At 36.4% G+C, this 64,807-nt stretch overlaps 5 protein-coding genes and 1 long non-coding RNA gene across 8 annotated transcripts; 3 read left to right on the forward strand and 3 right to left on the reverse strand.

Moving 5' to 3' along the window:
- Positions 1-4,571: 4,571 nt before the first annotated feature.
- LOC113107401 (olfactomedin-like protein 2A) lies at positions 4,572-21,020 on the reverse strand. 2 transcript variants are annotated; one of them, XM_026269892.1, is made up of 8 exons: positions 20,952-21,020; positions 11,656-11,919; positions 10,094-10,201; positions 9,823-10,002; positions 9,472-9,739; positions 7,555-7,800; positions 6,677-6,850; positions 4,572-6,252 (listed from the first exon to the last, which is right to left on the reverse strand). In XM_026269892.1, exons 1-8 carry the CDS (start codon positions 21,018-21,020, stop codon positions 5,648-5,650), a joined length of 1,914 nt encoding a protein of 637 aa, XP_026125677.1. In that variant the 3' UTR covers positions 4,572-5,647. The 2 variants fall into 2 exon arrangements, with proteins under 2 accessions (XP_026125677.1, XP_026125676.1); XM_026269891.1 differs by having other exon boundaries at positions 6,677-6,862.
- Positions 21,021-22,737: 1,717 nt separating this feature from the next.
- On the forward strand, positions 22,738-26,114 carry pop5 (POP5 homolog, ribonuclease P/MRP subunit). Its single transcript, XM_026269894.1, has 5 exons — positions 22,738-22,837; positions 22,919-23,061; positions 23,233-23,382; positions 23,471-23,554; positions 25,693-26,114. The coding sequence occupies exons 1-5, from the start codon at positions 22,818-22,820 to the stop codon at positions 25,800-25,802; spliced, it is 507 nt and encodes a 168-aa protein (XP_026125679.1). The 5' UTR covers positions 22,738-22,817; the 3' UTR covers positions 25,803-26,114.
- Positions 26,115-26,270: 156 nt separating this feature from the next.
- On the forward strand, positions 26,271-36,581 carry LOC113107402 (RING finger protein 10). The gene is made up of 17 exons (XM_026269893.1): positions 26,271-26,808; positions 28,971-29,161; positions 29,325-29,530; positions 29,667-29,757; positions 29,852-30,036; positions 30,230-30,366; positions 30,450-30,607; positions 31,424-31,558; positions 31,989-32,187; positions 32,316-32,449; positions 32,747-32,864; positions 33,973-34,074; positions 34,225-34,362; positions 34,435-34,526; positions 34,674-34,731; positions 34,825-34,992; positions 35,308-36,581. The coding sequence occupies exons 1-17, from the start codon at positions 26,664-26,666 to the stop codon at positions 35,379-35,381; spliced, it is 2,331 nt and encodes a 776-aa protein (XP_026125678.1). The 5' UTR covers positions 26,271-26,663; the 3' UTR covers positions 35,382-36,581.
- A 753-nt stretch (positions 36,582-37,334) lies between these two features.
- On the reverse strand, positions 37,335-44,600 carry LOC113107404 (putative aminopeptidase W07G4.4). Its single transcript, XM_026269895.1, has 16 exons — positions 44,488-44,600; positions 43,668-43,709; positions 43,051-43,141; positions 42,821-42,969; positions 42,528-42,636; positions 41,349-41,470; positions 41,131-41,230; positions 40,972-41,047; positions 40,767-40,852; positions 40,583-40,687; positions 40,419-40,494; positions 40,211-40,329; positions 39,165-39,248; positions 38,340-38,397; positions 38,081-38,262; positions 37,335-37,987 (listed from the first exon to the last, which is right to left on the reverse strand). Exons 1-16 carry the CDS (start codon positions 44,496-44,498, stop codon positions 37,859-37,861), a joined length of 1,539 nt encoding a protein of 512 aa, XP_026125680.1. The 5' UTR covers positions 44,499-44,600; the 3' UTR covers positions 37,335-37,858.
- Positions 44,601-45,282: 682 nt separating this feature from the next.
- On the forward strand, positions 45,283-50,554 carry LOC113107405 (fumarylacetoacetate hydrolase domain-containing protein 2-like). 2 transcript variants are annotated; one of them, XM_026269896.1, is made up of 8 exons: positions 45,283-45,475; positions 46,638-46,873; positions 47,055-47,271; positions 47,419-47,478; positions 47,991-48,153; positions 48,233-48,341; positions 49,188-49,275; positions 50,355-50,554. In XM_026269896.1, the coding sequence occupies exons 2-8, from the start codon at positions 46,638-46,640 to the stop codon at positions 50,415-50,417; spliced, it is 936 nt and encodes a 311-aa protein (XP_026125681.1). In that variant the 5' UTR covers positions 45,283-45,475; the 3' UTR covers positions 50,418-50,554. The 2 variants fall into 2 exon arrangements, with proteins under 2 accessions (XP_026125681.1, XP_026125682.1); XM_026269897.1 differs by having other exon boundaries at positions 46,684-46,873.
- A 3,507-nt stretch (positions 50,555-54,061) lies between these two features.
- LOC113106755 (uncharacterized) lies at positions 54,062-56,640 on the reverse strand. The gene is made up of 4 exons (XR_003292567.1): positions 56,326-56,640; positions 56,103-56,171; positions 54,816-54,872; positions 54,062-54,640 (listed from the first exon to the last, which is right to left on the reverse strand). It is a non-coding gene; the product is annotated as an uncharacterized LOC113106755 (long non-coding RNA).
- Between the last annotated feature and the right edge of the window lie 8,167 nt (positions 56,641-64,807).

A 64,807-nucleotide genomic window follows, 5' to 3' on the forward strand; every position in this document is an offset into this window, starting at 1 on the left:
CTTCTTGTCATTTCTGTTTCTTCTCAGTTTGAGACTGTGAACATATAGTTAGCCCTTGCGACTGTAGTTTACCTCACAGTCTGAAAATGTTGAGCTTTTTATGTCACAACACAAGTCATTATTCTCTCTCTAAACACTCTTCCCATGGATCACATGTACTCTAAATGAAGACAAACGACATTAATTCAGCTTCCCGTTGCAGCTGAAACTCAGCACTGTGGTCGATGAGTGTTATACCAAGGTCCACTAAAATACAGTGCACTTTATATCTGAACAACCAAGCTATGATTACCAGATATTTTCTGAAAAGTCATACTTTTTGTCAGGGTCAGAGTAAGGAACAGCTTCTTCATCAATATCTCTGCTTTTTGTTTCAGGCAGTGATGTATGAAAGTGAAGTATGACAGTATTCACAGATTTATCTGACATCATGAGTGGGACTTCTGAATTCCACTGACTCTTCACATTTGACTCCAGCCGTTCTAAAGACTGCATTGTGTTGTTTACAATGGCTTCCTACAGTGCCAGTTCAGTCTGTCTGTATGTGTGTGTGTGTGTGTGTGTGTGTGTAAGTCACGAGGGCTACTTCTCTGCTGATTAGACAGTACATACAGTACCCCTCACATCCTGTTAGCAAATGCACACACAACAGGACACACCAAATACTTGCCATCGATTACTGAAAGAGTCTCACTCACTCTTTTTTGATCATAGATTTTAATCAGTATTACAGAATCTATTTTGAAATGGTGTCTTGAGTTAGACTAGGTTTTTAAAGTTTTTATAGATTCATATATAAAACAGCACTAACAGCTACATAAATGGAGCCGTGTTTTTTTTTCAAGTTTGCAATGACAGAATTTATTATTTTATATGAACCTATTTCATTTGTTTCAATAATAACAATAATAGGAACATTTTAAAATAATAGATACATTTTCACTAAATTTAAACAAAAAAAATATCTAAACATTTTCCTAAGATGCCAGTGTTTCTTATATCTATGCAAATATTTGATTTAAAATTAAATGACCATCTTAATTTAAGCAATGAAGGGTTTGAAAGTCTGACTGTAATCAGTCTTGAACACTACCCTATGGATAACCCTGACTGCTTTAAATGCTTGAAAATTATTAACAGTTAAAATATTAGAAAAGTAATCAAATTTAATCAGTTACATTATACTTTAATAAATCAATTGAAATAGTTATGCTACTTATTACATTTAAAATTTGGTAACTTATTACATTTCCAAAGTAACCTTCCCAACACTGGTTACTTTTGAGAAAGGGAATCATTCAGTATGAGCCACTTCACTAGAAAGATTCAGATTATATATATATATATATATATATTTTTTTTTTTTTTCTCCAGTGCTCTGTGAGAGTTGTTTAGTACATGATTATTATGACTAATTAACTAACTCACACTTCTTCTTGTTTTGTTTTGATGGGTTTCCATAGAGTAATCAAGCCTTACAAGTTCTCAGTATTGTAATGCATAAAATATGATCCGAGTCGCTGCCAGACAATTGCAAATGCAATTGCCAAATCAGCGCTTATTTGCTGAGAATCTTGCGCAAGTGAAGGACTTCTGGGGGCTTCTTGCAGTGCTATTGTCATAATTAGTGTCAATCCGCTTGTGGTCAGGCTTCAGATGTTGTTTTGTAAGGCCGTAACCGCATTCAGAGAGCACTGAATTAAGGACTGCTGTGGAAAATAACATCATTAAGCTCCAATGAAATAAGCAAAATCCAGTTATGCCTGTAGGTCAGAGGCTCTGGTGGGCAGGAATGGAAATCCCCTTTTTGAGTGAACAGCCAGAAAAGTTGTCGATCATTTTGACATTTAGTTGTTGTACCTCTGGGACTAAGTGTTCGGTGGCTTCAGAATCTGTTTATCTAATGTTTTTGAAGGAATAGATGACTCTTAAGTCCCAGTGTGGTAGTTTGGATTAGGGTGTGTGTTGGAAAGGTTGAATAGACTCTCCTACACACAAAGGAAAGCCAAGAGGAACTTTAGGGGGTCTGGGACACTGGAGCTGCACAATACTAACCCGTCACGGCTCATTTGTCTTCTCAGTTTAATCATATTAATGACATCCTGCACCAAATATGACAACCTGCAGCTTTTATTAGGGTTACGAGTGAGGTCTTGATATCTTCATGCCCATATTAACAAAGAAGTGCAAATATCCTAGCGTGGCTTGCACAGAAAACAAATCCTTATCCCACGGTGCATTTGAGCAGATAGATGTGGTTTATTTGTGCATCATTGATGGAATACTGGTGTTGGCTTCAGAATCTGCTGTGCAAGACTTTGGCTCATGATGAAGTGTCTTGTGGGTTAATTCACATGCAAACCCTCCACGCATTAAAGCTGAACCTCCGCCCTGTTCCTCCAACAATATACCATACCTCTCCTGAGTGCATCCACACACCCTGTCGTGTCAGTCAATCATCACCACACCCAGACCTCCCAAATGCAATAATGACCTCATTAAAACATTTGATCTGGGTTTCCTCTTTCCTGCTTAGACAGAATGAATGGGACCTCAGATCTGGCAGAGCAGAAATCTGCATGCGATTTGCGCATAAACACCCACTGATTTGCTTACAGGAATAAGTGTTATAAATGGATTTAAACATTTGACTTTACAGTTACTAGGGGTTTCTAAATGCTTTGCACTTTTTCAGCTGTTTTTGTCCATATACTGAAAGTCAATGGGGTTCAAAACAAGACTGGAACCCATAGATCTTCATTGTAGATAAAAGACTTTACTCTAAACATTTTCTTTTGTGTTCCACAGAAGAAAGGAAGTCATATTGGACTGGAATTCGATGATGAGTAAATAAGGATAAAATTAGAACTATCAGTTTATTTCTTATTTTGATTAGTGTTTAAAAGAAGTGCACTTAAATGTGCACATGTAGTGTACTTCAGAAAAGTGTATTCGCAAAGAATGGTCACTTAAAGGGGGGGTGAAATGCTCGTTTTCACTCAATCTCCTGTTAATCTTGAGTACCTATAGAGTAGTACTGCATCCTTCATAACTCCAAAAAGTCTTTAGTTTTATTATATTCATAAGAGAAAGATAGTCTGTACCGATTTTTCCCGGAAAAACACGACCGGCTGAAAGGCGTGAAGTGTGGGCGGAGCTAAAGAATCACGAGTGCCAGTAAGCTTTTGCATTGAGAGCGTTTGGCAGCTGTGACATTACCATGAGGGAAAAAACATCCAAAACAAACCATGGCTAACAGTCAGGTTCAGCTTATATTTATGATCCAGAATCAGATCCAGAGGCTGAAATTTAACAAGAGCAGCAGCAGCAACGACGTCTCTATGTGGTATGTACTGAAACTGTATATATTTGCTTAGCGGTTTTGGAAAATGACTAAGTTCCACTTTGTCGTCTTTTTTTTATTTATTATTATTATTATTATTTTTTTTTTTTAAGCTGTACATGTGGAAAGTGCAGTTTGATGACAACATCGCATGCTGTTTACTTGATGTGCTTATGAGCCGATAGCGAAGTTAACAACACAGAGATATTTGAAGCAGTTTTACTCACCGCATGTGGTTCCAACACACGATCGTGACCCTTTTTCGTTGGGACTGCATTATCCTTAAGAAATAAATGATGTGCAAATCCGGCGTCAAACTGGGCCTTGTTTGTAAAACAAGCATCTTCGAAATGCAGGGAACAAACAAAAATACTTGCACAACTCCGTTGATGCTCTGTAAAAATAAACTCCATCCACTGGTCCCTTAATGCTGTTTTTTCTTTTTGGGGAATCTGTGCAGGGTTATCTTGCCCTGGCAACCAAAAACACACTTCTTTTGTGACAATTCGGTCTCTCGCTCTGATCAGTGAATGTCTCTGCTATCAGTGCTGTGCTATACGGGAGCGCGTGCTCTTCCGGCAGAAGTGCCCTTAGGACCCATATAAGGAAATTCCGCTCCATCTAACGTCACACAGAACCATACTCGAAAAAAACTTTCCGAAACTTGAGACAAACCGGAAGGAGTATTTTTGGAACAGAAATACTCCTTCAAACGTACAACTTAATTTTTGAAACTTTGTCCATGTTTAGCATGGGAATCCAGCTCTTTAACAGTGTAAAAAACTCAGTATGCATGAAATAGCATTTCACCCCCCCTTTAAGTGTACACTTTCACATGAATGTGTTTTACAGTTTTCTTCATGATTAAATAGTTTTGCTTTAAAGTACATGTAAAATCAAAAGGAAAAGAGAATAAGACAATATAAGTAATTATGGAGTTACATATAAAAAATTATTAAGTCCTACTTGAGTGGTCAAAAAAGCAGTAAAGCACATATAATATAATTTGAAACTATAATGTTTCAATGTTTTTTAATTTTTCTTATTGCAATTAACATGCTGTTATGTTCTGAAAATACTACATTTAGTTCACACCTAAGCATATTATTTTGAGTGTATACAAGGGTAAAAGTGCTAATAAAAACATTAAATATACTGTACACTCTGACCTAGTTTTTCCCCACTATGTAAAACGTGTCTTCAATCATATATTGCAACATAAAAAATGCCAGGGGAGTTGTGTCAGGTGACAATGATTTATTGTTGCTTAACCATTTATGGTTGCTTAATGTATTGTATTACACACAGTCAATTACAGAATGTAAAACACTGCATTTGGCATTAGCAAATCCATATACAGCAAATGGTTTAAGAGTAAGTTTATTGGAATTTTTTTTACACAAATGTTGAAATTTTACACATAAATGCAACATACAAAACATTGTAACTCATCCAGGAGTAATCCTAAGTAACCATGACTATAATATTAAATATCTGAGGATTTTTTACTATATTTTTAATAAGTTTTATAATAGGAATATTGTAACAACTTATTCTTGGAATTATTTACAGTGAGAATGAAATACTTTACAAAATGAATAGCTAAAATAATGAAATGTAGATAAAGAGAGAGCCTAATATTTAGCAGATTTTGTAAGAATAAACATTACTACATAACACTGTGCAAAATCATTCAGGATACAATTTATGTTTGTTCATGATCCTTAACTGTACCATTTTTTTTTTTACTGTGGTAAACATTGGGGCCTGATTATGAGCTACATAAAAATGAGACATGCATTGCCTTAAAGTCCTCAAACTGCTGAGGGTAAAAATATATTCTCAAATCATGTGGACTCGTTTTTAGGGAAGCGTATTTCTGTCATGCAATAAAAATATAAAAGATAAATGCGACCTTTCAAATCTTTTTTTTTTTTTTTTTTGCAGTACTGTCTTTCTTTACTCAGAATTTTGAGTTTACATCTTGTGCTTATGACTTCTTTCTTGGAATTCCATGTTTCTTTCTAGCAAACTTTGACTTTTACTTGGAATTCTGAGTTTATATCTTACAATTCTGTCTTTTTTCCATAGAATTCTAGACTTTTTTTTAAAAGATGCCTGACCACACGCACGTGCACAGTTTTGTGAGAAAATTAATTTGTGTGATGTAAACTCAAACTGAGTAATATTTATTTTCTGCTTCCATAGTTTAACACTTCATGCTAAATCACCATACCAATAAAGAAATCAATGTGCTCCCATAAATGGTGTATTTCTCTATGCAATCAGATTTTAGACAGAACTTCACTGGCCAACAAAGTGAATATTGTAGGTCATCTGATGGCCATTGTCCCAGGCATACAGCACCTTATCTTTGGGATTGTAGTCCACTTGGGTCGCAAAAGCATACTCGTTAGTGAACGGCAAACGTGGAGCGGCCTCTGTGTTCGTGTGCGTATCGTAGGCATACGAAATCTCACCCTCTTTCTGGTTGTAGACGTCAACGGCGTACAGCACTCCACACACGATGAAGCAGTTTCCGTACGAGTTGCGCTTCAGCCCAGTCCTCCATGTCGTCTCCTTCTTCATGGACAGGTCGCTTGGGTCCAGCTTGCTGATGACGATGACTTCGTGTTGCGAATAGTCGTAATCCAACGCTGGGTAGATCACCCAGAGACCGCTCTCGTCTACGGCAAAATCGATGTCTGAATGTCCTCGCCATTTCCAGGGTGTGTTGTCCTCATAGACAGCGTCGTGAAGCTGAGTCCAAGCTGCCACGAAGCGCATGCGCAAGTCATATTTGATGATGTTTTTGGTGAAGGCTCTGTTGTAATAGAAGGCACCATTGTAGACCACATGGCCGGTTCCTATCCAGTTGTAGGGAAGCTTGTAGAGGTTACTCCAGCGACCTTTCATTGAGGAAGATGTTCAAAAGATCTTGATTATGATTCAGTTTGTACTGATACATTGTGCATGTATAATTTATATTAGCTACAAAATCCATCCTGGCCATGCAGCGATATTCTAGACTCCATAGTGGGAGGAACTGACCAAAAATGAATTGAGTTCACTGATAGCATTTTTTGTTTGTGATCTGCAACACCTGTTTCACTAAATAAATTATGCAAATTATGAATAAAATATTCTCTGAATGCCAGTTTTGCAGTGCAATTCTCCATCTTGCAGGTTAATTTCGAATGCTGTGTTTGATTATAGCACTTTTAAATTAGCAGTATAGCATTAAAGTGGTTGGTGCATGGTTAGTAAACAAGAAAACAATAAAAGTGGCAGGAATCTTTAGTAAATTTGCCCCTCTTTGTTTTGCTCTTTTACCTTGTTTGAAATTCTCCAGGTTGCGGAACTCCACCAGGTTATTGCCGTAGTAATAGTTTGTAACGTAGATCTTGTTGTCTTTGGCCACTGGGTCCTTCATCCAGGCTCCTTCATTCCGTCCATAGCTGTGATGCTTCTCTGGCATCTCCACTGACGCCAATGTGCCCTCACAGTCTAAAGATTTACCTATTCAAAGAAATAAATATGGGCACACATATACCACAAAAAAAATATGCAAATAAAAAATAAACAGTTTGAATAGATAAATACATATATATAAAAATACCTTTTAAATGTTTGGGTCAGAAAGACTTTTTAATGTTTTTGAAAGAAGACTCTAATGTTCACCAAGGCTAAATTTATTTACCATAATCATAAATACAGCAAAACAGTAATACTCTGAAATCTTTATTACAATTTAAAAAAAACTGTCTTCTATTTTAATATATTGCAATTTATTTCTCTGATGCTAAGCTGATTTTTTTCCAGTAAAAGCCAGACAAAGCATCACAAAGGAGGAAACCCAGTCTCTAGTGAAGTCCATGAGTCCAGACTTAAGGCAGCCATTGCCTGCAAAGGATTCTCTTATATATATATATATTTTTTACCCAATATATATATATATATATATATATATATATATATATATATATATAAACTTTTTACTTATGATTATATTTATTTGTCCAAATACATTTGAGCCCCTTAAAATGGGGGGACTGTTTATAAAAATGTTTGTAATTCCTAAGCATTTGATATTTTTGTTCAACCCCTTGAATTAAAGCTTAAAGTCTGCACTTCAATTTAATTGATTGTTTTTTTTTTTTATTATTCTGTTCTGGTGGCATATATATATATAATAAATAAATAAATCATACCCGCTTTGTGCAAGTGTGTAATTCCTCCACTGCCTACTGGTTTCTCTGGTGCTGCTGTGGACAAGGTTGAATTCATGATGGGCATTTCACTGGTGGTTGCTAGTGTGGTGCTTGTTGTTGTCACAGAGGCAAGCGTAGTGGTTGTTATTGGCAGTATAGTTGATGTTATTTCAGACTCTTCCAAAACTAGCTCGGAGCCTCTTTTGTCCTCGGTTAGGTGGCCAGTGTGGGTTTTGGCAGAGTTTTCTGAAAAGAGCATAAGGAGAAAGCCGGGGAGGGTTTGAAAGGCAGATTACAATTCTTGGCCTGAAGTTTCACCCCGAGCATTTCAGATTCCTCACATCAAAAGAATTATTAATGAGATGTTGCACTCGAAGAAACTTCCTGCACTGTAACCCAGTCTCTGCCTGCAACGCTTGGATTCGACATTCCTACACTGAGCCCATTTCATCTCGTGCCATATACAACAGATCTCCGTAAAACAATGTCAGCGGAGAGACCCTAATCTGAGCCTTCTCTTCCTGCACTGTGGGAGCGTCTGGAACATTAAACCTGGACATGAGCACAGGACATAAGTATATCAGATATTCCTACAACACTCCATCACTGCTATCTGTCATTCAAGGACACGGGGCCAGTACTGTAATAGTTTTGGACACCTCAGCAAACTTATGATTATTTTCTCTTCCCCGCATGTCACTGTTTTATATTTGGTTCTGGAAAGCAATGGGAATGATTTCATCCCAGAGGAAAGCTCTTGCTGATACTGTTGATGAAATAAGAAATACAGAGCAGCATTTCGCTAAAACAACTCAAGTTATAGCCTCTCAGGAGATGCATTTATTACCCAAGAAGAACTTATGGGTCCACTATGCTGTAGATTTCAGGTCCAGATTCATGAGAAGGGAACCACCTTTTCCTAACCACGGGCTATTCTGGTGTTTACAATTAAGGATTTTATTGAGAAATAAAATGATTGCAGAAGAAATTTATTGAGGATATGGAGATCTAGTGGAGAGGCTCGTGAAATATAAACTATAAAACACTTCTCTTGACTTTCTGCTCTTGTACCTCCTGTACCTCATAAGGGGCACTGGAACATTTTAAAGCCTGAGCTCACAAAAAAACTACAGGTGCAAACAACCTGTCCTCAAAAACTTTATACATTTTTTTTTTTTTTTTTTTTTTTTTTTTTTACAAATTTGAAACTATTTTTTGGTGATGGTGATTTCCAAAAAATGCTGCCACAATAACGCATGTTGCTAAGTGCTGGAATACACTATACATGATGTTTGCCCAGATTTGGGCCCCTTTGCGGATTCCAGTCCCCTCTCTCCACCCAATGCTTTCCTGTCTGTGCTCTACTGTCCTGTCCATTAATGGCACAAAAAAGCATAAATTCAACTTTAAAGAAATCTGGTCAGATTTGAAAAATGTGTGTAGTGCATTCCAGCTTTAAGGTATTTTGCTAAAGTGTTCTTGGTGTTTGCTTGGGTATTCTTGGGCCAGTTGTGTAAACTTTGTGTAACCTAATTTACTATGTTAAGACAGTAAATGAAGTACGAGTCTAACCAACTAGCAGTTAGCCAAGGGCTAATCAGACTCATGCTTTAGATTCTACTTGGACTCATTATCATACCATCATACACTACGTGATTTGCTGTGTAATCTGTCAACTCAAGTCTATAGATTGGCTCTGACTTTCAGCAACTAGTGTCGACTTCTCCAGAACAAAAACTGGGCAAAAGTCATCTTAACGTGTTCTGAATAGTTGCCTCAAGTCTCTATGATGTTCAAGAATATAGAAGTGTTTCACCCATTTTATCACCCATAAATGCAATTGCTTTTGGCTCTACACGGAGGTGGTTTTCAGAAAGCATTAATTGAACACAGATGTGATGTGCACGGTCTCCATACCTCTCTCTCCTCTCCCTGCTGAATGTGACTCCGAGTCGTCTGTCTTGGATGCTTTGTAGTATGTGATCCCCCTGATGACTCCCGCCTGGTGCACTAAGGGCTTGGTTTTGCTGGTAGGGTCTGGCCTCGCAGGTTTTGATGCTTTGGCAGGAGCCTCTTTCTTGGGCTTGACGGGTTTCTCTTTTGGCTGTTTGGGTGGAGGTTTGACAGCTGCGGGTTTCTTGTTGGGTGGTTTTATGACCTCCTTGGACTTTTTACTCTCCGTGCCCTGGGATCATACAGTTTTAATTTACAAGGGCTGGTTTTGTACATTTGTGTGTGTGCCACTGTGGCGGAGAGAGTGTGTGTTACCTGTGCTTTACTGTCAGAGGCTGCATCTTTCTGCAGCAGCTGTAGTCCCAGGCTGGAGATCTCTTTCTTGATGCTCACCATGATGTCAGAGTAGTTCTCGTAGCGCTTCAACTGATTGGACAGATTTACTACGCTGTCCCTCACAAACTCATTCTCCCTGGTAAGGTTTGTCTTTATGGTCTATGAAGAGATCGTCAGAATAGTGTCATACTTCTGTCAGCTGAAGCTTAACTGATGTTTCACATTCAGATCTGATCAGTCAGATGGTTACCTCTTCTAGTGTGTTCATCTGAGTCACCACCTTGTTCATGTAGGCATGGACTTTCATCAGATCCATACTGTACAATGTTCCTTCCAGCAGATCTACCATGGAATGGAGCTGGACACAAACACAGGAAAATAAAGGATGATTCTTTGAGCCAGTGTGATATTTGATATGAAAACACACTGCATTTATGCTTAAAGGAATATTAATTGGGATTGCTTTTGGATATTGCACATGAATTTCACTTTGGATAAGAGGATTGGAGTGTTTTCTTGCCATCGGTGTGTATAGGATGAACACTAGATATTCTTTGATACTCTATCTTTAGCTGACGTGTGTATGTTTCGGGTCAGGCTCTGTGGACAGCATCTACTGCATGCAGCTGATTATAGAAACTAAGTTTGACCGTTTTGGGTTTGGAAAAATAAACAAAAAAATTGTGTCAGAGTTTTTTAGCTCTTGTTGGGCAAAATGATTTTCTGTTGTAATCGACCGCATCTGTGGCATGCTTTGCATTATGAGAAAATCATTTTTATTCTCAGTAGATTCTCAAGTTTGGCAACTTTTGATAAACACTGTAGAAATTCAGGCCTGAACATCCAAAAAAGTTCAAAGTACAGTCTAAACATCTTTAAAAATGCCAAATTAAGAAAAAAAACTTTTAATTCAACTCTGAGCATCTTAAAAGTGGTGAAATAAAACATTAACATCTTAAAAAAAAAAAACTAAAAACTAAGACCAGACCATATTAATACCTCAACATGTCAAAGTATGGCCTAAGCATCTCATAAAATGACAAATTAAATCCTTAAAGTATTAAAAAGTAAGTCATGGAAATCTGAGGAAATGTGAAAAGTCAGAATTAAGACCTAAAAGGGATAATTCACGCAAAAATGAAAACTAAACAATGATTTACTCACCTTCAAGCCAGGTGTATATGACTTTCAGATTAACACAGAGTTATATTTAAAAAAATGTCCTGGCTTTATAATGGCAGTGAATGGCTGTTGATATTCAGTAGTCCAAGAAAACTCCAATAAAGTGCATCCATCCATCATTAAAAAAGTGCTCCACAGGTAAACAAAACTTTGGCTCTAGTGAGACTGTCCTACGTCATCCGCTGGAACACCACTCTCTCGTGAACATGCATACGTCAGTCAGTGGAAGCTAGAGATTTAGTTTTATGAAGTTTTAAATATTTATATTTTTCTTACACAAATACATCAAGCCCTGTGGAGCACTTTATATGATGGATAGATACACTTTATTGGACTTCTATTGAATATAAACTGCCATTATAAAGCTTGGAGGAGCCACAACATTTTTTTAAATAGCTTAAATGAGATTGTATTCATCTGAAAGAAGAAAGTCATATAGACCTAAGATAGCTTGAAGGTGTGTAAATCATTTTGGGGGGAACTATCCTTTAAATATGCCAAATTCAGGCAGTATCCAAAATCCCTATTTTAGGGCTTTTATAAAAAATTTCAGGACCTCGATTTATATTCTATCTGTGTCACTAAAGCATAAAAAAAAAAATCTGATCGGAGAAAAATGTTGATTTTTACCTTAAGTAGTTCAGGAGCTTGTTTCCTGAGTTTTTCCGTTCTCCATTCATTCTCACATGGGTTGAGTGAGGAGGGAGGAGCCGTGCAGGAACATTTACAGTCGGAGCCTGAGCTGACCGTCTCCACCGTGTAAAAATCATCCACTCGCAAGCTTCCGTCACGGAGCCTGGAGCAAGCCTCAATGCTCAAGGGCCGCATCACACACTTACAACGGCAGTCTGAGCCCTCAGATATCATCCTGACCGGCTCCGGCTCACCGAAAATCTGACAGAGAATTATTGATATGAGATTCTTATGTTCACCAAAGTATTGATTTAATAAGAAACTAAAACAGTAAAAAACAGTAGTGTTGTAAAATATTATTACAATTTAAAATAACTGTTTTCCTATTGTTACACTTTAAAAAAAAAAAGCTATTTCTTCCTGTGATGACAAAATTGATCCCCCCACCCCCCAGAATTTTCACATTTAGGATTTAATGATGAATAAAAATATCAAAAGAACAACATTTATTTGATGTTTTGAAATCTTTTGTAACTATGTAAGAGACTTGTCACCTTTGATTAATATATATATATATATATATATATATATATATATATATATATATATATATATATATATATATATATATATATCATTTGTATTATATATAGAGTTATATGAAGTATAATATATTATATGGATTATTCTTATCATAACCAGCCTGTACATCAAGATCAAACTAAATCCTTCAAGTGCCAGTGGAATGACATGTGGTGCAATTGGGAACAAAACAAGAGTTTAATCCTTTCATGTCCCTCTTAAATCATCAGTTTAAAGCTTTTCTGCACTTTAGTATATGATCAAGCGAAAAGCTGCTAATTTACGTTGAAGAGCGTAACAGACTTTGCCTGTCGGCTTGAGCCCTGATGCTCTGGAAGTGATCAGCCGTTATACTATGGCCCATGAGGAACCCACTGCAGTGAAACTTTACCAGGTCCTGTAACATCTGTCCACAATTTGAACTCCCTACCTTTACACACATACTTTTTACTTGATGGATCTATGCCATTTTACATCCATTTCAAATCTTATCTCTAGTTCCAAGTTACACAAAACACATAACAATCTATCTAGTATCTGCATTTTATGAATCAAGACCACTACCTTTGGAGAAGACTCAGAAAAATACGTTTTTTGTTTTCTCTCTCTCTCTCACGCACGCATATGTTGTCAGTTAGCGCTAACTTTTACCATGGCACTGGCTTTGAAGACAGCCTGGGGCTTGAGATTCCCATAAATTCAGCCCAGTGATGGGACCTGAGTGGATTTGCGCCTTCTCTCATAAACAATTTGTGTTTAAACCACATCCTGCAGCACCTCGCAGTTTGACAGAACATCTCTCATTTCTCAATAAGAGCCTCACATGACATCAGTGGGTTACATGTGAATATCATTTATAGAACATGTACTTGCGCCATAAAGCAATAATTGGACAGATATGAGGCTTCATAAAAGCCAGGTGTTGTTGAATATGGAGGATGACCATATATGGTGCCGCGCTCTCCAACAAGTCAGCCACATGTACTTCAAAAAGCTGCTTTCGTAATACCTACCTGACACTGACTAATAAATCCAGCTTCATGAACAGTAGCAGTAAAAGCGAAAAGACTATGTGGAGCCACAGGAGCAGAACACACAGAACGGACGATACGCAATGACGTCATACGATTGAGAAAGTAGTAGTAAATGATGCACAGATGTGCTGTTTTTTTCTCGTACTGCCAAACCAATTTGCTGCTGTTGAGTATTTAGTGAAGACAGAAGCGTAGGAACAATCTGAAAAGTTACAAGACATTATTTGCTTGGCTCATGAATATGAATTAGATCTACCAATTGACAGAAGCTCTGTTTAGTTTTAAAGGAACAGTACACCCAAATATAAATAATGCTGTCATTATTTACTCACACTCATGTTGTTGTAAAACTTTATGACTTTCTTCAGTCTGTGGAACAAAATAAGATATTCTCAATGTTTCATCTGTTTTTGAAAGTCAATGGGGACCGAAATTGGTTTGGAATGACATGAGACAGAGTAAACCACTACAATCTCAAGGATGGCTTCAGAGTATTTACTTTCCTTTCTGGTAAGCATTAATACATAAAGACATTATGACCCTGCATAAAAGTTGAAACACTATGTCCTACTGTATTTGATTGACATGTGGCCCCGCCTCCATCTAACAGTGGCCCTTTTGCTCTCTGACTGTTTGCCCAAAGAGCTCAGGCCTGTCATCTGTCTGTACTGAGATTTAGAGGTCTCTATAAATGCCCAGCCACGGCACATGTGGAACTGTTTATAGGCAGCAAAATATTTCAGCATTTCTGAAATTCTTCATTATAAGATCCGCTCCGTCTTTAAGACATCCATTTGTCTGATCTCGCAACTGCCACATGGTCGGGTACAGTGAGGCTAAAGGCTCCGCAGGGTAAAGGGACCTTTTGGGTTTTTTCCACTCTCTAAACACTAAATAGCAAATAAAGACACCACAGTGCTTTCCTAAACATCTGTTTGTTGTTTTGTGCTGCAAGATTGTCCTGAACCATAAGGTCATCATGTGCAAAGGCTGCTAATGAGGTCATTTGATCTTTTATTTTTATTTTTATGTTGTCTCATAAGAATCCCTGGAAGAAATTTGAACATAGATTTCAAAAACTTGTACATTAAATATGTACTTTATTAGTAATTGTCAAATTAATGAAAACATATCTGGAGTAAAATGGTAAATTATGCAAGGGAACTCCCCCTGTGGCTAAAAATGGCATCAAGAAAAAAAAAAAAAAAAAGATTCAAAACACCACCGAAAACACTGCATGATGGAATAATACAGAATACCCACTAAAAGGTAAGTAAATTAAAATAAAAAAGGTGGTAAATCATATGCTGACATTGTTATTTTGTTCGTAATACAATAAAATAGAATTGTATTTCATTTTTACTTTATTTAAAACTGAATAAAATAATAAATGCTATATTAACAGCATAAGATGACAAATTTTCAATATTCACATGTAACCATGAGCTGCAATCACAAAAAACTTTAATGTTTTAAAGAAGTTGTTTGGATTGAAAATTTTAATAACATGGCTTAAAGTCCTAGTCCTTCTGAAGAATTGAATCATAGTTCCATGAAAACCACACAATAACACACACGGGGTGCCACACAAAACCTGAGTGACTGTCAGCTTGAAGTGGAAGGATTTAATAAAGCTCTGCTGTTCTTTTGTGTAAGCTCAGACTGATAGGGGACATTAAAAAGATTTAGTCTGACAGTAATTTGCCCAATTTCTCAAAAACACATTTCATCCTCTGTTGAAATTACCCCAGAATCGCTTCCATTGTTCAAGCAAGTTAATTTGTTGAAAAGTCCTGTAACACTTACTCAAACACACACTCAGCATCTAAAGCATAGTGGCTTTGACAATAAGGGCCCTTGTTAACCATAATGAAAGAATGCAAATGGACCACAAGATTAACTGGGCTGAATGAAGGATGTCATATAGATTTAGATATAACTCTATAAATGGCGTTCCAACAGTTGCAGGTCATGCAAACAAACATCTAAAGTTATCTAAACCTGCTACTTGAACATTTGGTCTGAATGTAGTGTACCTCCCAACTGACCAAACAGGGAATGGGCTGCTATATCCTGAGATAAGATAAGATGTTTTTCCAAAAATACTTGACAGGAACAGTTGTCAACATTGGCTGCTTTCCCGAAAAGCCTCCTAGCCCAATAACCTCATGCCTGCTGAAGCAGTTCAGGTTATGAGTCTGATCTCTCTTTCAGTGAGGTGTTGTCAATGGCTGGCTCATCCTCTTCCTTTAATCTAAGGCTTTGAAACAACACTAAAGCAAGTTTATGGCTAGTATTCAAGATGATCCCACACTAAAAGAAACATGTGAAACTGTCTAGAGCATTCTGAGATTACAAAGATGCATCTCTTTGATGTGCACCAGAGTCACGGTTCATATCAAGTGTGGCTTCATTATTCCGCTGAACATGAAAAAAATCCAGGGTCAGTTTGTGGTCCATAGGCTCCTCGAGGAGGTCTGTGGATTGGTGTATAAAATATCAATCTATGGATCAATTAATCAATCAGTAAAAACAGCGATATTATAAAATAATATTTAAAATAACTTCTTTCTGTTTGAATATATTTTAAAATGTAATTTAATCCTGTTTATTACTATTATTATTACTAGTATTATTACTCCAGACTTCATGTCACATGATCCTTCAGAAATCCTTCTTTATACTGATTTGTTGCTCAATAATTTTTATTATCAGTGTTCAAAACCATTTTCTCGGTTAAATTTTTTTTTTTTTTTTTTGGAAACTGTGATATGTTTTTTTTTTTGCATTATGACTTTACTACAATTGAATGCATCCTTTCTTTGATTTTTCATACACATTATATCTATATATTTGCACCATTCAGTGAGTGAGAGTCTTTAGTAAGGTTCAGTCTCAATGCAAAATGGACCACAAATATATAGAGTTGTTTGGGGTTATTCCCAGGGTCAGAAAAGACTGACTGAGACAAAATAAAAGATCTAGATCTGAAGACACATTTAGCCTCTCCAGCAGGACACACACAGACAGACACATGTCATTAGGACAGACGTGTCAATTAGGCCCAAACTAGCTTAGTGAGCACTTGTGGATTTTGAGGACACACAGCTACATTCCAGCTGAGCCTGTTTATGTGTCACAGCTCTCTCAACCCAGCTAAGAGATGTGAGACGTTCTGGCTGAGGAAGTCAAACAGATGGTTCACGTTCAACAGAATCAAACAAGCTTTATTTACATCACTCTGATAATAATGATAGAAGTCTTTAAGAAATGTTTAAAACTTTAGCATGTTTATATTCTCTTGTGAAAAGGAAGTACACTTTAAAGCATTCTTTTAAAGAGATGCGTAAAATGCAAATAATACTTCAAAGAATACGTGTATGCAATTTAAGACTTGCGTAAACTTGAGAGCTTTTTGATCAACTTAAGTAGGTACATTTAATATGCAATTTGTATAATTCTATTACCATTGAAATACAGTTAAAGTGTATAGTTGACTGAGCATTTACGGTAAACTAAAATATAATATATAACATAAAACATAATTTATAGGGAAAATTGTATGTCCTATATATTTGCAAATGCACAATTGTAAAGTTACAGTGTCGTACATTTAAAATATATTATCTTTAAATCTAATATCAAATAACTAGGGATGGGAACCGAAAGCCGTTTCTTATTCAGAACCGGTTTTGTTCTTTGAAAAGAACCGGACCCGTGAGCAATTTCTAAGTTTCGGTTCCGAAAACGGTTCTTGTGCAACACGGAACCGGAACGGAACCGGAACCGGAATCGGAAAATTTCTAACGATTCCCAAGCCTACAAATAACACACTACAGTTCAAATTATAATCAAGTATTTACATGTGTTTTTATCTTTTAGTCAATGCATCAAAATAAGTCTACTTCTTTACAACTCGAGAAAAGATTATTAAAACACATTATTACATTTTTAAAGCATACTTAAATGTGTTGAGAAACATGAGTGTAAACGTAAGTGCCCTTTTATTAATATTATGTTACTGCATTTATAATTTTAAATATACTTTTAAGATTTGAAGTACACTACAAGTGCACTTTCAGTAAAATTGAATTCAATTCATCATTCAATAAAAAGCGAACTGGGACAATTCTGAAAATGGTAGTGACCTAGAAATGTCTGACTCCCTGGACAGTGCACTGACTAACTAGAGAACGATTGAGACACACCCATAGTTCATAAATCTAACTGGATGCTATTTATAGTTGCCAGACAGTTTGTGACATTAATATAGATTGTATAATGGCTTTGGACATGGCTTTCTCAATCAGAATTTAGCATCAAAACTCATTTTATAGCTAAAAAGGAGTTAAAAATGTAAAGAGATTACACTAATTTGATGATTTAACATTATAATTTATTTGAAAATGAATGCCGAGAAGCCAAATGTTTTACGCAAAGCTGCTGTAAATAGTTCATGCTGGCAAATAAACATTAACCAAACATCATCTGTTGTGGCAGGCCACGAGTTATTATAGTGCTTGATGGACAGTAGCTGCCAAAAGAAGGGCCACTAAAAGTGATTTTGCTCACCACACACCCAGTGTATTTCCTGTTCATTCAAAGATCAGGTCTTATGTAAAGGTCTATATAAAAGAAGACTGGCATTGTTGCAGCATTCTGCGGTTCACTGTCTGGTCTGGATTAAAATATGACAGCCCTTCAGCAGTGATGGCCATCATTACCGTGATGGCTCGGTAAAAGATGTGACACATTAAATGGGACGCAGATGTTCCCGGTTACTCCTGGTTTAAATCTTGTGGTAGAAGTGTTACGACACTTTTATAAACGGGAACTGCCTCAGTCTTTGATTGGCATTGTGTGAGGTTATGTCCCATGAACTAAAACCAATAGCATTTGAAATTAACAAAACACAGCGACTGACTTTTCTATGCTACTATTCTCTTTAAGCATCAACCCTATCATTCCATCATATATATAATATCTTTAAATATCTATAATAATTAATATTTCATGATATTTGGTGAATATCATGAATGTGTTTTTATTTGTAAATATTTCTATCTATCTATCTATCTATCTATCTATAGGCATTTATTTATATATATTAATATATTTAAATATATCATTAAATTATTCAGTTATTATTATTTTTTATTAAAATAATGATTAAGATTTGTATACTCTGCTTTTTTAGAATATTTTAATATACAATTATAGTCTTTCTAAATATTATTTTATATTTCAGACAGTATTCATTTTAATTTTAGCAATTTCATTATCTGCTTTTGCCAATTTTATTGGATTTTTAACAAATATTTTGATTTAGCTTGAATTTCAGTTTTAGTAATTTTTTTGCACTTCTATTACAATTTTTTTTAGGTTTCGTCTTTTCATTAAATATATATATTAATTTTAATGTATATTATTATTATTATTATTATTATTATTATGTATTTCATAATTTATGTTTCATTTTATCTTTGAATTTTTTTTATAGTTTATTTTTTATTTATTCTAAGTTAACAATAACACTGTACACACATGTATTCAAGTTTTAAAAAAGATGTGTTTTACTTGATTTTTACACCCTGTCAGGTATTATATCAAAAACATTATAATAATAATAATAATAATAAAAACAACTCTACTAGATGGCAAATGAGTGCCCAAATAACAAATAAATTTGTAACATTGGTTTGTGATTTCTAGGTTTTACTCAGTTTTCAGTTAATTATCCCACATATTAGTAACAGGTGTCTGTGCTGTTTTAACCTCCTCATCTCTTCACACATATAACCAACAACAAAGACATAAAAAATATTCACAACATTATACAATTAGTTATAGGGTTACTGAGTAGGTGACTATCATTTACAGAGTCAAGACCTCTCTCTCTCTCTCTCTCTCTCTCTCTCTCTCTCACACACACACACCCAGCCATAAGAGGGTAGGGCATGTTTCTGTGGGACTGACAGGGCTGCTCTTAAGTGCTACAGCTGTGTAAGCAGACATATATTGTTTTTAACCCCAGCAGAACTCGACTCCAATTACCATACTAGGCATTGTGCCCAAAACACACTCACACACCCTATCAGGGTCAGTTTAGAAACAAATGTCATGGTTTTCTGAGGAAATGACGGTAGGTCTGTCTGTCCAAAAACTTTATTGAAGGACATCTGTCTCTGGTTGTATCAGCTGCACTGTTAACACAGCTGAGGTTTTGATAAACTCAATCATCTGATTCCAAAACAAGGTCAGACAGAACAAAAATCAACAGTGTGTTCGGCTACTTCACAATTCAGTACGGTGTTTCATGAAGTCTTGTGCATGTAAACTATTAAAACATGCTGCTTAGCATTGTGGCCAGTTATCACAGTGGTAGCCCAAAAAGCAGGACTGGAATTACAGTAAGGTCAGGGGTCTAAAATGCCAATTAAATTTTATTGCCATACCACCACAAGGATTAAAGATTGGAATGTTCTGGCAGTGCCAGGAGTCATTTAGGCCAGCACATATGTGCCAAAATATGTTGCCTGCAGCTTTAAGAGGTGAGGTTGTGTGAGAAAACTCATTTGTTAAGTGTTGTTTGACTTCTTCTGATTGATCTGTCTGTGAAACCCAGTGTGGAAACCCCCATTCTCCCCTATGAGCTTTTCTGTCCAGTTGCACCACTCACTACTCTGTTCTGGAACGCTATGAACATGTACAAGTCTGCTGTTGGACTAAATATCAGCACTCATGAAAAGGAATTTGACCAATCAAATTCAAGGACCATAATAAACTGTTGTATAGTCACTATGTAATGTTTATAAGTTGTTTTATTGTATTTTATTTATATATTGGTTTCATCACCAAGGTTGATTTTATTTGATCAAAATACAGTAAGTGACATTGTTTATTTAAAACATTTTTTTTTCTGTTTACAATATTTTATTTATTTAATTTTTGTTCATGTAATTCCTGACACAGGCAGAGCTTAGTGTCAGAGCAATCCTGAAAATATATGTTTTTTGTTTGTTTTATCATACTTTGAGGTCAGTCACTGCATTTATTTAAAATAGATTTTTGTAACATTATAAATATATTTACTGTCAACGGTGCACTTTTTTCAACGGTTTAATGCGTACTTGACTAAGAAATGTGTAAAAAAAAAAAAAAAAAAAAAAAAAAAACCTTTTTTAACGGAAGTGTATAATGATCCTTTATGAAAACAGATTAATATTATACATTTGACCTCTTGGAATTTCACGTGTCATTGACGCTGATTACGGGATACGTCATTTCACAATCCCCAGATGAACTTCATTTTAAAATCTCACGAATTCTGCAAAACCAGACACTCCCATTCATTGCTGTTACAAAATCAAGAAAATGCTGTCTGCTCTTAACTATTTGGCTGCGGATTTAAAGTCCAGTCTTCAACTCTGCCAAAAACACCATGCGCGACACACTAATGGCAAGCCAATGCTAAATATAAATGAATATAGTTAGGCTATCAGATGATAAATGCACTTGTCATTTAGGTTATTGAAACGAGATCGAACCAAACCGAATGAAATTATACACTAATAATCATGTTTTGGTATTGCAAAACCGCATTTAGCATTCCAAGCTGTGCGTAAAATGTGGAGAGTTGTTCAAATTAAAAGGAAATACACATGAAACGCATCTTACCTTGCTCATAGCTCTTACATCTCTTGCCAAAAGCAGCACATAAGTTATAATACTTGCGTAGATCCACATTTTTCATGAATTAACCCAAGTCACTTTTATTTGCACAGCTTCCACCTGATGATATGATTCGACGTCTCTGAAAGCACCTGTATCCTCAGCCTGGAATTATGAGTCTAGGTCCACAAGAACACAGGTTTACGGCTTCATGATTACAGGTCGGTGCCATGCAGAGTTGTGTATGTTGTGACGCGCAGCTCCAGCTTTGCTCCGCACAGATCTGTGATGAACACGCGCGCGCGCGCACACACACACCCACCAGCACATCTCCGACACTCTCCGTCTGCGCCAATACGAGGCGGGGAGCCGCTGGCCTGGCTGCACTTCTGTGCCACAACGACATTTATATATTTTATGCGTCTGTGCAACGCTCCAAGAACATTTAAAAGTGACCGCTGACCAGTAATTATATTTCTATATTAAAAAGTTATGCGTAAGCTATTTCGTGGTAAACAGCCTACATAACATCAAATGGAGATCAAAAGTTATTATTATTACTAAAGATCGTATTGGTGGTATTAATGTTAGAAATATTAGTGTATAAAATATTAATTATATGGTTTATATTTTCAGTGACAAATAATGGGCAACCTCAAGCAATCTTAAGGTAAAGGTTTCGCTGTTGTATAGCGCCCTCTTTCAGTTAATAGGCTCATGATTATACAGCTGTGATCGGAATGGTCCTGTGTTTTATGGGAATAAAAATTAATGGGATAGTTCAGCCAAAAAATGAAAATGCAAGTTTTTTTTTTCTCTACTAAATAGAAGACAGAAACTCATACAGAGTTGGAACAATTAGTAAATAATGTTAATAATGATTTTTTTTTCTCTCTTTTTTGTGCATTTTTTTTTGTGCATTTTTTTTAGTTAACTTTAATGAGGTTTTGGGGGGAAAGTGTGCTAAATTGCAATAATAATAATAATATTAATAACATTCTTCTTCTTCTTCTTCTTCTTCTTCTTATTATTATTATACACGAACAGTGCTTAATTCTAAATCATTGTATTTTCTAGGACCTGTAATTTTGAGGGCTGAAATTTAACATGATTGTATAGCTTGTATTGTAAAAAAAAAAAAAAAAAAAAAAAAAAAAAAAAAATTATAATAAAAAATCAACTAGAGGAAAAAAAGTACACACACGTTTTCAAGTAATTAATGGATAACGTCTTGGAAACAAACAAACAAACAACAACAACAACAACAAAAAAAAACTTGTTGAATTTCAATAACGGTAAAAAGTACATTGCACTAACAGTGCTAATAAAATGTTTTAAATGTCATGGTATATACAATATGGGTAAGAAAAAAAAAATCAGAACTACATTATACAAAAATGTTATATATTTCTTTTAGCAAAATATTTATTCCTAAATTATTTACACATTTCTGCAGGTTTTTAATTGATTGGTTACATGTTAATAAATAAAATAAAACAAGACAATTTAAACCAGAATAAATAGGATGTCTAATAACAAATACTGTTAATGCTGTAAATAACTCACTGATCTATTGTATAATCACAATAAATAAAAACCAACATTTTAAAAACAATAGTCCTTGAAACCTTCCCTTTCACACAATACTCAATGTTCTTCTGTTTCTATTGTAGTGGTGTTCAGAAGTACGATTTTGCCACTGTGACTATAGTGATACTGGTTAAAATGTGTTATTAAAGTAATTAAATACATCAATGATTTTGAGGCAAGCTGTTACCCCGCCCCCTTTGGCCACGAGGACTATTATTGGGCAAAAGAAACCCGGAAGTAAAGCAGAGTGTTTTCAAAGCTAGTTGTGCACGTGTTGGAAATATGGTCCGATTCAAGTCGAGGTAAAGATGGAAAAGAGTTACTTTGCGCTTTTTAAAACTTATAAACAGTTCTAACCTCTCGTTATTCTGTGACCCGTCCAGGTATTTGCTGTGTGAGGTTTGCGTCCCTGATCGGAGCAGTCTTCAGCTGTTGGAGGACAGAACCATCTACAACACACTCCGAGCAGCCGTGAACCGAGCGCACGGCGACTACGGATCCGCGCTCTTCAACATAGGGGTGATAGGTGAACACTGGGCTTGTTATTATTTTCTGCCTAAGATCTCAACCAGTATAGAAATAATCAGACTGCTGCTCGCTTTACGTTACCGTTGTTTTGATGCGGTGCAACTACGTTTATAAAGCTCACTTCAATGCTTCATTACAGAAATATACAATCTTGTCAAATCTCTTGTAGTGAAATACCTGAACGCTCACACTGGAGTGGTCCTGATACGTAGCAGGAAAAAACACTATCGACTCATCTGGTCTGCCCTTTCTTTCATCACCTGCCTCGAGAACAGAGGCCAGAAGGTGCAGTGCTTTCTCAACTGCTTACATGTCGGAGGTAAGAGAGCTTCTGTCTAGTTCAGCCTCCATCAGACACCAAACTCCACACCATGTGCTCTTACAGCAGTCCATGATCTCTTCCACAGGAACGATTAGAACATGTCAGAAGTTCCTTGTTAAATATAACAGACAACAGCTCCACAGAATGCTGCCAGACTGCAAGACAGATGGTAAGTTAAGTTTCTGTTATATTACAGTCCTTAATTATATACTTAATTATATACAGAAACTCTTAAAGGGCGTGCATTACTATTATTTTTATCTTCTTTCTGATCTTGACCAAAAAATAAAAATAAAAATCTTATTACATATGATTTTCTCAGCAAAATAGGATTTTTTTTTTCTCACACTGCCAGCTTTTGCCAGGGAGTCAAACCCAATTCCTGGAGAGCCACAGCCCGGCAGAGTTTAGGTCCAATCCTAATTAAACACACCTGATTCAGCCAATCTCGTCCATCGGTCTTATTTGAAAAATACATGGTTTGTGTGTTGGAGCAGGGTTGGAACTATAGACTGTATAAAAACATGGACTGAGTGTCCATGATGTCACCCGTAGTTTTTTTCCGAAAGAGCCTTTTTGAAGCTCATACTGGGTGGGTCCGGCTGTCGCTATCTTGGTAATGTGGCACTCCTGGGGTCTGTACCATGAAGCTTGATTAGCTGGCCATCCAGGTAAATTTCAGGTTAGTTTGCACCAATCCTGTGTTTTAGGTACCACGTAAGTGGCTTGGCTTTTAGGGGCATTCATTGCCATAGTAACTTACACTCCACGGCTAACCTGCTCTGGGGCAGGTTATGTTCTTGGTTATAGATCTCAAACTGAAGCTGGACCAATCAGATGCGAGAGAAGTGACACATGTCTGACACAAAGTCACTCCAGTTTATCTTGCTCCAAATTAAAGGTCACTAATGCTGAAAAAAAAAAAAAAAAAAATTTATATGTAAGTCTGGCTGATTATTACGGAGTTATTTTATGATTTATGTAATTATTTTGATTCATATTATTATTATTATTATTATTATTATTATTATTTCTCTTCTGCACACAAGCAATTTTAGTTTAACAGTTATTATAAACCATTTATTTTACATAAATATTAATGTATAAAGATCATGTAATATAAATAAGATGTATCAATAGATTGCACTATTTAAAAAAAAAAAAAAAAATCTGACCTTACATTCAAGTCTAGATCACTATATATTTTCAAATGTATAAACTAACTTAACAAGTTTGTCACTGCACTGAGAGAGCAAGATCATTTATTTTATTTGTCCTCCTTAATTTTTCATATGACGTTTAAATTTGTCATATTCTTTAATCTCTTAACCTTTAGCGAAACCTTTAACCCTTAGTTTTGAATCTTGCTGGGTCTCTCGCGAGAAGTAAATCAAACTTGCTTTGTGTTGCAAGGCTCGTGATTGGCTGTTCGCCAGTAATGTCATGTGAATTTCATGTGAAAGCGCTCCACAAACTCAGGATCAAAGCCTGAGTTGACAAAGAAAGTTGATAAACAGCATCATGGTACAAACAAAGCTGGGTTGTAGTGGTTTGGTTTTATCTTCTCAAAACTTATCCTGTAACTCTGAAGTTGTTCAGCTACCATCATGGTACAGGCCCCTGGATAATTGAAAATGAAATTGATAAATAACTGACCAAAAGCACTTTTTGATTCTTCCTATTCTAAAGTCATGCAGTGTAACGTCCCGTCGCCAGCCAATCCATCGGGCAATATGAACACAGCAGCAACTGAATGCTATCTCAGATAGTTGTGCAGTGTTAAAACATCAGTGATCCAACAACTTTCACAAATCGTGCAGTGTGAACTTGGCATAAGATTCAGAACTCTGAAACAGAAGAAAAATTAATGTTTTCGCTCAGATAAAACAAATAATCCATGTATATGTATATTATCTGCAATAAGTATTATTATAAATTTTTTTTCTTGTTAATTATAATTATTCATTTTAATTGTAGTCATGAGAAAACCATTTTTTATGTTGACATCACAAGAAAAACTAACTACTTTAAACTTATGCCGAGATTGCAAGAAAATTAAGGTTTAGAACACACAAAAAAGACCCAGTTGGCAATACATGCATATCTGGAAATGCAATACTATAAACATGTACAGGTTTCTTTCTTCTGCTGAATAAATTCAGGTTTGGAATAATTTGAGGCTGAGTAAATCATAACAGAATGTTCGTTTTGAACTATTCTTTTAATCCACCAGTCTGACAACCACTGATGTAGATGTTTCCCATACTGTATACACACTTTCTTTTTTTTTTCCTGTCCACAACACAGCCGAGAAACAAGAGGTTAGGAGAGCGATCCTGAGCTGTTCCCTGAGTAATGTCAGAGAGGAGGAAGCTGGTGAAGATGGGAGCGATGATGATGGTGATAAAGAGACATAAATCCCCTCAAAGAAAATACTTTGGATGAGTAGTTTATCATGCAGTAATCTGGGAGATACTGATATTTAATGTACTGACATTAAAGGGTTCACGTGGAGCCTTAACATTGTTTATATCACAAGACACATTTGTGTATTTTGTTTTGTGCAGTATATAATTCACATTACTGATATTACTGTAACAACTCTGGCCATGTGCTGAGTATATCATGTGTAAATGTATTTTCTCCTGTATTCATTAAAATATATACTTCTGCTTCTGTTTGTTATGTCTGTAGACGTCTCTTTCGAATAAACCAAATATGAACAACAATAAACGCGTCGATGGCAGAAACATACTTTTTATCTGTCAATAAAAAGTGTGAGAGTGTGAGATTACACATACATTACATCACATCTTGCAGTCAACTGCACCAATCAGAATGGCTGAATTCACGCATGCGCACAACGTCAACCTGCGATCCTTATAACCCTCATCCGGGTGTTTACGGTTCCCGATTGGCGACTCGTCGCCATATATCTGACGTTGTTTAGCTGAACTAAAATTTGGGTTAAAACCCATTTATTCACCCGTTTTCCTCTTTTGGAGAGCGGTTAACGCCTTGTGGGGCGCAACACTTCCCACGCCAAGGAAAAACGACGCTTTTCAAGGGGCGAGGCCCCGCATTTTGGGCACTTGTTTTTTTGTGTTAGCAGTGTTTTTACTGAGACATTTGGATTGTGTCTCTGTTTTTCTCTTGGTTTGTTTGTAGTCAAGATGTCGCCGTAATGGGGTCTCCGTGTTTGACAGAAATGATTAAGGGCCTTCGTCGCCTGACCCGCATTCTCAACGACCCGTTGTTCTCCCCGTTTACCCCGTTTAATGCTAGAGAGCTCGGAGGTTCTCTCTCCGCAGTTCGGCCTCAATATGGAGAAAAACCCAAACGCCAACAACAGCAGCAGTACAAAGATCCCGCCCCGCTCCAGCTCTACAGGCCCGACTCCTGCAGACTCTAAAGCCAAAACAGGTAGAGAACCAGCGTTCAATACACGCTTATCGTGGTCAACTTTGCGGGGAAAGTCTGTGTTTGGGGCTCACGGCATGGTGTTGTTTGTCTGCCGAGATGACGTAGCCATGGCCAGCGATTGGCTCGTTTCCTGAACAAACGAGAGGAATTAAAACAACATCAGTCAAGATTGACCGTGCCAGAAAATAACTTCTGTTAAGAGGCGGAATTTCCTTGAAATGTTTTTTTTAGGGGTGTCTTTTTTTTATTTATAAGACTGTTAAAAATATTTAAGTTAGCTTATTAAACAAATCAAACCAATAATAAACTAAACTACCTGTAAAATAATATATAAATAAGTTTATTAATTATAAATAAATGTAGTGAACTACAGGTATATAAATTAAGGAGATAAAATTAAGTTTGTTTTAAGGAAATGTAATATTAGTACTTTAAGGAATTTAGTTTATGATATTTATTTTTATATATTTAAAGAGAGTGACACACACGTACACTGGCTATGTTATCAGAAAATGAGTTCTTACACAGATGAACACCAGAATAAATATGCACAAAACATACAGGCTGAAAGCTGTAAATTCTTGGAAGACAGGCAGAACCGTTTTGATTGACATTTAAATCATCTAATGAGTATTATTAAATGTAATTTAATACCAGGATCACAAATGAAAAGTAACTGGAAATGAATGACATTCTTAATTTCTTCATAATAAAATGTGCATGCAAAGTGAATAAAAAAAGTTGTAATATTCATTAAACTTGTAGCCTTTCATGGGTTTTTGCCCCTTTGTAACTGTTTGTTTGTTATTAAATGGCATTAAAAAAAATACTAATTATGGAATTGTCTTTTAAACCAGCTTGTTCAGACTGGGTTTAGACATCAGCCTATGTTTATGTAATTTATTCTGGTGTCAGTCTAAGCTCTAAGTGCATATGTCCTCCCAATGTAAACTAAACATGGGTGGTGTGTGTGTGTGTGTTACCCTCTTATAATCAAAACTGAATTTCCATAAACTAACCTAACAAACTAATATAATTCCTCTGCATTTCCAGTCTACCCAAGGGGCAAACTTATATTTGGGTTTATTGTCCCCTCCTCTTAGTAGCAGATCATATGCATGAGAATCATAGGCAGGATCTATTCTTGTCTGCCATGTGACCACAAGAAAAGCTTCAGTGGTGTATTGCCCTCTAGCTTATAGATGGACCCTGGAAAGCCTCCAGCATATCACAATGAAATCACTGTGGATAAGAACTAAAACCGTGTCATATAGGTTTTTGATGTGGGCTTTGGAACTGTACGGGACGGCGGTCTCTGCTGACGGATGATAAGTTGTGTGTGTTTACACCCCTCTGCTCTTAACACGTGGTCTTCTCTGAAACAAAAAGAGCAGCACGTGACTGGATTGATTGGTTAAGACTGTGAATGTTGTCAAAAATAATGAAAAATCACATCGAGTTTCATTCTACATTCGACTTTTACTGCACACCTTAAAAATTGGCTAATCGACAATTACACCTGCACACATTAATATGCTAGATGTGATGTGCGCACTAGATGTGACATGATCATGCTTCTGCCACTTGATCTCTGCTGACTGTCTCAATGCTTTGTCTTATATGTGCTTCAATGTGGCCTTTGCATGATTATCTTTGGTGTCAATTTTCTCTAGTTTATTGCTTGACCTGCTTTTATGTCTTTGTAATTTGTGCCTGCTTGTCTGTTTCAATTTTGTACCACCTTGTTTGTTTGTCTAAGCTCTTGCTTAAGCCTTGTTTTAATTGTAATGTATTTATTGATGTATGCCAATTAACAACTGGCTGGGGACTACAGCTGGAAATTAGCCGTAGAGGCTAAAGCTGCTCTTTTCATTAAAAGAGGTTGTCCACATTACTATAAACCAATAAAGTAATAACTCCGCTTGCTGAGGGAAAATGCACTTAATGTTTACATTTAGCAGACGTTTTTATCCAAAGCAATTTACAAATGAGGATAATGGAAGCAATAAAAAAAAAAAAAAACAAGCTGTCAATATTGCATTCAAGAAAATGTTAAAAATTTCTGAAGTTGCTGGGACCGCCCCTTGTCTAATAAATGTTATGCTAAAAGTAATATATGGATGTTTTTTGACATTTCTAACAACATCCCCCTGTTCTTTCAGATGGCAAGAATAATGGTGGCTCAAAGCGCTATAGTCGCAAGCGTGAGCCCACTTTTGCCAAGGCTGAGAGCTTTCCTGGCCCACGCCGCTCCCAGCCACATAAAAGCAAGAATTTTGACAAGAGACCCCCTCAGAGAGGTGGTGGAGGGGGGCAACAGTATGGACTCGCTGGTGGTGGGAGAAGAGAAGAGGTGCGTTTAAACAAAACTTTGGATTTTTATTCACTTTCATGAATGGCTGTTTTTATGCTTCCTTTTTATTAATTAACTACTATAATGCCTGTAATGCAAAGTAAACAAACAAACCTGTACTTATATGGGTTAACCAGGGTTAACTGTTGGATTCTGTCATTAGGTAGCAGAGAACCGCCGGGCAGAGTTTAGCCCGGCTCAGTTTGCTGGACCCAAAAAGATAAGTTTGAACCACCTGCTCAACTTCACGTTTGAGCCACGAGGAGGCCATTTTGGCTCCGGAGCTGATGGCCACTATTGCTGGGGTCGCCGCAACAAGTGGGGTCACAAACACAAGCCCTTCAACAAGGAGCTTTTCCTGCAGGCTAAGTGAGTACAGTAGAATATGTTGCACACATTTATATGAATTGATATTAAATCATGTCTGTGTACTGTAGTGTTATCATAAGCTGATAAAATGAGAAAAATGCTAAGCGGATGAGTGCATTTTCCCTTTCTCCACCAGTTGCCAGTTTGTGGTAATTGATGATCAAGACTATCAAGCCCACTTCACTGATCCGGACACTTTGGTGGACTGGGACTGTGTGCAGCAAGTGGTCAGACTTCACACTTCCTTGTACATCCTGTTAGTGCCTTTTCTGCAAATCTCAGTATGTCCATCATGCTGTTTTTTTTTTTCTATCCACACAGCGCATCTACAGTCATGAGGTGCCGTCTTGTCCCATCTGCCTGTATCCCCCTGTTGCGGCCCACATCACGCGCTGCGGCCACATCTACTGTTGGCCATGCATGCTGCACTACCTCTCTCTGAGTGAGAAGAGTTGGTCCAAGTGCCCCATTTGCTATGAGGCCGTGCACAGCGCTGATCTCAAGAGGTTCGTACAGAAAACACAAGTTTATAATACTTGATTAGTTTTTTTTTTTTTTTTTAAATCAGTGTTAACGTCATGATGCAGAAATCTGTTATTTTATTTAAGTCAACTCCTGGTATATAGAAGTGACATATTTCAGTCAAGACATTGCTGTTTGTTCACCGTTGTCACTGAAGCCTGTCTTGTCATCTTTTAGTGTGGTTGCAATGGAGACGCGTCAGTACGTGACCGGTAACGTCATCACTATGCGTCTGATGCGGAGAGAGAAAGGATCGCTGGTGGCTCTTCCTAGCTGTCAGTGGGTGAAGGTGGAAGAGCCCATTCATTTTGGAGGTGAGACATTTTGCTGTTCGTGTGAGCCTTTATGGTGTTTATTTGAGTGGGCCTTATTTGACACTTTCCTTCATGTGTTGCAGATGTGCATTTGCGTGCATACTCTAAGCTGCTGTTGGCGTCTCAGGAGCAGGTTTTGGGTTTGCTGGCTGAAGAGAGGGTGGCTCTCCAAACCCAGCTCAGCCAAGAGAAAGACGACCCACAGGCCTGTTTCATACAGAGCGCCCTGCTGCAGCTGCAGGTACACATGCACTCACGCTGACATATATGAATGTTGGGTTGGAGAAGCTGCCTTGACTCTAGTTACAAACCACTTAAACCTGAAACAAGTTAAACAAGTTATGCTGCTGTTTAGAAAAAGTGGTTTGTATAGGTTGCTTATTGTTTGGACATTAACAATAAGGTGGGAAAAAAAACCCACTGAATTTTGTAACTTATAATTCATTGTATACCGTTTGTATATTGTAATTTGTTCCAGGAAAACACTGAGCACCAAACTTCATCATTTACATGCAACTGTCTTCTGTTTCGTGAACGTTTTTATGATACAAAACAAACAATGACAGTGACATTTAAAAATAGCTGAAAAAATTACCGTAATACCTATGTGACTTTGGATTGCATTGCATAACTTTCTGAGATTACTTTGGTTACCTTAAAACTACACAAAAGTAAATGAAAACATAGTTGCTGTAAGTTACTTAAAAAGCTTAAACTACATTTAAAGCTATTTCAATAACTTTTGCATCCTGTACCTCAAGTCAATGAATAATCTATAACTTATAAATGATGAGAATTTGGGCTGACAGCTTGAACTACTGACTTTAATGTTTTATAAACTGTCTGCTTTGTAAACTTATAAATCTGAAAATATATAACGTGACATTTAATAAAGGCTGAGTTTTTTCTGGAAGTGCTACATGACACGGAAAAAGCATTGAGCTATGTTACACTTAAGGTTTTTTGTGTGTGTGTGCCGGTTTTTTTTTTTTTTTTTTTTTCTAACACTGCAAACAAACAAAACCTTCACATTGTATCTCTGACTCTGAACGAACAGGAGCGTGAGGAGCGTCTTTTGAAGGAAGGCTGTAAAAATGCTGGTTCTGTTGATTGGGCAGACATGAGGAAACTGTCTCTGTCTGAGCACTCCTCTCCAGAGGTGACCGTGGTCAAGAACCTCACAAACTCAAAGGTTGGTGGAGGCAGTGCTCCTTTCTTTTAGCATAAGACTAAGATTTAATCCAGTGCTGTGTTGCAAGTTTATAGATTTCAATTTTATGAGAGACACAAATGGTGTGTGAGCTTGTGATCAGGTCACCTGATTGAGTGAACAACTGCAGTACACGTTATTTATCTCCAGAAAATCTTTTTCTTTTTTTCTGTAGAGACTCTTTAAAGTATCATATTTTAAACCTTCTCTTTTCTTCACCTCCGATTCATATTATTTACTTTACTATGGGAATGTTTGCAATGTAGAGAAACGGCATGGACCAGATACTTTCACTTGATTTATCCGCAAAATGAATGAAAACTAACTTTTCTGTAAATGTTTATAAAATTCAGTAAATCACTGTACATTTCCGGTAACAAAAGCTCAATATGACTTATGTCTCCTAACACAGCCCATCCTGCAGTATGCTTCAGCGTTTGATGATGAGCTTCAAATGTCTCATGAGGAGCCTGTGGAAGAGATGGCCGCTCTGAGTGCTCCTGAGGTGGCCGAAGAGATGCCTGAAAGAGCTGTGGAGGACAAACCGCTAGAAGCGACCCCTCAGACAAGTCAGGCCGCTCATCATGGCCCATATTACTACTTCTATCAAGGTGTGTGTGTGTGTTTGTTAGTCTATTTGTAATGAAGGTTAAGGTTAATTTTCTGTCTATTTTTCACAAAGTATAAGCAGTTGAAATGGATACTAAATATGACACTTATTTCTCTCTTGTATCTGCAGCTGAGGATGGTCAGCAGATGTTTCTGCACCCAGTGAACGTGCGCTGTCTGCTGAGAGAGTACGGGAGCCTGGAGAACAGCCCTCAGTCTATCACCGCTACTGTGGTGGAGATTGATGGACAGACTGTCACCGAGGTACACGCTCGTCTCTTAATTCTCACATTCATGTCACAGAATTGCAGTAGCTGTTGTCAGGACACAGGATGGAATACTAGTTAAGTGCTTACTGAATACTTTATACTGGAGTGTGAAAGAGCAGTGTGGTATGATGCTGTAATGCCTAGTGTCTGAAGCCACAGCACCACTGAAGCATTACCGATAAATGCACTTTTTGCTGGTGTGCATTTATAACAGTCTCACTGGATCGGGTTTGAACTGCTTCTGTAATGCTTCTTGACTACTGTGAAACTAATTGAAAAATTTAATTTGCAGGATATTCGCCGTCGACATCGTTACCTCTCTCACCTGCCACTCACCTGTGAGTTCAGCCTGTGTGAGCTCAAACTTGAGCCACCCATTCTCTCAAAAGAGACCATGGACAGCTTTGCAGGTACATGAACATAAACGATGCTCTGTTCCACTCCATAATGAAACCCACAGAGACGAACAAAAGTCAGGGGTTGAAAAGCTCATCTGCAGAAAAATGTTCCATATTTCGCGAGTGTTAACTACAGCTACTCTCAAATCAGGCAACTTACTGGACCTTATTTACACACGACGCCGCTCCTCTGATCATGTGCTGGTTACTCCACTGCACACCTCGAATCACTTCCTCCTCACTCTTAACCTCAACATGGTTCCTAAAACACATACCCCTCCACATGTCACCTTTTAACATGACTTACTCTCACCCTTCTGGCTGTCTGCTATGGTTTCATCTTCGCTTCCTCTCTCTAAACTGTTCTCATCTCTTGATGCTAACAGTGCTACTGATACTTTCTGCTCCACTCTTACATCTTGTTTGGACACTGCATGCCCCTTGTCTTCCCGGCCAGCCCGTACGATCCCTTCTGCCCCTTGACTGTCTGATGTTCTCTACGAACATTGTTCTAAGCTCAGGGCTGCTGAAAGGGTATAGTGCAAATCAAAACCTACTGACCTTGATGAGTATCAGTCACTCCTCTCTTGAAGTCGGTGACACTGACTCATCATCTCCGCAGTAGTGATGTATGTTTCATATCTAAATTAATTACTTCAGACTTCTGTGCCCTCTAGAAGCTTGCAAGTGAACATGGCTTTATTGTGCCATCCCAAATAGGCACAAATAACTTTCACAGACTTTTAAATTAAATTTTAACTCCTGAGTCCTTAGCATTCTTCAAGAATCCGCTAAAAGCACGTCTCTTCCATCTTTATTTGACCGTCTAACTCTAGCACTTTCTATTCTAATTTTGTTCTTTAAAAAAAGAAGAAAAAAACAACTAACAATTGTTTCTCTCTTCTTTTTTGTATTCTATCTGGTTTATCTTTATTTATTTTATTATACAATTAACAAAAGCAAAAAAAAGCTTTCTTGAAGTATTTATGAATCAAGTATGTTGTTTGTTTGTGGTTTTATTACTTTAACTTTGAGGAAAAAAATGGAAAAAATTTATTGGTTAATGATTGTATTAGTTCACACACTTTTTTTAAAAAATATATTTGTCACTTTCTGACAGATGACTTGGAGAAACGGAAGCGCCTGAGACAGAAGAAAGCAAGGGATGAAAAGAGAAGGGAGAAGAGGATTGAAATTGAGGAAAACAGGAAACATGGGAAATGTGAGAGTTTAATTCCAGTTTTTATGGGAGTAAAGGCGATACACTTTCATGAAAATAGACCAAATCTCTGATTGTAGAACATTTCTCTTAATTCATGGTGGTGTAATTGATTTGCCTGGGTGTGATTTGAGTTTATCTTTGCGTCTTCAGATCCAGAGGTACACATTGGGCTGGAGAACCTCCAGCATTTTCCTGCCTTTGGATCTCCGCCTCAGAGCGGCTCACAGGTGCAGCTCCCAGAGTTCCTGCTGGGACCTCCGTCTCCTCTGAGCGGCAGCCCTTCAGCAGGTAACACTCACCCTCTCTTGCCCTGGCCTTCAGTGGTTAGTCTCCTGTGCTTAATGCCTGTTTTTATTCCAGATGGAGTGATGTTTCCTAATCTGAGTGAGCACAGTCCGTCTCTGAGCGTAGCCAGTGTGGAAGAGGACTCTCACTGCATGTCCTTCGCTCAGGTTTACGACTGCCTAAAGCACTTGGTTTCATGGTTATAACAACAAAATAGTCAACTTTGTAGCCATAGAAATGGAAACAAATTTTAAATAGAGTAATTAAAACAAAGGCATCTTGAGGGTTTAATGTACCATATTAATGTTGTCCAGATGCTGAAAGATGGGAAAGCCCGCGTGGATGCCGGGCCTAAAACCACCCCAAATAAAGGTGAGCATCCTGTCATCAGTTGGCATAACTGTTGGCTCACTGGCTACACTGATTCCTAAATGATTTTTTTATTTTTATTTTTTTCCTCCACAGCTGACATGTTCCTGGCCCCTCCTCGGGCAGACAGTGATGGAGAGAGTGACGGATCTGATCGGGTCCCAGTACCCAGTTTCCAAAACTCCTTCAGTCAGGCCTTTGAACAGGCTTTATCACAGCTGGACCATGGAAGTCAAACTCCAGCCAAGGCTTTACCCATCCCTGGTGAGAAAACGATTCACATAATCATTGATCATTCACCCAAAAATTAAGTGTCTTTTACTCACAAAACCTGTATGCATTTCTTTCTTCTGTTGAACACTAAAGATATCTTGAAGAATTTAGGGAACAAAACACTTAATTGTCCCCATTTACTTTTTCTTTCTCCTCCATATGGTGGGATCCTTCAGCTTATTATTTTTATTATAAAATTAACACTGAAACGGAGGATAAATAAAAGCAGATTTTTTTTATTAATCACTTTTTTTGTTTGCCATGATGTTTGTTACCCATGTGACTGTTCTTCTCTCTATTTTATAGATGACAAAGGGGGTAAGAAGAAGAAGAAAAAACAGAAGCTTTTGTTCAGCACCTCTATGGTTCACACCAAGTAAACGCTGAAGCCCACCCTTCACTCCTGCCTTATTCCTCCCATATGCTTAGGTATCATTAGGTCCCTCAAAAGCAGTTTCCCTCCTTTTTCCTTGCCCCTGTTGAATGAGACCCTCTCCAGACGTTGACTAACTCGCAGGAAGTGATTGTACAAACCATAGACTCAGTATTCTAGATCAGACCCACAGTGTTCCAGTGTTTCTTACAGAAGGTACATGTGCTTAAATTAAAGAGCTCTACAGCAGGTACATTTGACATGGCACTCTAGTTTAGAGCTGATGCTCCATTATTATCCAAAAACAGGGTGGAAAAAAAGACATGGTTCTTGGTTATAGGTTGCAGTTATATATTTTGGGGGGTCCTGTGATAGCAGTCAGCCAGCTGCAGAGATGCCCCTCCATCATATCTAAAACATTTGTACTCAACCAGGGTGCTTAAAAATAAATAAAATAACATTTAGCATTGCTAACAGCAGACAAAATGCACAAAGTGAAGAACTTGTGGTGCAGAATATATGCATTTGAGTTCTTCTTCCTGTCAGGCACGCAGACGCAGAACTATACTGATTGTAACACATTCTTGCTTGTTTGTTTAAATGCCACCAAAGTTTAATAATTTTCTCCAGCTTAAGTTCCGAGCTCTAGTCATGGACTTCAGTCTGTATTCAGCTCTTACCAGCTGTTCTCATCTGTCCTGCCTAAGAACTGCCTTCCACAATCAGACACATTAATAATACGTAAAAAGAAATCATTGTTCTGCTGGAAGAATTGAGTGGGTCTTTTAAGCACTTGACTCAGTTAGAAGCTCCAACTCTTAGAGAGGATTCAGAGCTGCTCGTGTTCAATAGTGTTCAGATGTTAGAGGCATCAGAGACCCGCGACTCCACTGCTTGCTTCGTTTTCAGTCAAGAAAATATGTAAAGACAGAAAGGCTATATAAAATGTTGTAGAGGGTTTAATTTTTCTCTTTATTTTGTTTTTGTTCTGATGAAACCTGTGATACAGAACCTGCATATAGACTAAATTGAATGAATAAAGGATTATTATGCACTGGCATTCTGTTTGTCTTATTTAGAACCAATTTTATTGAATACTGTAAAGACCATTCACATTTTTGTGAACTTTTACATAGAAATATATTATATTTGGATTTTCTGATTGTAATCTCACAGATGGTTTTGCAATAAAATGTTAAGTACAGGTTGATCTTGACTTGGGTGTTTTCATAGTTTGGATGATCTCTGTGTTTGCAATTGTTTTGTGGAGTTTGAGTAAAACGTTTTATAGGACAATAATTTATAGTTGCTTAATGCTGATTTTGCACATGTGCATACAACTTAAAAAAAGAAAAAAAGCTATTGTAGGTTTTCCATGGCCAATCAGCCTAAATAATTAAATAATTATGGATATAATTAGCCGCCCATTCAACTGACCATATGTCTTAAAATGCAATTTCTTTCTCATTCGTCTCAGTGGCTCCCTTTAAAAAATTCCCTCCGTCTTAGATGTATGTTCTCAGTGAACAAAAAAGTTCATTTGAAATATTAAATTATGAATTCTTCAATCCAGATTTGTTTTTGTAGTCTTCAGTTCATCCTAGGTTTAAGTGCTATGCAAAACCTAACTCAAAATTTTTAAATGTAGACAACATTTTTAAAAGGACAAATGTACAGACGTTTGAAACCGATTCATGTTTCAAAATTGAGTTAAAATGGTAAATCATTTCAATAAAATGTATTGAATTTTATAACTTCATTTGATAATTTAAAATGTAGTTATAAAAATAAAACATTTTAGATCAACATTTTGAAAATAATTTTCAATAAATACTTTTTTTTTTTTTCTGTCCTTTAGTCAATGAAAAGTTACATTCACACATTCTATTCAGTATTTACAGAGACATTTTTTCTTACGGTCAGTGATCAGCTGGTCTTCCACTTGATAAAGAAAACCTTGTTTGTTTTTTTGCCAAAATGCTTTTATTGATTTTTCATTACTCTTTTCTACAAAATGGGCAGTTATACAATATGTTGTATTCTCACAGGTGCATTTCAATATAAATCACAGACTCAACTTCCCCACCTCCTCTTTCATGTCTGATCAACTGAGAAACTGTAAGGCTACTTTGGTTTGGTTAATTCACTATATTAAATTCACTCATTAAATGCTAATCAGAAACGGAAAGCCTGCACAGTACTAAATAAAAATGGGAATTGATGGTTTTGCATTGCGAATAAGAGGAGCGTAGAGGTTTTTAAGGAGGTGAAGAGATGCATTTATGTAAATATGGAGCAGCAACAAAAAGATCAAATGGACCGTTAACAATGGAAGGATAAAAGGAGCAAAGGTCATGATTTACCCCAGTTTTACATGAATACACAGTGTCAGATGAAGCAGATATGAAAGCCATTAACAGATAAATGGCACTAGACGGAAATAACTGAAATTATGAAAGATCAGAAAAATCATTGGACGTGTATTTAAAGCTCCAGGTACTTTGTCGCCATGGCAAGAATTGGGGCGCCTGTTGGGACACCAGGGAAAGGGCCACTGGATCCAGCAATGTCGATGTGGGAGTAAGGCAGAGGTTTGTCCGAGTCCATTCCATGCTGTGGGACAAACATGTAGATGGTAAATGTATGTATTTTTACAAATAAAACGTAATCGTAAACTAATAATACACCCAGATTGTGTTTGTCTACCTTATCCAGTCCAGAAGCCATGATGAGGAAGGCAGCGGGTGTCTGGTGTCCACGTGGTGTGGCGGATGAGGGCAGGTTATTGGACTGCAGGATTTCCTCATACTCAGACTTCCCTTTGTGGAACTCGTAATCCTCCCGACGTATGGTGGACACCTCGAACAGATCTCCCAGCACCTCTCCCGCTGCCACACAAACAGATTTCACAAAAATTAAGCTACATATATGGAAGCAAAAACAAATGCTTCTTAGCTCTTCTTACCTTTCTGCCACTGCAAAGCGTTTCCTGAGTGGTGAGCAGCACCGTTATCCATTATGATCTACAGGGACAGATAATAATTATATGTTTAATTTATACAGTGCCTTTCCCAAGCTCAAGGATGCCTCACAATGACAATAGCACATAAACAATCATTTTGTACATAATCACTTAGGTGGACAATTGCCCAAGTCCAAGACATGTGCGATTGCAGTTTCGTATAATAATAGTAGTGGAAACAATCACATACTAACAGAGAACCATAACAGTTTAAGAAGAAACACATTATGACCTGTAGTATTGGTTTTACAGATACTTAAGTTTAGACTTAAATTCATGCAGTGTGGTTATTGTTTTAAAAATAAATGTATAAATGTAAAAAAAATAATGGCCCGATAACGGAGCCCTGTTGAACACCCTGTTTGAGTAAGACAGTGGGAGATTTATAGTTCGGGATGGGGATGGTAGTATTGTCTGTCTGTCAAATAGGAGGAAAACCAGAATAACCTAGCTCCTGAGATGCAAATCCCTGAGAGGCGCATGAGTATAGTTTATGACAGTCTCAAAAGCTGCACTGAGATTGAGTAATAAGAGAAAAGAAAGATTGCCCGAATAACCAGAAAGTAGGAGGCCATTAATAACCCTTACTAAAAGTCTCAGTACTGTATTGATTACTAAACCTGTTGCAGTACTGTTAAACTGACTGAAATTTATCAACCTGATCATTGATATGAAGATGGAGATGGTCATATTGGAAATGGTTAAAGTACCACTGAAGTGTCACACGGTCTCAGAAGATATGCAGGAGTATGTTGTTGATGTACTCACAGAGTAATGTGGTCCCATGGCTCTGACAGCATGTCCTGTCAAAGTGGCTATAGTGAAGAGATGAGGAGACACTTCCTGCAATGCCTAGAGAAACACACAAGAGCTCTAGAGCACCAAAAAGGATAATGTTATATTTAAACTAATAACTTTAAGTTTTTCATTCCTGTAGCAGATCTAGACAGGTGGAGCTGGGGGAGGTAGAGGCTTTTAGAGGAACTCTGATAGCACACTACAGGGCAAGCTTACAGCGAACACAGAAGCAGACTATTTACAGGTTGAGCAAGCAATCTCACTAGTCTGAAGATAGCAGGTTGCTTGTAATGGACCTAATAGCCAGCATTATCTGAAATTTCATGACTGAAATGAATAATATATATAAATCAACTAAAATTGCAAAATTGTTTTCATTAATTGAAACAAAGATAAAATCGAATATACATTTTTGATAAAGCAACACAAATTAATAACTGAAAAATAACAGATAAAAATAAAAGCAAATCAAATCAAGTTGCTTATTATCAATCCTATTATTAACATATCGACAGTTTATTAGTACTTACAATGCATTTATTCTACATCCCTAATCCTACCCAATATCTAAACTTAACAACTACCTTACTAACTATTATTAAGCAGCAAATTAGAGTTTATTGAGGCAAAAGTCATAGTTAATGGTTTGTTAATCGTGAGAATTGGACTTTAAAATAAAGTGTGAACATATATATGCAGATGTGCAGTTAAGTCCAACATAACAAGCATCTATGAAAAGCCAACATTATATTTCTACTCTACTCATACTTACTTTACTTAAGTATTGAAATGTGCTGCTCAAACTCAGAAGGCCTTTTAAAATGATATGGTGAGCAGGTGCTACACACAAACAAATGAGATATTCCTTTATTTCAATATTTTGGCATCTTGTTTTTATTGGGAGGGGGGGGGGTTGTCAGAGTATATTTTTATATAACATTGATTGATTCTGAACTCATGATAGGGCCAATTTAAATCTTGAAATAGTACTGCCAGCTATCTTAGAGCGTATGTACCTGCTCCTTCATCTCACACAGCAAGTCCACCATGACCATTCTTCCTTCAGCATCAGTGTTTCCAACTCGGATTCTACGACCAGCACGAGACACTACTAACTCGTCCGCTACATAGCAATCTGCACCCAAAAGAATCAAAATTAAAAAATGACCCATATTTAGCAATAGACACCCAAACTGGTCACCATCTGCACACTAAACTGCTTACCAGATCCGACACTGTTTCGCACCATTGCCATTGCACCCACAACCTTCAGGTGTTTGGGCTTCAGCTTGGCTAAGATCTAACAAAAATTATATACACAAACACACATTGATATTAGACTCATATTCTCATCAGTAAAAAAAAGCAGGTGCAAATGCGATCAGTACCTGGAAGAAGCCAGCAACCGCCGCAGATCCACATTTATCTCTGTGCATTCCAGCCATGATTCCTCCGGCCTTGATGTCAGCTCCACCGGTGTCATACGTGATGCCCTGCCACAACATACAATCTTCATATGTACTGAAAACTCTTCAATCCCTCGTGTCAAAGTATAGGTAACCTTAAACCCACCTTGCCAACAAGCATCAGGGTCTGCTGAATGGGTCCTTCCCCGCAGTAGAGCAGCTTGATCACTCGGGCCTGGTGGCGCGGCACGGCTATAAGGCACAAACATAATGGATTAGCTACTTTATTTGCAATATATATTATTCATTTCTGTTTTTGGAAAAGTGGAGGCACTGAAAATAAGTTTAGTGTTTGAAATAAAATGTCTTACTGTTAGCACAGCGGTTGACCGCAGCCAAACAGGGATACTCCTTCTCCAGAGTATTCAAATGACTCACTACCGTCACCTAGCAAAGACATGGAGATGAATGAAGCATCTCAATACTTAGTGTGATGAGGTACAGCTTTAAATGCTCACGTAGAGACTCACCGTTACAGGCGTATCCTTGAAAACTGCTTGCACATACTCAGCTACACGAGGTGCAGCCATCCGCTCCGGGTCAGAGCCACCGATGTCACGATAGACAAACCTACAGCATTCACAATCACAAATGATCCCTTTAACGGTTATTTGTACACAATGGATCATAGCAGACACCTGATTAATCCAAAATCTTTGACCACATGAAATTGCAGACAGACTCATACCTGCCGCTCTCCAGAGCAGTGGCCAGCTCAGTAATGGCTTCTCCCTGCGTCCGGTTCTTCGCCCAGACGCCCAGCACTGCCACCTTATGAGGGGACAACTTGTGCTCCCTCACCTCTAAAGGCTGATGACACAGAAAAATAACTAGGTTACGTGTGTGTGTTAATTATATATATATATATATTTTTTTTTTTTTTCATAATTTAATTTTTGGTTTAAAATAACAACACCTTGAAATCTTTTTTTGTTTTGTTTTTTAAAATGGCATGAAGTATATATTTGTGCAGGGCCATGATTAATCACATCTAAAACGAAAAAAATAAATAAAATAGTGTACTTAATATATGTGTGTACTATGAATATTTTTTATTTATATGTAAATACACACACATGTATATATTTAAGAAAAATATGTTATGTTTATATATTAAATATTTTTATATAAATATATACATGTAAATATTTGCAAAATATGATTATGTGTCTTTATATACACATAATAAATACACAGTACATACACCTATATTAAATTAACAAAACCTTTTATTTTGGATGCAATTAATCGCTATTAATCTTTGCCCAGCACTAATATATACTTTATTCCATTTAATAAATTAAATCCAATAAATGATTTCTAGCAGTTGTTATTTAAAAAAAATAATAATAATTTATATATATATTATATATATATATATATATATATATATATATATACGTATATATATAAAACAGAACAGAAAAAACCCGGTCATATATATAACATCATACTATATATAATATCAGCTTTATTTCAATTACAAATATTGAAATAATTTCAAGTATGTAATGAAAAACGAAATAATAAAAAACAGATATAAAGAAATAAAAAAATAAAATAAATAAAAACTACTTAAATACAATTTTAATTTAGTTTTAGGTAAAAATAACAGCTATATATAGAGATAAATTAGATAGATAGATAGATAGATAGATAGATAGATAGATAGATAGATAGATAGATAGATAGATAGATAGATAGATAGATAGACAGACAGACAGACAGATAGACAGACAGATAGACAGACAGACAGACAGATATGGAATTTTTACAGAAACTAAACTGATAATATGTAATCATTTGGATGAATGAAAGTGAAAATGAAAAATGTACATTACAAAATAAAATATAAAACATTTCTCACCGAGTAGAGAACATGCAGGGCTCCTAGAACAGCCACCAAGGTGCTCTTTGCATAACTACTGTGAGGAGGACAAACCAGCAGAGGGCGCTGCATGCCAGCTTTCAGAGCCCTATAACAAAAAACTATTATACAAATATTCAGATCAACATAATAAAACCTATAAATGAGGAAAAAGTCATCTTTAAAGAGTGAAATGTGCCCTAGAAGAACGTGAAGAAAAGAAAAGATAATGTTGTTTTGCCAGGATGTACATTAATCTTTATATATCACACACATCATGTTTGCAGAAGCACCTCTTAATGCCATTAGCAGCAGCATCACTGAAGCGCCGGACATCATCATAGTCCCGATTCACCGGACCGGTGCAGGCAAACACCAGTCTGTTTCCAGAGAGACCAGGAACCTTGACCACCACGACCTCTTCACCAGCGCAACAGTCCACCTGATGTGAACGAGGACAGGTGTGTGAAAGAAATCCATATCAGCAGCAGGGCTGGTCAGGTGTGTGTGCTGCTGAACTCACTGCGCTGTAGTCCTGTAATGGTGCTTTCAAACACCCCAGCTCGTCAGGAAGCTGCTCATAACTTTGGCATATCAAGATTATGCCATCAAAACTGTAGAAGAGAAGGTTAAACTAAATAACAATATACACTTTTGCGATAATATACAAACTGCAGAAAAGCCGCAGTAAATCCAAACAGTACTGTAGTGCTTAAAAAAAATAATTCACATAATACACATATAAGTACATATATGTATACACAGTACATAATACTAAAATAACACTGCCAGGGGCAAACTGTTGCTTTTTTATTTTATGCAAATAATTAAATGTGTTTTATTTTATGCTTAAAACAGGAAGAATCTGTATAAATGTATGTAAACTGTAAGCAAACTTATGTAATTTCACTATTGGAACAAAACTTCAGATCTAAATGTGTTGTTCAGTTTACACGAGGTCACGCTTGAGAAATAAACTATACTTTGACACATCATTTATCAGAAAGCAGGCTAAAGTCAAAAGCCTATGTGTTGTTGTCGTTCAGGTAACAAAAGGGATGACTGGTTCATTAATAGTCACTGTTCCTGTGCAGAAGTGAAGCACACAAAGTTCAGAGTTTGAGACGGAGATCTACTAACTTCTGGTCCTTGCAGTCAGTGGTGCACTGGAGAGGCTGGACACTGCAATGAAGGAAAGAGAGGAGATTAAAACCTTTACCAATCTGATCATGTGTACAGACATGAAAAGCTCTTACAAAATAAGTTGATGTTTAGCTTGACCCAGTGCAACTGCTTGCACTTTTTCTGATAATGTTTGATTGAGATTTGAGTGCCATTTGGCATCTATGAGAAGTGGGGTCCAAAGACTGAAACTGGGTCCAAGAACAATGAATACGTTTCTGTTCTGCTATTTCTATAAAAAAAATAAAAAAAAATAAAACAGTTTCTTGTTGCTGACATCGCAAACTGAAATCCTTCTCATATTTAAAATATTTATTTGTCGTTGTCATATCAGCAAAGAGGGACTGTTTTGCTGAAACTGTTATTTAATTCTGCTTCATGAACTTAGTACTCTGGAATGGGGTAGTATTGATAATAACAACAACAACAATAATAATAATAATAATAATAAGCATAATAATAATAAAGCAATTTAACTTTGAGGTTTCATTCTGCTTTCTAAACACCGATAAGAAATCGCGAGAAATCACGAGACGTTAATCGTAGGAAGAAACAGATGAAAAAACACATTTTCACAGGACAACATTATCTACTTAATTATCTTACTACTTGGCCACTACTGCATTATCTAGCTTTTAGCTAGCTATTATTACTTAAAATTACTGCAGTCAAACACATACTTAATGGCGTGAGCGCAGAAAACTATAATCACATAAAAACAGCACTAATAATAATAAAAGATATTTGAAACTTCGCAAATTCTAAATAATCCTCCTACCTTACAGACATCCTCACGTTATCTTCTGTCGTCTTGCAGCAGCAGAACTGAAGCCGTGATGTCAGCTGACAGAATTCAAAGACACATCACATGACGACAGGAGTCACGTGATTAACGATACTGTAGTTATTTTATTTTCTTCTGAACTCTGTAATGAAATAAAATGCAAAGAAATTGTGGAACTGATACATCGATCTATTTCAAATGAGTAATTTGTTAAACGTATTTCAATATTTTAACTCATGCGTGTATTTCCTCCACGTCTTTGTCAACAAACAGCCCTTAAACTACAAAATAAATCCGGAAGTCACAGAGATGAAAAGTCCGAATCATTTCTGGGAATCGGTTCTTTTGAACAGTCATTACAAACCGGCTAAAAAAAAAAAAAAACAATATTTTTTTCGCCCCACCAGGCACTTATACCACACACAAGTCTGTTTATTACGTTTATATTAGGTTTTATAAAAAAAATATATATATATATATATATATATATATATATATATATATATATATATATATATATATATATATATATATTATTTCTTGATAATACAATTAATTTACATCACCCAGCTTTAAAGCTATGCATTATAACTACATTTGTTTTGTATGCCATTTAATTAAAGGTCGTAAATTACCATTTTTTTTGTATTGTTTTCATTAAACAATATTTCTGAACACTTCATCACAAATTATCACAGCATAGATAGTAAAAGTTAAATCCTCATGAATCCGTGAACAGGTTTAACTGCAAATAAAAAGATCCGATTCAAAAGAAGACTCTACGTCAGGTCACATGACAGCGACGACGGAGTGCGCGAGCTGTCTCGTATCGAAGTACAAAGATTGTGTCATTTTACTCGGTTAACAGAGATGTTGAAACGTGTAACACGTTAAACCTCAGACAGATCATTTTTGTAATCTTTATTTGATTTTATTGTACTGTGCATTATCAAACCTGCTGTTTTTTTTGCATCAAGATCAGGTAAGTTGGGACTGTCACATGAGAAACTGAAAGCAGGGGAAGTAACCTCTTATCTGCACTGCCTTGCATGAGATCCTATTTCTAACGATAAAAATGTCGTCTTAATCAATCAATAATTAGATTTTTCCTTAAGTTAAGTTAAATAATAAAAAAAAAACCTGCTAAAGCTGGTTTTAATGCAAAACATAGAGGTAGAGATTTGTGTAAAAATATTTTAATTATAGTTAAATTGAATTAGCTTTTACATATTTAATCGTTTATTCTTTTAATAATAATTCGTTTTTGTTTCAATTTTTTTTTTTTTTTTTTTTTTTTTTTTTTTTGCTTAGATTTATTGTGTTTAACAATGATAATGCCTGTGTGTTGTTAAAGAGGTTTAATAAAAGCTAAAAACTATGAGGGACCAAACCTGCAGAAAATTAATAAAATAAATAAATGCAATAATAGGGAAATGATAAAGGAATAAAAAACTTGATTAATCAAATCTAGTTTATTGTTAACAAAATTTAGTCTAGAATGTATTCATTACCATTTTTCCTTTATTTTCTATTACTTTATAGTTTTTATTTTTAAATTGATTTAAAAAAGGTTTTTATTTTTTTATTTATTTTTTTACCCATTCAATCAACTATATATATATATATATATATATATATATATATATATATATATATATATATATATATGCAGGTTTGGTCCTCTTTTAAAAATAAAATTGTCTATTAGGTGTATTGTACATCACACCTTTCAAAATACATTATGCAATTTCTATACAGCAAAATTTAAATAACTTAAACAATCATTCGATATATTTCACTACAGACTTGCTAATTTATATATAAAGATTGTTGATGTATTATATTATTATATTATAGATAAGAGCTTACGCAAGATTTTCAAATCAACACCCCCCTTCCTGTGTCACGATTCAGCAACACATGTATCATCTCTCGGATTTTCTCTTTTAAATATGACTTCACTTGGTCATTAATGTGCTTGGAATTTGCAAATATGATATTTGAGACTCTTCTTGAATGGCATGTCATTTCTCCTATCGGCTTGCACCTATTCGTCTGTTTGTCCATTTCTGTCTTTCACTGCTGCATGTCTTTTCTTCTGTTTTTCTGTCTGTCTCTCTCTCTTTTCCTCTGTTTTGTAATAGATGAGATTTCTGGGTATCTCTCAGCTCAATGGCGTATTCTCTGCAGGCACCACAAGCTCAGCCGCTATGAGACTCGTCCAGTTCTGCCACAGAGGAGGCGAGGGGGGCGTCAGAGTCGGGGTGGAGCAGGCTGAAGGTCAGGGGGTCATTGATCTGAAAGCCTTCGACCCCTCCATGCCTTCCACTATGAGACAGTTCCTAGAAATGGGCCAAAAGGGAATGGACTGTGCTAAGAGGTGTTAACAGTGCACACTGTAACACAAACTTATCAAAGAGAGCACACTGGCATTATAAAGATTCAAGGCCTACATACATATTATTAATGAATTATATAGGCATTCAAGAGTTGATGTCAAAGATACGTTATAGGTAGAATGTGTTATGTTGTTAAAAACAGCATTTCTTCATCTTTCTCAGGGCTTTGTCCAGCGGTCAGCATGTGCTGGCGCGGTCAGATATCAGGCTGCTGTCCCCCGTGACCGGCCCAGAGAAGGTGGTGTGTGTTGGTATGAATTATAAAGACCACTGCCTAGAGCAAAATGCCCCCATTCCTGAAGAGCCCATCATATTCAGCAAGTTCCCCTCCACCATCACTGGCCCTTCAGATGATATCCTTCTACCAGAAGAGAGTCAGGTGAGTTTCTAACTGAGAGCTGGTCATCCAGCAATGACTCTCTATAATACAGAATAACTACCCTATGAGACCCACTCTCCTAGTGTCTGCTGGAATACTGAAAATGGAATAAATGAACTCCATATCTTAACATTGGTTTGGCTACAGGAAGTGGATTGGGAGGTGGAACTTGCCTTTGTGATTGGACGGAAAGGGAAGCACATTAAGGTAGTAAAAGAGTCCCTTATATCTCCATCTGTTGAAAATCTAAATATTCTGTTAATTGATTGATAAGATTTACCGTATTATTAGACATTAGGTGTGTAATTTCTGCAGCAATAGCAGGACGATCATATTTAATCATGTGAATGAGATTAGACTCGGTGGCTTTTTTTGACCAATGGGAGCATTCAAAATATGCAACACATTTAACCCTATAAAGCCTGCTCTACAATTTATACACACATTTCTTAGGCCTCTGAATTATTAACATGATCAAAACTTGAAAATCTGTTGTATATATGCATTTATGAAATGCTACATATATATATAGGCATCTGCACCAAATTGCTTATTGTTGCTCAGTTTGGGCCTCTAAATAAAACGTGTGGTGGTATTTGAGCTCCATATTCTCCTTTATCATATTATATGAGCCATAAAGGCCAAAAAACCTTTCCTATGCCATTCCCACACAACCCTGAACCTGATTTATGTCAACTACATTTGTGTGTTTGTCTTAGGAAGACGAGGCCCTTTCCTATGTTGCAGGTTTCACTGTAGCGAATGACGTGAGTGCTCGTGATTGGCAGCTGAAGCGCAATGGAAAGCAGTGGCTGCTGGGTAAAACATTTGACACATTTTGTCCACTCGGGCCAGCACTGGTTACCACTGCAGCACTCAAGGGTAAAGTGGACAATACAAAAAGATGAAAAAATAAGACCGATGTTGTATTTGATAATTAATATGTCTAAAATTCAAACAGATGTTCATAACCTGGGTATCCGCTGTCTGGTGAATGGGGCCACAGTTCAGGACAGTAACACCAATCAAATGATCTTTCGGACCGAGAAGCTGGTCGCCTGGGTTTCACAGTAAGCAAACTCACTCTGCTTTTATTTAGAAAATCATTATGCTCTTCAAGACTGCATTGATTTGAGTACAGCAAAAGTGCAGTACAAATTTGTAAATGTTTTACTAAATAGTTCTCTCTTTGTATATATTTAAAATGTAATTTATTTCTGTGAATTTTCAGCATCGTTACTCCAGTCACACGATCCCTGCAGGAATCATTCTGATATGCTGATTTGTTGCTGAAAAAAAAAACATTTATTATTATTATTTGTCAAAAACAGCAGAGTATAATTTTTCCATTTTTTTTTTTTTTTTTGATGAATAGAAAGTTCAGGAGAACATTTATCTGATATTGATTTTTTTTTTGGTAACATTATAAATGTCTTTATCATCAAATGATAATTTTGATGATACATATTTGCTAAATGAAAGTAATCGTTTCTAGAATTATTTCTATTCATAAGAGAATCCTCAAATAAAGTACTCAACTGTTTTAAATATTTATAATAATAATAATAATGTTTCTTAAGCAGCAATTCAAGCATATCAGAATGATTTCTGAAGGATTGCGTGACACTGAAGAATGGAGTAATGATGCTGAAAATTCAGCTTTGAAATCACAGGAACAAATTACATTTTAAAATGTATTCAAATAGAGAGCAGGTATTTTAAATATTAAAATATATTCCACAATATTACTGCTTTTCCTGTATTTTGGATCAAATAAATGCAGGCTTGGTGAGCAGATGAGATGTCTTTAAAAAAACATAAAAAAAATCTTACCGTTTAAAAACTTTTGACTTGTAGTGCATGTAATATGTATTAAATTTGATACACTTCCTTCTCAAACTGGTGTTTTTGTGCAGGTTTGTGACTCTTTGTCCTGGTGATGTGTTTTTGACTGGGACGCCTCCAGGTGTGGGGGTGTTCAGAAATCCACCTGTGTATTTAAAGGTGAGCTCTTCTATAGGAAAATCAATGTCGATTTCAACATGGCTGGGTTAGCGTGACGACCCACAATCACTGCACCTAGCAGACTGTTAACACCCGCTCAAAGCCTTTCCTCAAACCTGTGTTTTGATCAGCAGATGAAGTCTGAAAAGTGTCACTGACAGAACAGCTGAAACACAGAACAACACATGACCAGCTAGAATGCTCTTACTGACGCCGTTGCGATATGTGTTTTCACACAAAACAAAAGTTTCAAAAGAATAGAGGCTCATTTAACAGCCCCTGGCTTCAATATTTAAGCTTTCTAATTGGCATCAACAGGACTGACAGCAATTCATGCTGATTTACAGAGGGAATCACAGGGCCGAACAAATCAGTGCAAAGATGCAATTACTGACTGTACAGCCGTTCTTCCAGGTTTTGCCAGTTACCCACAGCGATCCAATGAGATATAATGAACTACAAACCATTAAGAAAACACAGTCAGTCTTTGCAGTGACTATTTCGAATATCAAAAAAGTAACTGATGAGAGAAAATAATTGCATTTATAAAATTGTTTGTATAAAGTATTTAAAGATTATATTATGTAAGATGTTATATTATTACTAAAGCTACTTTATATAACTATTACTTTAGTGGTTAAAAAATTTAATTAAAGCAGTTGCCACACCACATCATTTACACCGAATATGAGCTTGTTAGATAATAACTGACATTAGTCCTGGGTGATTATAAATGCAATTTACACACAATAAAAGTGTTAGTTCCTTGCATTTTGACACTTATGAGTGGCTAAAAATATGTACTATCACATTTAAATTAATCTAGTCTGCCGAGATTTACACACAAACATGTAAGCATGTCTTTAAAATGTTTGAGGATCCGTTTACAGAAACTCCATTTCCTCAAATATGATATTAATGTATAACATGTACATTAGCAGCCTATTTCCTATCAAATAGTTCTCAAGAGTAGAGTATTAAAGTGTTTTATCCTTTTCATAATGCAGCAGATATTATTTTAACATTTTGTATTTGCGTTATATTTCTGAAGGTCAGTGTATTGTTTTAATGTGTTTCAGAGGGGAGATGTTGTGGAGTGTCAGATTGACGAGATCGGGTCGATACGGAACACAGTCGTGTAACACGAAGATCCTACATTGATTGAAGTGCCACTACTGCATTTATAATTATTTCATATCGACATCATAAAACATGGATTCTTTTTTAACTGAAGAAAATAAAAGAAACATTATGCTCTGGGCCAATTTGAAAAGAAAAAGCTGCCTTTTATTCTCATTAACACAGTTTTTCACCATTTGGTTTCAAACTGGGGTTTTCATGCCCAGGGTTCCAGTAGAGGGCATTACTGACCTGTTTCTGGTAGCTTTCATTATTTCTTGTCCATTTTATCTATTCTCAGCTTCAGATAAATAGGTTTTGTTCCCAGAAACAAATGTATTTTTGTGCTAAATTACATTGTCATTCAAAATAAGGCGACTATTCAATAAGCAGGATTCGGATTCTTGCATTTGGAAAAACCATTCAAATTAATAAAAATAAAAAAAAATTTTTTTAAGTTGGTCAAAAGGTATGAGCAGAAATTCTAGCATTCTAGCAAGTTTTGATGAAAACAACCAGCAACGGATGTTTTCTAGCATACTGTGACATGACTGTGGTCAGCGATTGGATCAGTGACCACTCGAAAACTAATGGAAGCTAAAGTTTCAGTCAAATGCAAGAAAAGAGCAGGGTTTAAGCAGACTAAATGATTGGAGAAATCTGGCGTATATAAAAGAAGAGATAAAAAACATGGATGAATGGGTCACAACAAGATCTTTAAGATGCGTTCACAAAATAGATAGGGCGGATTTCCATGTCATGCCAACCTTAAAACGAAGTGATTTTTGAAGAAAAGTGTTAATCGAGTGAAACCTTGAGTGCAGCGGCCAACTGTTATTTCTCAGCACATCTTGTTTCTTGTTAATCACCCCATTCTTTTCCCATCTCCAGCTTTCACGCTCATCTAGCCTGTGGGTCGATTCTCTGGGTGTCTCTAGAGAGCTTATTCAGCACTTTTCTGATACAAGCAGCAGCCGTCCGTTACGCTTTGTGTTTCACTCAAGAATGATGGTTGTGTGTAAATGCACATTTACTCAGGAACTGTTCTCATGTTGCATGATTGGGTGTTTATATATGGGACTGTCAAGCGATGGGTATATATAGAGCTTGAGTCATTTCCAGGGAGTTGATAGTGCAGTGCCTGTCTCTGTAGCATCTGTCATGATTATTACCCATCAATACTCCGTTTAGAGAAAACCTCCTGAAACTCAGCTGGACCGCTGGAATCACTGATTCTTGAGACAGAGGAACTGTTTTGGATTGAGGTGGTAATTAAAATTTTGGGTTAACATTTTTCTTTTATTTTCCTGGATATGTTGAATGACTAAATGTCAAAAGTATTGCATACTGTAATGTTTATCTATAATATAGCATTGAAACATAGTTATGAATTTAGACTAAAGGATGGTATACAAAAGCAAATTTTTAGCTCTTTCTGCTGAATTCAGGAAATTATCAAAGTCTTGAAGTATTAAAAAAAATGACCATCCTTTTTTTTTTTTACGGAGCAGTTTTTAAGGAGTTGACATTTCCTCACAAGTTAACTAAAATTCTTGAAGCTTTGAAAATGACATTGATTTTTAATGATCATTTTACTCTCATCATATTGCCATATTACTCTTATTTTTTTATTTATATTAAGTATTAGTCTGTTCTTATATATATATATATATATATATATATATATATATATATATATATATATATATTTGTAAATTATTAAATTTACAGTAGACACATTTATGCACATTTAGTGATTATCTTATATTCATTTTAAAGTGCAACTGTTACTTTTTTTTTTTTTTTAACTAAGAACAAGGCCAAAAGCAAGGCCTCTTTTGTTCCATGTCTTAATCAGTTAAATGGTACTTCAGTGTTCAGTGTTTGTGCTAATGGAAGCAGAATATGCAAAGTACGGAAATGTATGTGATAATTCATCTTAATGTTTTAGGTAATGCAGAATGTTTGCATATATATGGACATTCTTACTCACATTATCATCTCCTCTCTTCAATCTGAAACATTTCCCTTAGCATTCAAGCAGGCTCGGGTAAGCCCACTGCTCTTGAAACCATCTCTAAATCCAGCGCTTCTTGAAAACTACAGACCGGTATCCCTTCTTCCATTCATTGCAAAGACACTTGAGCGGGCTGTGTTCAACCAGCTTTCTATGTTCCTTGGACAGAACAACCTCCTGGACAGCAACCAATCTGGCTTCAAATGTGGCCACTCAACTGAGACGGCTCTGCTCTCGGTTACTGAAGCCCTGCGACTAGCAAGAGCAGCTTCAAAATCCTCGGTACTCATCTTACTGGACCTGTCTGCTGCTTTTGACACTGTTAATCACCAGATTCTCCTGTCCACCCTCAGAAAGATGGGGATCTCTGGAACTGCTCTCCTGTGGGTTAAGTCCTACCTCTCTGACAGATCCTTCAGTGTGTCTTGGAGGGGTGATGTTTCAAAGTCACACCACCTTGCTACTGGGGTTCCTCAGGGCTCAGTACTTGGACCACTTCTCTTCTCCATCTACATGACATCTTTAGGATCTGTCATTCAGAAGCATGGCTTTTCTTATCACTGCTATGCTGATGACACCCAACTCTACTTCTCATTCCAGCCTGATGACCCGACGGTTGCTGCTCGCATTTCAGCCTGTCTGAGTGACATTTCCTGCTGGATGAATGACCATCACCTTCAGCTTAACCTTACAAAAACTGAACTACTGGTGATTCCAGCTAACCCATTGATTCATCACAACTTCTCTATACAGCTGGGCTCGTCAACCATAACTCCTTCAAGGACAGCCAGAAACCTAGGAGTTGTGATGGATCATCAGTTAAGCTTCACTGACCACATTGCTACAACGACCCGGTCCTGCAGGTTTGCCTTATACAACATTAGGAAGATTAGACCCTTCCTGTCAGAGCAAGCAACCCAACTTCTTATCCAAGCTCTTGTTCTCTCCAGACTGGACTATTGTAATGCTCTCCTGGCGGGCCTTCCTGCATGTACTGTCAAGCCTCTGCAAATGATCCAGAATGCAGCAGCGAGGGTTGTCTTCAATGAGCCAAAAAAAGCTTATGTTACTCCTCTCCTCATCAGGTTACACTGGCTACCAGTAGCTGCTCGCATCAAATTCAAGGTACTGATGCTTGCCTACAAGACGACCACTGGCACGGCACCAACTTACCTAAACTCACTGGTTAAATCCTATGTGCCCTCCAGAAGTTTGCGCTCTGCAAGTGAACAACGTCTTGTGGTGCCATCCCAAAGAACATCAAAATCACTCTCACGGACCTTTTACTGGACTGTGCCCAGCTGGTGGAATGACCTCCCAATCTCAATTCGTACAGCGGAGTCTTTACTCACTTTCAAGAAACATCTAAAGACTCATCTTTTTCACCTGCACTTAACCTACTAACACCAGTACTTTTCCTCTTCTTGTCTTTTTCATTTAATTAAAAAAAAAATAATAATAAATAAATAAATAAATAAATACACCTGGCTATGCGTTCTATACTAGACTAACTGAGACTTGTCATGGCACTTGTATTCTGTTGTTGTTCTCTTGTTGACCTGACTGCTTCTATTGTTCTCATTTGTAAGTCGCTTTGGATAAAAGCGTCTGCTAAATGATTAAATGTAAATGTAAATGTAAATGCATTCATATGCTGTGCTGTGTGGCTAAACTATAAATCAACCATGACAGAAACACTGCAACTGGGTCAGTTATCAGACACTTGTGTACTGAACAAAGCCCATTACATTTTCATTACAGTTAAACAAAAGAATAATAATAAACGAAACAATCAAAAAAAAAAAAAAAAAATTATCTGCTCTTTATAAAGAAGAGAACATTATCTAACTATCGGAATAGTCATCATCCAACCAATAACCAAACCAATTCTGGGCTCTCAACAACAAAACCTAACAAAAAAAGCAACCTCGGCATCACATTGTTTTTTAAAAGCAAGTGCTCTCAGCAAAACAGATGTATAAACACAGAAAAGCATTCATAATTAATGATTTACACAACACTGAAAAACTGAAGAGGAATTTCAGAAGTGCTTACGGTTATCATTTCCAGCTGAGACTGACTTCTCTTCAAAACATGTACTTTTCTCTTTCAGTTATACATGAACTGTTTGAAAAACTGCAAGAGTTTCTCTTTGTGAGCGCACACCACAGAGAAGAGAGGGCCGATATCTAGATACACATCTTCTCTCTGCCCGTCCTCAATCAACACCTAAAGCACAGGAACAGAGAAATGCTGTTTAGTCTCCAGAGGCCAAATTATTTATACTTTATTACAACACCTGCTACATATTGTTACACTTTACTGTCCTCCCTTTATCTGGCCTTGCACTTTTATATACAGCTTCTATATATAATAATAAAACAGGATGTACAGAATCACTTACCCCAAGATCAATGAAGGTACGAAGGCACCATTCTCACCAAGTCGATAGATGAGATCTCTACAGAAGATTCACAGAAACGCATCAAATATACATTTGCATTTAGTCATTTAGCAGACACTTTTATCAAAAGCGACTTACAAAAGAGGACAAAGAAGCAATATACAGGGCTTCTGTACTGAAGTATTATTTAATAATGCTGGAACACAATTTGGTGTGCAGCAACTCTCTTATAAAACATCAATGCTCTAGTCTTCAGCAGAGTAAGATTACTCAGTAACACAGAAATCCAGCGGGATTAATAATACATTAAAGATAAAGCATCAGCAGCTGAAGTGAGGCTGTCAGCAACTATATAGGCCGTGTTATGGTTAAAACGACTTCATTTGTGCTCAAAACCTTAACGTTGCCATCCGATTCACATTTTGAAATAAATATATGTGCATTCGTACAATGTAAAGAATATGTAAGCATAAGCATTAGGGCAAGTATGTTTTACTCCAACTGAGAAAATTCAAGCATTAACATGGTTAAATATTTTCTGGTGACTGTGGTCTACATGCCATCCCTTTGAACCTGGTCGAAGTTTTATTCAAATGGAGCTCAATCAGATCAATATCTTCAGTCTGACTGAGCCGTTAATCCAGTTACTAGATTATCTGTATACATATAAAAGAAGCTACTGGGGATCTGTTTAGTGATCCGATCACAAGGTGGTAACATGTCTCAAATGAACATTTTTGATAGGATTTCTAGGTAGGGATGGAAATAAAAAAAACAAGCAAAAAAAAAAAAAACATTAAATTATTTCTGTTACTACATATCCATTGCATAATCCTTTCTTTTCCATTTAAGGAAACGCATATTTTGATTATGCACTGGTGAATTGTGACGAAATGACACAAAATGTGAAAACCTTACAGTGAAAGCTGACTCTGTTGATCAAATTGTTTTTGCAAAGAACAGAAAACAGCATCTGCTTCAATGGTGTATACCAATCACTTCCCTTAAAGAGTGCCATGTTGCAAAAGCAAAGAGGAAAACATCTTTACTTGATTCAGTTTCTTGGGGGACTGGATGTACCCATCTCCCAACTGCCTGTCAGGCCCTGTCAGGTTTTTGTCTGATCTGTTTTTATTGCCTATGCTGACCACTTGTGATTGGATCAGTCGAGATGGATGTTCTCTATTTAAAACGGATCTCAATGTGGATCTAAGATGTAAACTCTTGGAAAATCATTCAGCGCTAAAGTGGTGAGTGGATAATGAAAAATGTGTTTTTATGTCCTACCGTAATGTGCTTTATCCAGTTGAGCTCGGTTCTTCAAGTGTGCATGTAGTTGGCTCAAACAGTCTCTCTCTAGCATAAAAATTTTTTTAGGTTATAAACACTTAGTTGTTCACACTCTGTGTGAATAGTGACAGCAATGCTGCCAAAGCACTTACTCATCATCACACATGGCAACAGCATTGTTTGGCCAGAGGTCAGAGTTTGTGTGTGTGTGTGTGCTAACCTGTGATAGGTGAGGGGAGGTAATGGAGGCTTTCTGGTGCCCAGCACAGAGCTCTCAGCCGGATACTCAGTAAACTACAGAGAAAGAACAGCAGCTCCGGGCACAGAGACGGCTGACTCAACTAGAAAGCAGAGAGAGAGAAAAAAGACAGCAGAAAGTTAGAGGACAGTGGAAAAGAGCAAAGGTTATTAGTAAGGTAACAGATGTTGTTTGGGCATATTCATAGACTTCAATTATTCTATTCAATCAGCAAATATTCCTCAAAAATAACATTTTACATTTTTCTAAGAAACATTTTGTTGGTTTGATTGCTTCAGTTGTCATCATTTGTAAAATACTAAGCAGCATAACTGTTTTCAACAGTGATATAATTGTGTCTTGAGCAGAAAAGAGCAGCATATCAGAATGATTTCTGAAGGATCATGTGACACTGAAGACTGGAGTAATGATGCTGGAAATTCAGCTTAGCATTACAGGAATACATTTTAATTATACTGCTTGGTGAGCATAAACACTGACCAAAAACATAAAATAATCTTACCGACCCCAATGTTTGGAATGGTATATATTTAGTCATTATACTACAGCACTGATTGGCTGTTGAACGTTCAAAGGTGTGCAATTATCTTCAGGGAATCACACAGTGAAATGCAGATCTTTACTGAATTACATGTCTATAACATTTCACCAAACAATTTCAGGTAAGTTCTTACAGCCTTATAGCAGCAAATACCAAAACCCACAACAACAATGACCAAGCAAATAAATACAGCAAACAACCAGATAAAAATGGTTCATTATGTCCATGTTTTTGCCACAAAATTACATTTTATTACTCTTTCTTATGCTCGCTCTCCAATACAAATGGACACACACACAACAGTAAGGACACACAGAAACATACACGTGTTGTCAGTGCTGCTCTGACCATTTCATCAGTGAAATAATTTACCAACCTAAAAGCTACATATTACAGGATTTTCTGTTCTTAATATGTATTATTTTCAGGTTTCTATAACATCTATTATTTGTTTAATTTATAATTATTTATATTTTACATACATATAATACAAATATAAAATGTATACATCAACAAATAAATTAATTGTAATGAAGTGTTCCAACCTCAAGGAAAAAAAGCCATTGTACATGTTTGCTTGAGGTTCTGATGCAAGGGAAGACAATACAGCAGCTTCTCTTCTGCAAACTCATGCCATTGACATTCCCTTCCTGTTCTCTTTGTGCTGAATACTGCGCAACATACAGACAGAGCAGCATTTCTGAATTGTCTGTCTTAATGTTAAGCCTTTCTTTTCTCTCAGTGTCTGAGGTTTACATGTTAGTGTTTGTGTGCGTTTCTCCATACGCCAGAACTCTGTATCCAAAGTGTACAAAAAGATTGTGAGTACTCTGAACATATGATTATAAAATCCCAAAACAATCTGAATGTATAAACAAAAGTTTCTGAATGATAACTTTCTAGATTTTATTAAATCTGTGTGTGGGTTTGTGTACCTTATAAGAGCGTGCGTCTGAATCGCTGCTCTGGTCAGGATTGTCTGAAACAGCTCATGATAACACACCTTGCCTCTTCATGAAGTCACAAACTGGTGTATCCTTTTGAACCTATGTACACAAACAGACAACAAGTTCACATCACTAAAGGCACACACAAACAAGCTGCAAAATGATCATTTTAGGGTTGAAATGACCTGTTTTAACCACAGACAGACAAAAATCGCTTTCACGTCTGCGGGTGTTTGTGAATCAGTCATCTGAAAACCGTGGTGGCACTTGAAAATAAATGGGCACAGACCGAACGGTCAGCATGTCACAGATTAGATTGAGTCGGAGAGTTTGCTAGATGTCTGGGCAGTGGAGGGAAAACTAGTTTTGGCCACGTCTCTGTGAATTCTTGACATTGACAACTTAAGAAAATCAACATTTGTGAGGGTGTGATACTGTATATTGTCCAGGCTAAAAAAAGTGTCTCTGCGTTTATATACCTATCTCAAGTTTTTATTCATATCTCTATTTTATGATTACTTGTATCATATGATGAGTGTGCTGCTTTGGCCAAGTGGCACAGAAGTTGTAATTTCCCTTGTGTCTGTGCCAAAAAACCACCAACAGTCTTATCAATGAGACTAAAAATAATCATTGTCTGACATTTTATGTCATGCTCTATTTCTGAAATCGTATAAAATCCCATCTTTTAAATTACTTTTCTTTTTTAAATCCTGACATCACTTATAAACTTAATTTTCACCCATTTTTTCACTTTGATCATTTCTAATACCATATTTTAAAGACTGAGTATAAAAAAATGTATATATACTTCTTGATGTTGTATTTTTAGTTTTATTAAATATACTATATATGTTTTGACCATATTTAGTCATCCTATCTTATTTTTTGTTGAGTCAAATTTCAGTAGACTTAAAGTCTGTGAATTTCATTCCATTAAAACAGTCACATTTTAGTCCTGTGATGAATGTCCTTTTTAGGTTTTATCACATTTAGTCATCTTATCCTGTTTTGTGTTTAAACAAGTTTTAGTTGACTAAAAGTCTCTGAATTTCAGTCTATATTTAGTCTATAAAAACTAGCACTGTCAAACGATACATCACATGCAAAATAAACGTTTTTGTTTATATATGTGTTGAGACAAATATATTATGTTTATATATTAAATATATTTATATATAATATAAAATATAAGATTATGTATATATATATATATATATATATATATATATATATATATATATAAATATATAAACGTAAATATTTTTAAAGGGGGCATAACACACATACTTTCATCCAATCTCATGTTAATCTTGAGTACCTATAGAGTAGTATTCCATCCTTCATATTTCCAAAAAGTATTTAGTTTTATTATATTTCTAAAAGAAAGATACAGCTTTACGATCCTCTCCAGAAAAAGCAGAGCTCCTGGAGGCGTGCCGTGGGCGGAGCTAAAGAGTGACGAGCACTTGAGCGAACAAAATGCCAACAAAACAGACATTTGATGCTGTTTAGTAATACATTTGTTTTAAATACCCCGTAGTATATGATAACTACTCTATTTTCTAGAATATTAGGATTCAGACACTTAAAAAACATTTCATTGACTAGTGATTTTGAAAATGCTACATGTTTGAGGACGTATGTGTTTGTTTGTTTGTTAATACAGGTGTCTTACCTCGCACCATGCTGTCCACCACATCAAGAACAAAGCCATACATACAGACAGACATATGGACAGACAGACAGATATGAGCAGATAGACAGGAGAGAAAATTAATTGTGTAGTGTTTTTGTTCTTGTTGACATTTCACAGGCTTTACAAGTGTTTATGCAAGTGTAAGAAATTATTACACATGCTATTCCCACCAATGAAGAACCCTTGAACGGGAAACTAGACATCAGGAGAGAATAATAAAGGGAACAGATGAGCAGCAACTGATCGATTGGAAGCATGAGAGAAAAATTGGAGAAAGTATGAAAAATAAATGAGTTTTTTTACTGACTGACGGACAAACAAGCAATTGTATGAATCACTACTAGCATCACCGTGATTATAAATGTCATAGTAAGATGTCCTTGTCTGTGTTTGAGTGAGACTCACTGGTATGAAGCCGGGTGACAGTAGATGTGTGAGTTGGAGGCTTTTCTCCGTCAGCTCCTCCTGGCCCAGAACAACAACAAACTCCAGGTCTCCACCACCTCCACAGCCTACAACCTCACTCAGCATGGCTGAGACAGCACACGCTACACACACACACACACACACACACACACACACACACACACACACACAAACACACACACACACACACACACACACCTTCAGGATTAGCAGGGTCAATAAACCCTGCTGTGGTGCAAACATGACTCAACCAAAACACATCAACACCCTGAGGTGCAGGCCCATTCAAGGCAGGCACGTGTCCCCTCAGATTATTGAGCCAAGTGCAGTTTTTGTTTAAAAAAAAGTTACTTTTATCTTGTATCATTAAAGGAAAAGTTCCACAATCATTGTTGGTAAAATATGTGTTTAGAACAATCGCGGACTTATGTAAATTTGGTTGAGTCAAATCAATCTAAATCTTCTGCAGATCTTTAAACTGAAAATAAGTCAATTTGTATTAGAAAAGGTATTACAATTGACTGGGTAATATTACATACTGGGTAAAAATTTCTTATTTTTTTGCTATCTTCAATTGAATTACCTCACCTAATTACCTACTGATTATTATAATCCCAAAATATTTTTTTTTTTGAAAGAAATCAATTTTAACACAAAAGAAACTTCTTTATATCTTCAAATCTTCTATTTCAATAAATGTTGTTTAAAGAAAAAAAAATTAATATGGTTTCCACAAAACAATATTAAGCAGCACAATGTTTTCAACTGTGAAAATTTTAAGCAGTGTTTCTTGAGCAGAAAATCTGCATATTAGAATGATTTCTAATTATGTGAAGACTAGAGTAATGATGCTGAAAATTCAGCTTGCATCACAGGAATACATTACAGTTCATTTTAATTGCAATAATATTTAATAAAATTATTATATATTTCTACACAAAAATAAATGTAATAAGTATTATTATTACTGTTTTTGTTACTATATTACTGTATTTTGATTACATAAATGCAGCCTTGCTGAGCATGAAAGACTTTCAAAAATATTCAAACATCTTTTTTACTCTAAACTTTTCAAAAGAAGTACACAGTGTATAAAACATTAATTTTTAATTTCTCAGTACCCAGGTCCTTTAAAACTCTTTTTACACACGGGTCTCCTAACCAAATTTCAGCTTGGCACAGCAGTTAATTTTACATTCAAAATGCACTAAAACTAACAGAAAATTTCATACATGTCTCAAATCAACTCGTTCTTCCATAACACTAGTAAAGACTTTCAAACTTATTTTGTCACTGATAAAACACTGACCTAAAACAACTATAACAGGTAGCATTATGTGATGTTTGCTTTTGTAAAATTTCTTTACAAAACAAGATAAACACTATTGCTTATAATTCACTGGAGTATGTTACATAGTTCATGTTTGCATTACAGTGCAAAATTATTCCTACTTTAAGTTTTCCCCTTGTGTATAGATGGTAATGAATTTGAAAAACATGTGTAGGTTTTCAACTATATCAAATTGCATTGATTGCTTTGTTTTTATACTCAGAATATATTTCAATACGGTATTACTGAATAAATGTAGCCAATCTTATTTGTATTATGTTTATTGTTGACTTTATTCAACAATTTCTTCTCTTTTGTGTCAGTCTTTGGCCAGATTCACGAGGTACATTCATGATGCACAATATTTTAATTTGTGTCCTGAAGATGAACAAAGGTCTTGCAGGTTTGAAACGACATGAGGGTGAGTAATTAATGACATAATTTTTATTTTTGGGTGAACTATCCCTTTAATATTAAGTCACGATTTACCCTGCTTGCAAACCAAAAATGCAACAATAGACTAACATGCTTTAAACATAATAAAATGAACTACCAAGTTTTTCTTTTTCTTTAGTCATCATGTCTCAGTTTGCCAGTGTATACCAAATGAGCCTGGACTCCCACTGATGCCCCCTCAAAAAAGACAGGTGCATGACACCTGCCAACAGCAAGTTTCCTTGCCTCCACCCAATCTTCAACACACTCTGCCCACCTCCTACAGCCTCATGTATGAAGACATGAGTGAGCAAATCACAGTGCTGGCTCAGTATGAATCTGGACCGACCAGAGAGCCACCGTAACCCACGTCCGTGTTTCTAAACCACATCCTCCAACAGCCAACAGGTGTCCCTGCACAGCACGGATACACACACATCCTGAGAAAGAGGGAGAAGATCGTTACAATCATTAGCAACGTTATTAAAGCATAACCATGTTTGGAAAAGTAATCCAGTCATTTGTATCAGTCAATAGATTCGATTATTGAAATTTTAACATAGTGGTCAATATACAGTTTATTTAGGCTTTTATTAATACACAGTGTAGACTTACTTTAATCCAGCATTGTTTAATACATAAAGCATATGAACACTTGGGTTGAAATAAGTTTTAAAGCTGCAGTGCGTAATTTTTGCCTTTGCGACATCTCTGTTTGAAACCTGCAATTTAGGGAATTTAGGGAATTATTTTCATCACAGATTCTAGCCTACGGCTTGTGAATATGACCAAAGTCCTTTTAGGCAAGTCATGCCACTCATCTGCCATTTTGGCAATGCCTTCGGGCAGCTAGTCAGAACTGCACTTTCACTGGTCACTGGGACATAAAAACTGCAAGTATAGAAACAGCAGTAAAATATGATAAAAATTGCTGAAAATGTTTGATGACTTCGTCCCAAAATAAGGTTTAAAACGCCTTTTTCCCCACAGGTTATACTTTTACTACGCATGCGCAAGCGTTCATGACACCAACTTCATTTACGTCTCTATCCAGAATGCCGGTGTCTTTTTATTTGGAATGTAAGGTAACATTTTTGTGGTCGATATAAAATGCTTTAACTGGTAGTCCGCTGCCTTCACATTGTTATCACCCTCTTCTATGTGGATTTCATCTGATCTTGCACACACCACAACTCACTGTCGCAAAACCTCAACTGTGCACATGCATCAGTGGAACCAGACGATAGGCTTTAATGTTTCCCGGCTTGACTTGTCTGTATATGTGATCGGAGAAACAACAAACAACAAGTGCTACTCTACACTGCTCAAATACTCGTGTCTGAATGATCAGTGGCAAATTCTTTAAATATGTCAGTGTAGTACTGTGAGTCAGAAGTGCCAGAATATCCTTGCAAAGTTGGAACTGCCACACTTTATAGAAACATAAACCAACATTATAGGCTACTCTCACAGGAAACAGTCCTCATCCTCCGTAAATTGCTTGGCACACATCTGAATATTTGATTTGAACAGTTCTGGAACAGTGTTGTAAATACAACTTAACCACTGATTTCTAGTTATCTCCTCTTTTGGAAGGCCAAACAAAGTAGTTTCGCTTTCACAACAAAACACACAGCTACTCCACAACATGGAACTGGGGGCAAGAGTGAGAATTAAAGTGATGCCTTATCTCTTTGAATGAAGATTCAGGCAGCATTATGCAAATCTTCCCACATCATGACGTAGACATGTGGGGGCATGTTAGAATGAGACATTTTAGGTAAGAGTGGTTGACTCTAAACTTTTATAAAGAATATCTCTCTGGATTTGAGATTTTAGTAAGGATGTGACGAGATCTCTTGGCACAATTAGTCTTGAGAAAATGTGACGATATCTTTGCCCAGACCTTTCAAAAATATTTGCATGACACTGGCCTTTTCACAGTGGTGGTATGCAAGATATTTTATATTCCTTACCAGGCAAGTGGACGCATGATAAGCAGGAAAATTACACAGTGTAGTCTTTATCCAGTCATAAAAAACACTTTGAATTAATCAGACTTTGAATTAATCAGAAGTAGGTCATTACACTCAAATCATGATATGCACGTTATCTACCGCATAAGTCTATTTCAAATATGAATCCTGCATATTCTGCATGTCTCTGTTAATGAATGTTAATGAATTTTAATAGTAAATCCCCTTTGTTTGCCAATAAATAAAGTTTTCTTAATTTAAATTTATTTAAAAGATAAATTAAATGTTTTATGCCTTCATTTGATAACCACACAACTTTAAATACCCAACACAGAATTTCTGAGTCAAAAAAAAAATAAAAAAAAATCATAAGGCTACTTTTAGAAAAAGTACAATTAATAAATTAGGTTGTTTATACATTCAAATAATTAGACATGTTAAAGAAATGTAAAATAAAAATAAAAAATGGATTTCATAGAGTGCTTACTTACAGCCTTGCTCTAAAAATCTTCTCCCGTCCTCGTGAACCCAGTCTCACGGGATAAGTGTCTAGTCACACCCCAAGACTGTAGTCTTTGCAACTTTACAGATCTTTTGTAAGCACCAAGAGCTTGTTACACTCAAGTTTGGAACAACATTGGGGGTAAGTGATTAATGACAAAATCATTTTCATTTTATGGTTTGTAACCCTTTAAGTCTGACGATTGCTTAGCTCATATCACATCAAATCATACAAATTATTATTATTGTTAATGCTTTGTTCTCAAAATGTTAATGTTAACAACATTAGCATTGTGTGACAGTGTATAGTGTGTATTACATGTACATTTCAGTTTCTGTACAGTCTAATTTCTAATCATAATACTATTCGACACATGAAAAGACTTGTAATTTGCAAAAATGCACCTAAAGGACCGTCAGACTGTGAGAAACAATATTCTCTGGTCTGATGATCTTTATTCCAAGCATTGTGTTTGAAGGAAACCAGCTCTGCTTATCACTTGCAGAGTACCCATGTGAAAAGTAAAGTGTGCTGGCAGCAGCCTCATGCTATGGTGATAAGCACATGTGTTTTTTAGCGGTAGGGTC

The sequence above is a fragment of the Carassius auratus genome, chromosome 8, assembly GCF_003368295.1.
Source record: "Carassius auratus strain Wakin chromosome 8, ASM336829v1, whole genome shotgun sequence".
Taxonomy (NCBI): domain Eukaryota; kingdom Metazoa; phylum Chordata; class Actinopteri; order Cypriniformes; family Cyprinidae; genus Carassius; species Carassius auratus.

Bases quoted from the DNA above. Each gene is read 5' to 3' on its own strand.
- pop5 (XM_026269894.1), top strand. From the start codon at position 22,818: ATGGTCCGATTCAAGTCGAG. The intron at 23,383-23,470 runs GTAAGAGAGCTT...TCTCTTCCACAG, and splicing joins CAACTGCTTACATGTCGGAG to GAACGATTAGAACATGTCAG. The intron at 23,555-25,692 runs GTAAGTTAAGTT...TCCACAACACAG, and splicing joins GCCAGACTGCAAGACAGATG to CCGAGAAACAAGAGGTTAGG.
- LOC113107404 (XM_026269895.1), bottom strand. The intron at 41,048-41,130 runs GTGAGTCTCTAC...TGTCTTTGCTAG, and splicing joins TCAAGGATACGCCTGTAACG to GTGACGGTAGTGAGTCATTT. The intron at 38,263-38,339 runs GTAAGAAGAGCT...TTTGTGTGGCAG, and splicing joins CGCTTTGCAGTGGCAGAAAG to CGGGAGAGGTGCTGGGAGAT.
- LOC113107401 (XM_026269891.1), bottom strand. From the start codon at position 21,020: ATGTGGATCTACGCAAGTATTATAACTTATGTGCTGCTTTTGGCAAGA. The intron at 9,740-9,822 runs GTAACACACACT...GTATGATCCCAG, and splicing joins CCTCTGACAGTAAAGCACAG to GGCACGGAGAGTAAAAAGTC. The intron at 6,253-6,676 runs GTAAAAGAGCAA...CCTCAATGAAAG, and splicing joins CCTGGAGAATTTCAAACAAG to GTCGCTGGAGTAACCTCTAC.
- LOC113107402 (XM_026269893.1), top strand. From the start codon at position 26,664: ATGCTAGAGAGCTCGGAGGTTCTCTCTCCGCAGTTCGGCCTCAATATG. The intron at 32,188-32,315 runs GTGTGTGTGTGT...TTGTATCTGCAG, and splicing joins ATATTACTACTTCTATCAAG to CTGAGGATGGTCAGCAGATG. The intron at 34,527-34,673 runs GTTTACGACTGC...AATGTTGTCCAG, and splicing joins ACTGCATGTCCTTCGCTCAG to ATGCTGAAAGATGGGAAAGC.
- LOC113107405 (XM_026269896.1), top strand. From the start codon at position 46,638: ATGAGATTTCTGGGTATCTCTCAGCTCAATGGCGTATTCTCTGCAGGC. The intron at 46,874-47,054 runs GTGTTAACAGTG...CATCTTTCTCAG, and splicing joins GGAATGGACTGTGCTAAGAG to GGCTTTGTCCAGCGGTCAGC. The intron at 47,272-47,418 runs GTGAGTTTCTAA...GTTTGGCTACAG, and splicing joins TTCTACCAGAAGAGAGTCAG to GAAGTGGATTGGGAGGTGGA.